The sequence below is a fragment of the Vipera ursinii genome, assembly GCF_947247035.1.
Source record: "Vipera ursinii genome assembly, chromosome: 3".
Classification (NCBI taxonomy): Eukaryota; Metazoa; Chordata; class Lepidosauria; order Squamata; family Viperidae; genus Vipera; species Vipera ursinii.
In genome coordinates this window covers 111,340,359-111,412,447 of record NC_139516.1, presented here as the reverse complement: position 1 = coordinate 111,412,447, position 72,089 = coordinate 111,340,359, and the positions used below count along the sequence as shown (strand labels likewise).

The window sequence follows — 72,089 nt, the reverse complement described above, 5'->3', positions numbered from 1 at the left end:
AGATTCATTCACACAAGGGGAAGGGGGAAAAATCCATTACCTAGTGGCGTAGAAAGACAGAATGGGTGGATTCACCACACATAAGAGCCTCCACATTCCTCAAAAAGTTCCAAAAAGAATACCCAGACAAATCTCATTGAACACAGATTAATTTGGCATTTGTGCTTGTTTTTCTCTCCTCTCTCACTTTTCTTTCCTCCACAGGTCTGATGTCTCTGAAAAGCGGCAGAATGTCAGATCTGCCATCTTCAGCTTAGTGCTTTGCTGGCATCCTGTCATAAGTTGTTAGGAGTGGGAGAGAGGAAGTAGGCAATTGGCATGCAGAGGGTAGAGATGAGCAAGGCCAAGTGGGCCAACCTGTCCTTCATGAGGGGTAGGGGGTAAACATTTTCCACACAAACAGCAGTAAGCCTGCAATAGTCTACGCATAGATGCAGGATCCCATCTTTCTTTAGTGACATAGTATCTCTCTCTTGTAATTTCAATTTCAATTTCATTTTCTTTTCTCTTTCTCTTTGCAATTGTCTGGTTTATTCACAACTCAAAATTTCTTTGCTTTCCATCGTTCAATTTTATTTCCATTTCTCTTATTGCTAACATAGGTAACTGTTCCGTAAAATCTTAATTTGTTAGGAGATACTTGAATTTCCTGGGGAGTTCTTTAATTATTCTTCTTTTCTTTTTATATCACCCAAAACATTTTGTATTTTCTCTTGCCTCTTCCTCTTAATTTCAGAATTTTGTTGTATCAGGTAGTTTCTAATAAAAGCTTCATTTGCATTACAAACCATTGTCAAATTCTTTTAATTTTGTTTTGCAATCCTTAATAACTTTTTCTTTCTGTAGCAATGCTTCATTTCATCTCCATCTGAAAGATCTAGATTTTCTTGTATAAACCAGACTCAGAAAAAAAGTAAGCCTTAGTATTTGAAATGTCAACTCATTTTTTAATTTTAAAAAAGCAGTCGTCTGTTTAATAATTATCAAGATAGGTTGAGCTTTTTCAATAAATTGAACTTTTTTATATCTTTCATTTTCTGTTTAGGGGAGGGTAGAGGTTGTAGGTCATGTGCAAAGAAATACAATACAGTAAAATCCTTCTTTTAATGAAAACTGAAAGCATTCTTTCTTTCCTGGGCACTTAAGAATAAGCAAGAATAATCCCCTGCTAACTTGCATCTGACTAGGCATCTCTTTACAGCTTGAGATCCTTGAGTTTGGAAATGTTTTCTTGAGTTGCTTGCTTGTTTAATCTAATCTGCTTTGGGCTTAAGAACATCTTAAAATATTTTACTCTCCCTAATCTCTGTGGCAGTATCGTGTTATGTTTTAATTTGCAGTAATTTATTTGGAAATATACTTTCCATTTATTAGTATTTTTATTTAACTTTTTATCCCATATTTAAACTATCAGGGTTCAAAATATAACTTTATATAATATAATATGGTATGATATACATTAGAAACAATTTTTAAAAATTAACCACAGCAAAAGTTCATGAAAGTAGTTCAATAAACTGATTTAAATGACTTGGACAAAATATGAAATTCTTAATTGTCACCTAAAATAATTTTAGGGTTTTTTTGTGTTTGTTAGTTTGGATTCTACATATTTCTAGATTGCCTTTATTGGCAAAAAAAAAACCCTCCTAAAATTTCATATTCTGTCTTTCTCTCTGTCTCTCTCTGTCTCTCTGTCTCACTCACTCACACACACACACAAAAACACATAAACTAAATATTAATAAAAAATATTAATGAAACAAAGTTAACAACAACAGTATGCAGCACAATGTAGCACAAAAGGAGAAAGTTTCTCCCAGAGTAAAATTAACCCAACTGTGACTGACTAGAGAAGAATTGTTTTTTTAAAAAATAAAAAGCTTTGAATGAATAAATGGATGGATGGATGGATGGATCAATGGATCTTCAGGACCAAATAGGATTACCAGATGTCCAAAAAAGGAGAACATGATCTTATTTTTGTCTCTGTGTGCTCCATCTCAGAGGCAGGTCTTTAAATAAGTATTATCTGGCCTTTTCAGTATCTAACAAGTTTCGTCTTCCTGAGCAGCTTGTCTGCAATGTGCAGCTCTTCCCTAATAAGTGCTAACCACACGTTTTCAAGCTCAACTTTGTGATCTTAATTAGTTAATTAGTAGCATCCTCCTGCTAATTTGCACTGTAGCCTGAAATTGACAATACCTGTCAGCTGGATCAGATGCCTTATTTTCCTGTGGTTCTTGCCCAAGCCAAGAATCCAATAGAATACCAGATGATCAGTGGAGGTCAAAGAAAATATATTTATTCAGCCCAAGATGGTCAAGTAGTATTGGGTGGTGGCTGCAATGGACTGCTCCTCTCTCTCCCTTCTTACATGTTTTTAGTTTAAAGATTTAGCCAGAATGGAATGTGGTAGCTTATTACAATAGTTTCTTTTTTAATAGATATTTTCTTAGTTTTTAACTATAACAATCTCCAGTGCCTGGTGTACAGCATGTTGTCTTGGTTTATGTTTTAACAAGAAAAAAAGGACAATAATAATTAACAATAATAATTAAATTTGATAATTCCATAATTAATATATTAATTAATGATATATTTCTTTGATCTTCCCTTCTCCCATTTGTATTCTCCTTCTTCAACCTTAGCCAAATATAATTCTTAATATTTTCAATGTATAAATGATTAAATATAGGCATTTTTTATATTTATACAAATAATAATAATATCTCTATATAACATTTTTTCAGCTTATATTATTCTTTTAACCATCATCTCATTAGTTCAGCATACATCCTATTTTTATAATTTTTGTTCACTTAAATTCTCTTATATTCAATTCAATTCTTATCAGTCGTAAGAAAAGGTTAGTCATCTAACTGTCCAAATTTTCCCATTTAGGTGCATCCTCCCAATATTTTATATCATGCATTATAAAAATACTATACTTTTTATCTATCTTATAATATCTAGATATAACATTCTTTTTAATCACTTTATATTTCACTTATATATTAATAAAAATTACATCAATCTATTATTTTAACATTTCATATATTATAAAACATACTATATTACTAAAATCTCTTACCCTTGTTATAAGGCCCCTTTATGTTAAACATTCTCTGTTCTTTTAGCCATATTCAAACAAATGTTTATTCACGTAATAGTCAATCTGGTAGGGTGAGTCAAATCTCTTTTATCTGTCTCTGGTCTTCTTCTTTTGCTGAGTAATTTTCCAAGTTGATGTAAACCACTTACCCAGCAGTTCCTGTATTTTTACAAATGTTGTTGGGAATATAAAAGATGAAGTAAGTAAGATAAATACTTTCTGTCTCCCAAACTTTGATGGTTCTCCTGATAATTCCATTTTTCTTGTTGTATCAGAACCTTGAAGATTTTCCCTGTTTGTGTCAAATTGTAATTCTTTTCCTTTGTTGTTTCATCAATTTAATAATAATAATAATAATAATAATAATAATAATAATAATAATAATAATAATAATATAGTTGGAAGGGACCTTGGAGGTCATCTAGTCCAACCCCCTGCTCAGGCAAGAAACCCTATACCATTTCAGGCAAATGGCTGTCCAGTCTCTTCTTAAAAACCTCCAGTGTTGGAGCATTCACCGCCTCTGGAGGCAGGTTGTTCCACTGGTTAATTGTTCTAACTGTCAGGAAGTTTCTACTTAGTTCTAGGTTGCTTGTCTTCTTGACTAGTTTCCATCCATTGCTTCTTGTCCTGCTTTCAGGTGCTTTGGAGAATAGCTTGACTCCCTCTTCTTTGTGGTAGCCCCTGAGATATTGGAACACTGCTATCATGTCACCCTCTTCTAATTTGTAGTCTGCTGTCTGATTTATTTGTGCCTTTGTTGTTATTTCCTGGGTGTTTTGTAACTGTAAATTTAAATTGGAAATATTATTTAAATCATCAACGTTGTTTCAGATTTCCTCGTGGTTTGAGACTATTGTCATTTGTATTTGTCCTAACATTACATATATTTACTCCTGGAAAATATTTATCTTGCCTTGAAGTATTGCTTCTGGAGGCCCTTGATTTTCCAGGCTACGTCCTTCAGAAGAAAATATTGAATGTGGCATCCTATCATTTTTTGATATCCATGTTGTCTCCCCGCTTCGAATAATCTTTCATCAATGTTTTAATTCAAAAGTCAGGTTATCAGTCAGTCAAAATTACAGTTCAGTATGTTGAGCCACTTTAAACCCTTCCTACATATTCTCCTCTAGAAGATTAGCCAAAAAGCCAAGGTTTTTCTTTTCCATAAACAGTTCTTAGATTTAAGCAACAGTCCAGGTTTTTTTTTCTTTCAAACACTTTATAATCTTATAGCTTGCTCTTCCTTTGTTCCCAGCTGTCTTCAAGGTTATTTGCAATTCAAAGGAACAACTTTTTCTTTGTTTCTAGGCACTCTGCCAATTTCTGAGTCCTTATTGTTAGTGTTTTATTCTCAAATTCACCACTAGATGTAAGCAGCTATTTCTTCTTTCAGTTTTTCTTTCAATCAAAAAGTTATTTTTGTTATATATTTTTATAATTCCATCAAAAGAGTTTAGGTATAATCTTGAAAGTTTGTCCAAACTTAAGTATTTTAAATCAAATTTTAATATATTTCTTTCCCCCTTTAATATTAATTCACGGCTTCTATCTGTAAGGGAATGGGGACATAGTCCCTCCCTTCACTTCTGGAGATTTTCTTGCTTTGGGGATCTTTTCAAGGATTTAGATAGTAGATAGAAGAAACAAAATCAGTACTCTCACCAATTCCAAGCATGCTGTTCACCAATGTTTAGGTTCATGCTTTGGGCTAGATGCTGATCTCATGCTAGCCTTTCTCCTGTCAGGTTTGGAGGGCTTTTCTCAGATCAAACAAAGTGATTGCCATTGCTTTATGATCAATGGGGCACCCCTCCTTCACGGTCACCTCTCTGGGGCAACTTCAAACTGATCTAGAGTCCCCCAAGCAGGAAGAAACTAGCCGTGGGGAGCGGAGGTCCGCTCTTGCATGGCCATATGCTGCAGGCACAAAACCAGAAGTCCTTATTACAATAGTTGCTGATCTATTGGCATGAAATCTTCCCCTGTGCAATCCTTCCTTACCCTTTCCTTATCAGATCACAAGACACTCAATAGGTATAGGACCACTACAGAACAGTAGTGTCTTCTTTTAACTCAGCAGCCTTTACATGGGAATAAGAGATTTTAAAAAGAGGACTGAAGGATGGAATAAACCAGAGAGCACTGCAGGGTGTGTCTCTCAAAAACATAAAGACAAAAGCCAGACTATGTAATCAAAACTCCAGTCTTTTTAGGCATGAAAAAGATGAGACCACAATCACATAGTGTGACTACCATATTTGTTTTTGATCCCAACCTTTAGAGATGCCCTTGGGGGAATGGTAGCCCTTCAAACAGATGTATTGTCTTAAAGTAGGAAATAGTCAGTTCTGAAAATAATTGTCATGTTAGTCCATCAAAATGAATAGATATCCAAGTAGTTAATAATTAGAAAATACTATCTTTAAGAGACTGTGTTATGTCAGTAAAAGATTAAAAAACACCTCAGACTTTCAGTGTCATGGCCTCCTAAAATTTCAAACAGTATTTGACTTTTCTCGTCACCTTAATGTCACTTAGGAACCTGCTTTAACTAAAGTTCAGTTAGACCTCTTGAGAAATGCAGGACTTTTGGAATGTAAGATAATATACAAGATTGTCCATGTAGAGAATTCCTTTTAATCTGTGCAGCATTTCTGGGTAATAAAATGTTGGGAAAATGGTTCCTAATTCAGAAACTTCAGAGAACTTATTATTTAGCATATGATGGGAACAGGACAGAAGAGAAGTAAACATATATACACAGTCCACATAATTATAAATTAAACTTCTATGGGGCTACGGCAGTGGCCTCATAACTGGATGTCCAATTCAGCTATCCAGGCAATTGCATCTGGCATTGCTTCATGCAGATCTTCAAGGGACCCAGAGAAGGCATGTCATGGGCAATCTTGCATAATAAGTTTAGTAATTTTCATATCAGCACCACAATCACAAGAAAGGGAACCTTTCTATCACCACTGATATAGTAGAAGGATCACTAATGGTCAGACCACAGGAAATTACCTGAACTGAAACTATAATAATATAATAGATGATATAATGAACTGATTTTTTCCTTAGTATAGATAGTAAAAATATGAATGCTTAAATAAATTTGTTTTTCATTTAATTTTTCCCTCTGTCTTCTTTTACTATTGCTGACATGGTACCCAGTAAGTTAATTAAAACCATTTTTAATTAGAGGCATAACTTACAATCCTAAACTCACTGGTCTTACCACTTCTTAAAACTGGGTTGATGCAATACCATCTTATGCTCTGAGTCCCATTGATTTGAATAAGTATATGTCCACTTAAAAATGTGATAAATTTTTATCATAAACCACAGTTATGCACGCCAGGCATGTCAAACTGCTGGCCCACAGGCCAGACGCATCATCCCGAAACCACGCCCACCCCATTGTCAGCAATGGGGAAAAAATCATGATATGTCGTGTGATGTCACATGACGCAAGTTTGACATGCCTGCATTAAAAAGAAGCTGTAGAAATTAAATTCTTGATTAAGTTCCAATATAAGTAGAGCTAAGCAAAACCTCATAGCAATAGGAGTTAGACTTACTGTATATACTGCTCCACAGTGTTTTATAGCACTCTCTGGGTGGTTTACAATGTCAGCATATTGCCCCCAACAATCTGAATCCTCATTTTGCCAACCTAAGAAGGATGGAAGGCTGAGTCAACCTTGAGCTGGTCAGGATCAAACACCTGATAGTGGGCAGAGTTAGCCTCCAATACTGTATTCTAACTATTGGGCTACCAGGGCTCCATATTTCTCCTGCTCTGAATATCTGGAAAGTCCTGTGAAGAATGTGACTTGGCCTAATTATGAGACATCCAATCCCTGTCTGATCTATTCCAGTTTTTTTTTTAAAAAAAAACCTCTTCTGCCTGACCAAAACTGGGAAAATATGATATTTTGACTTTAGCTACATTATCTGAAAAGTTATCATCTAGTTATCATGAACCAGCTACATTACACTCCTGTTTTCAAGCAAATTGAACTCATAGCAATTCAGGCTTTAAATATAGGATAGTCTCTGGGTTAAGGATCAGTTATGCTCCTAACTTTGTCTTCAACCCAATCTTGTTTGTAAGTTGGAAGCAGCACTTACAGACAGACTGCCTATTGCTAGAGGTGGTAGATGCTAGAGGTGGGAGATGGGGACAGGTTGTACTTTCAGAAACTACTAAAACCATTGAAAGACTGCATATTAAAAAAGCATACCTCCAGCAGTTCCTGATGGTATTGCACAGCTTCAGCAATTTGTCAACTTGGCAAGGGGGGGGGGGGAAGCACCAACCATCATTTTTGGTAACTGGCAGTCCATTTGTATCTAAAGGTTGGTCTTAAGTTGGACGTTCTTAACTTGGAGACTATCTTTATAGAATCACTGCTTTATTTTCCCTACAATGTTCTAAACATTTCTACTGGTTAAAATTTTCCCAGAATTAATTACCTTAAAGTATTTAAATCTATTTTCATATCTTAAAAAATAAGTAAGAAGAAGACACAAAAGAAAGAAATAGAAAAAGAAAAGACGTGAGAAAGAAAAGAGAAAAAAAGGAGAAGACGAAAAGAAAATAATATACTACTTAAAATACGTATCCCTCTTGAACTAGTATACACTTATTTCCAAATTCTTTCTGTTCTTTTTACCCATAATTAAACCTATGTTTAATCTTTAAATGTTCCATTTAATAAATCCAATCATCTAATCTTTTAACTCTATTCAAAACATTTTCCCCATTTTTAGTTATCCATTGGAATTTTCTTAAAATCAATTACGGTATTTTAAATATCTAAAACATTTCCTTTATGTTAATCATCCCACACATTTTTATAGTTCTCATATCGAAAAACAAAAGAAAAAAAGAAAGAAAAAGATACTGTCTTACTTAGAGAGTTAAACCCTCTTAAACTAAAATCTTTCAATTTCTTCAGCCATATTCAAACGTGTTTAATTTTTAAATATTCACTCTGATACACCCCATCATCTAATTCCTCAATTCTCACTTTAGCCTTCTTCTTTTGCCAAGCATCTTTCCCAATCAATGTATTCCATTGCATCAAAGAGTCTTTCCATAATCTTGTAAATGTTGTTGTGGATATAGTAGACAAATCAAACAACATGTCTTTGTAAAAAGATTTTGACCCTTCATATTCATTGAAGATTTCTCTCATCATCCCTTGTCTCCCCATTTCTTGTGATACTCCCAACAGCTCAGCAATCTATTTTGTCAAAACTTTTTCCTTATCCTCAAATTTACTTTGTGATCTTAGAGTTATCTTTTCAATGTTCAGTGTTTCTTGTAAGTCCTTCTCCACTTGGGTCTCCACTAGCTTATATTCAGTTGTCTGCTTTATATGATCTCTCTCTCTTTTTGTTTTCTGATCATTTTATTGTTGTGACATTAAATTGAGAATGCATTCATTTAAATTTTCAAATTCATTTTTAATTTCCTCATGGTTTGAAGTTAATATCATTAATAAAATAAAATAAAATAAAAATAAATTTGTTGTAACATTGAACACTGTAAGGAATATAAATTTAAATAAGAATTGTAAACAGGATTTGTGATGTGACAACCAAGATGACCAGATAGAAAAGAAACATGATATTGATGAGATTATTATTGGTAGAATTTTTAGAAAAATCTTTATATTTAATTGTTACCTATCAAATTAACAAGAATTGTATTAATTTAGGTTGCAAAGAGAATATTATTGGAAGAAGAGAAAATCAAGCAAAGTTATGTGGATTTTGGAATATAGAAATTAACCGTTAGTGATTACTTTGTAAATATAAACCCAGACAACACTGTTTACCAAATATCAAGATGTTTATATATATATATATAACCCCTATTCTTAAAGTGGTTCTATTCTGCAGAGCAAAGGCAGAAATACACTATGTTATAATAAGTGAACCTATTATAGTTATAATTACAAAGTGAATAGGTTTAGTAACATCATACCTCCTTTGTAAGAGTATTAAAAACTAGCATGCTGCACTCCTTTTTAAAATCTTACAACACATAGAACATATTATACTGTGTATTTCTACCAATCCTGAATATTGATTTTAAAGAAAAAGGTGGGTCTTTCAAGTAGCAGTGCATAACTTCTTAGAGAATGATACCACAGTGCCATAGGGAAAATTACTGCCTGCACAATTCTGATCTTTGTAGGTATAAATGTATTCTTGAGTCTGAATATCTTTTCGAAGGTCTTCATGGCTATTCTACTAAATGCTAATCTGCACTGTATTTCTTCACTGCTGGTTTCTTTTCTCTTGATGGTTGATCTTAAAAGGCAGAAGTTCTCTACTGGAATTCAGTATTTCCATTGTCAATTCTTAGGCTGGTTACTGTACCTGTTCTTTTTAGCCTGGATTGTCTTTATATTTCAACTTAGTCCTGTTTTTTCCCCACTATGTGCCTTGACTTTCACTCTACATCTTGGAGCTCATTTGCATTTACAGCTATCAGAGTACCCCACTGCATGAGAGGAAACCATTGTAGAGACCTTGATACAGCTTCTACCTACAAAACAATAGCAGACAAAATATAAGCATAGCAATACATAATACCTTTGCCTTCTGACCCTTTCTAGTTGTTAGATACATTCTCCAGTTCCAGGGGCCTCACTTCTGAATCCAGACAGACCTTCTTGCCAAAATTAATACTCTCTCACAGGGACATTTCAGCTAATCAGGAAAAGTGTTGTATGGATTAATAGGTCTCTGACACCCTTAGTCTCAACATCTCTGTGACAAAGTCCCTCACTACTGTGCTTCCAGGAAGCAGGTGCGCAAGCCTCCCTTCCCCTCCCCTCAGCTGAAGCTTCATAGTTCATCCCAAGCTCCAGAAGGTCATCAGTGAAAGTAATATTATGCTACTGCAGATTTCCCTTACTTGCAGTTTTCAGCATTCTAAACTTGGCATGACTTGTGGAATTATTTAAAAGGCATCAGACTGGGGAAACTTGTTCTGGAATGAGAGCAAAGGGAGACAACCTTATACTGTAATTCTTTGCCAGTGAAGGAATAAACACATGAAGGTTTTATAGTATTTATTGGATAGCTTCAGAGAGGAATGGTCTTGGAGATAAAAACAGAAACTCGTGTTTTGAGAACAAAAGTGAATCCTTCATAGATTTGAAAATGAAGATCCCAAGGAGTAGCTTTTCAAATATTGACCTGAGACAATGTTTACTTAGGAAACAAAACTGCCATTATTTAAATCTTTTAAGTAATCTACCTGCTTATTGCAGTTTTGAGTTTAGAATTAAGCAAAACCTCTTTAGGAACTTATTTATACTGTGTTTGTACTGCCTGTCTTGGATTTATTTAGGTGGTTTAGGTGGCTTGGCAAAAAAACACTGTCCATTTTGACAAATTATTCCCACTCGTCATTCAGCATTTCATTTACTCAGCAACAGATACAACTGAAATAGGATGTATAATGCTGAAATTGAGTTGACAATATTTTATTTTAAAATTTTGGGAAAGGGAGTAGGGACAGGGCAGACAATATCCTTTCTGAATAAGTGGGATATATTTCAATGAGAGCAGGTAGGAATACAGAAGACCTGTTATGTCTATATGTCTATATAAGATGACATAACCTACGATGGGGAATATGTGTGTGTGTGTGTATGTGTGTGTGTATGTATGTATATATATATATGTATATATATATATGTATATGCATACACACACACACACACACACACACACACACACACACACACACACACACATATATATATATATATATATATATATATATATATATATATATATATGGCAAAACTCACTTAACAAATGTCATTTAACAACAGAAATGTTGGGCTCAATTGTGGTCATAAATCAAGGACTACCTGTAGTATGTTTTCAAGAAGGAAGTTGTAACAAAATTGTATGTATTCACTACAGCTCTCTTTCATTTACTCAGTTGTTATAATATATTGATACATTCCAGATCACTGCCATTTGTCTTGCCTCCTATGCTTTAACTCCAGATTGATCAAGAAAAAGCAACTTCAACAGCAGTACATTCATAACATGTTGAGAAGGAATCACTGATTTGAAAACAGCATGCCATACTTAATGGACAAATCTTGGTATAAGCTTTAAGTTGCAAACATTTTAATTACTTGCTTTGCTACACAGTTATTACTATGAACCTCAAATGTCAGTGTCTTGGAAGTATCAGTGGGAAATCATGTTCAGAAACACATCTACACATTGAGTGTTTGGTTTTATGAACCACAGATGTGCAGGCCTCTCCACAGTGGTTCTCGGGACTTCATGTACAGTTTATTTCCTTATCCTTGTTCCTTGTTCCTTCCTAATGCAGGAAATCCTGAAGGAGTACCAAGAAGGAAAGAGTGGTGAGAGAATGAAGAAGCCAACCGAGCAGGAGAAGCATGAGGTGGCAGCGTGGCTCTCGATTTAATGGTCTTCGGCTGATGGTCCCATGGTTGTCATCAGTCTTGGTTCTGATTCTGGGATTCTGGGGCCCAACTACAGCTGTTGCAACGCCACATGAACAGCATGCCTCAACTGATTTCTCCAGCCAAGTGCCATTGGACTGGCTGCTTACTGATCGAGGACCATTCCACCGAGCCCCAGACTACGTTGACTTTATAGAGCGCTATCGTCAGGGTTTCACCACTAGATACAGGATCTACCGGTAAGCCATGCAGAGAAAACAATTTTTTTCACAAACTATAATGCCTTCTAAAATCCTTTTCTCAAGCTTTTATGGAATAGTGATGTAAAACAGTATAGATCAGACATGTCAAACACAAGCCCCGGGGGCCAGATCCAGCCCGCGAACTGGTTTCATGCGGCCCGCGAAGCCATCCTGGAAACAGTGAGGGAACGGCCCCCACTGCCTTGGCCCTGGCCCAGAGACCCTCCTCCTGCCAGAGACCCTCAGATCTGTCCCACTCCTGCCCAGGCCCCCATAGGCACCCTTGATGCGAACGCACTTTAGCCATGCCCACCCAGTAGGCCACACCCACCCGGCCCCCTGATGGCAACCGCAATGCTGATGCGGCCCTCAATGAAATTGAGTTTGACACCCCTGGTATAGATTATAGTATAATATTCTGTATTCTGCATTGGCGTATGCCAGGCTTTTATATCTATAAGGACCTGTAATAAGGGACAGTGTGTGGTAGCTGCTAGCTCAAGTGGCATATTGAACAGTAGAAGGCAATCAGATAAAGCTCTTGGATACCAATTCAATAGGAAGATCTTCTGTGGAAGGTGAAAAAAAATGGAAGCCATGATCATGATATCATGCTGCCTCTGTTTTTTCAGCAGCCTTTCTCAATCTGGCACTTTCCAAAAGTGTTGGAACTGAGATTCCTGGTTAGTATGACAATTTCAGTAGAGTCTGAACAGTAATTCTTCATTGACTGAGATTGTGGGAGGACAGCATCTTCAACTAAAGATGAAAGATATCTGATGCTTTCTAACGTGAAGTATACTGTAATAGACAGACTATTAATCCTCTCCTGAATATTTCCTGCCATCATATTTGTTCTGCAAGGTTTAATCATTCATTCAAATTTAGCAACAATTCATGAGGAGAATGAATAGAATGATAATGCCATTGGCCAACTTCTCCAATCTCTGCCTTGTAAATATTGTAGGTTATAGCTTTTACTGTTCCCAGCCATGCTGACTGGGGATGTTGGTTACTGCTAAGCTTGTAAGCCACCCTGAGTCTTCGGAGAAGGGCGGGATATAAATGTAATTAAAATAAAAATAAATAAATAAAACTGTAGTCCCCAAATCCAGGATAGAATGGAATTTCTCTTCTAGAATGTCTGACACTGTGTTTTTAACCATTCTAAGATTATCCTGGATGTATCTTAATTTGATATTGATGGATGTGAGTAACAAGATGGATCTATCTAACGAAATTAAGTTAGATGGCCCAACAGCCAACAAAAGATTATTCAGTCATCAGCCTGTTAATTAATACCTGCTGTATGTTGAAAAGAAGTAGCATTTGTTCAATACACCTTTGTCATCCATAAATCTGATTTACGTTTTTGACTGACAGTTGATTTTTTTCATGTCTGCAAAGAAACATTTCCAAACATTTAAAACAGGGACTGCTTCCAAATGCACTTGAGTTCTTCCCATACCACAGCAACAAAATAGGAAAAAGAAAAGATTGTTATACATATGGCACTCATATAGCACACTGTTCTGTCTAAGGATAACTGTTCTAGTTGAAAGAATAGTCTACTGTAGAAAGAAGAAGAAGAGCGACAAAGATTATTAGGGGTTGTTGTTGTTGGTTGCGAAGTCATGTCCGATCCATCGTGACCCCATGGACAACGTTCGTCCAGGTCTTCCTGTCCTCTACTATCTTCTGGATTAGGGGACTGGAGGCTAAAACATATAAGGAACTGTTGCTGGAATTGGGTATGTCTAGTTCAGGGGTCAGCAACCTGAAACAGTGAAAGAGCCACTCGGAACCGGTTCCCTCACAAAAGGAAAAACTGGGAGCCACAAAAAATGTGTGTGCATGTGCGTACATGCATGCATGCACAGAACAGGGTTTGACTGAAGAGTGGAGCTAAGGCGAGATATGCACCTACCCTGCATATTTGAATTGATTGGTTGAACTTTTTTAGTCCCACTTTTTTTTGGACTGCACATGCATGCGGCTCCGGAGCCGCGGGTTGCAGACCTGTGGTCTAGTTTAATGAAGAGAAGGGTGAGGGGTGACATGATAGCAGTGTTTCAGTATCTGAGGGGTTGCCACAAAGAAGAGGGAGTCAAGCTATTCTCCAAAGCACCTGAAGGCAGGACAAGAAGCAATGGATGGAAACTAATCAAGGAGAGAAGCAACCTAGAACTAAGGAGAAACTTCCTGACAGTTAGAACAATTAACCAGTAGAACAAGCTGCCTCCAGAAGCAGAGAATGCTCCAACACTGGAAATTTTTAAGAAGAGACTGGACAGCATTTATCTGAAATGGTATAGGGTTTTCTGCCTGAGCAGGGGGTTGGACTAGATGACCTCCAAAGTCCCTTCCAACTATTATTATTATTATTATTATTATTATTATTATTATTATTATTATTATTATTATTATTATTATTATTATTAAACTTATTCATAAAACATGAAATTCAGTCAACTGAACACTCAAATTGACTGGTACTAATGGTTGATATGGATTGCTGCCAGCATCCTAGGTATCAAATTATTATTATTATTATTATTATTATTATTATTATTATTATTATTATTATTATTATTATTATTATTATTATTATTATTATTATTATTATTAATGGAATTTGTCTGACACTAACAATGTTTCTCAAACTTGGCAAATTTCAACTCCTAGAAGTCCCTGGCCAGCATGGGGAATTTTAGGAGTTGAAGTCCACACATCTTAAACTTGCCAAGTATGAGAGAGACTGTCTTACTTCAAGGACACAAGATATTCCAATATGAGCATTCATATTCTTCTATATAAGATCAGAGGCCATCTACTTCAAGGGGTTACTATATCATGAAACTTTGCGTGCACACACATTAAGCTTTCTTCATATCCCATACTTTGGGAACCACTGCCACAAAAGGCAAAAGGGGACAATGTTAGAATTTTTTTTAAAAAGCAAAATGCATTTTTGCAGAACTCATAATATCAATAGTGTCTGCCAATAGTAAATTGGTGTAAGTAAGGAGCTTTTGGAATCTAGCTTGATTTTTATAAGTCAATATAAAGGGACTCTTTTGAATAGAACATGCCATGACGTTTACCCACTCCAGACTGGATCTCACAGCTGTGGTGAGAGGTCAGCTGTGAGCTCACCGTCTAGACCGGCTCAGGTGAGAGCAGAGCTGGATTGGTGGATGAAGACGTGTTCCAGTTTTAACATCTTTAACATCTTACAACATCTGATAACATCTGACTTTCCATTGTGAACAATGGCTCACATGGATATTTGCTCTGTATGGTCCGATTACAATATTCTGGGTCGGACTTGTACGCCCTTAGGGGGGCTTCTCCCTCCTGGTCATGACCAGCCTGTTCGCTTACCATCTCCCTTGATGACGGGCCCAATTGTTGGGATCCCGAGAGGTGGTTGGGTTTACCTAGGGGCCTCTGGGGGAGACACATTAAGAGGCCCCTGATATGGTTATTAGCCAGTTATTTTAAAGGGTTAGGGAGGGGGAGGAATAGTGGGGAGGGGAGGGAACTATTAACCGGCACTCAGTCTGGGCCCATTATGGGCTCTGGTGGGATGGGGTTGGGGGTGGAGGCTGCTGGCTCTGTGTGTGCTGGGGTGGGGTGTCAAATCCCCACGACGATAGGGAATGGCAGCAGGTGGTTGCACGGAGGGCCACATCAATATCTGGGATCGCGCCCTCGCTATCTTCGAGCAGTGGCGTGCTCCGACCCTCCGGTTAGCACCCTTTTGCCTGGGGATGAGGGTGATCAGGTCCCTGAGCTTAGGCTGGTGTATTTCAATGCCAGATCTGTTGTTAATAACCTCCCCTCGTTCGTAATTTGATCGAGGAGGAATGCGTGGATCTGGCATGCATTACCGAAACCTGGTTGGGCTCAGAGGGAGGGGTCCCTCTGACTGAGCTATGCCCCCCAGGTTTCTGTGTGCTACACCAGCCACGGGCTCAGGGTAGGTGGGGTGGCGGTGGTGATTCGGGAGACTTTATGTCCGCAGGAGACCACCATTGTCCAGATAGGCGGGAGTGAGTCTCTCCTCCTGAGATTCAGCCCTCGGGTCCAGATGGGCTTGTTGCTCACATACCTGGCAGCCAGCTGTGTGGCAACAGCCCTGCCTGGGCTGCTCGACACCCTCTCAGGGTTGGTGGTGGAGTTTCCCAGGCTTATAGTGCTGGGTGACTTCAACCTGCCTTCCCTGGGAGGGTTGTCAGAGGTAGCTCGGGAGTTCATGGCTTCCTCTGTCCTAGTCCTATTAGACCTCTCAGCGGCTTTTGATACCATCGACCATGGTATCCTACTGTGGCGTCTCAGGGGGTTGGGAGTGGGAGGCACCATTTTACGGTGGTTCTCCTCCTATCTCCTGGGCCGCTCACAGTCAGTGTTGACGGGAGGGCAGAGATCCGCCCCGAGGCCTCTCATTTGTGGAGTTCCTCAGGGGTCGGTTCTCTCTCCCCTTCTGTTCAACATCTATATGAAGCCGCTGGGCGAGATCATTCGTGGTTTTGGGGTGGGGTATCATCAGTACACTGATGATACCCAACTTTTTTTCTCCACCCCGAACCAACCCAGTGATGCCCTCACCGTGATGTCCCGTTGCCGGGAGGCGGTCTGGGTTTGGATGGGGAGAAACAGGCTTCGTCTCAATCCTGCCAAGACTGAGTGGCTGTGCATACCGGCATCTCGGGTTGACCAAACTATTCCATCGTTAACAATGGGGGGTGAGGTGTTACCCCCTGTTGATAGGGCTCGCAACTTGGGTGTCCTCCTGGATTCACAGCTCAGTTTTGAAGACCATATAGGAGCCGTGACCAGGGGGGCTTTTGCCAAGGTTCGCCTGGTGCGCCAGTTGTGACACTATCTGGACCAAGATGCCCTACGCACAGTCACTCATGCACTCGTGACCTCCCGCTTAGACTACTGCAACACTCTCTACATGGGGCTGCCCTTGAAGACCACTCAGAAGCTTCAGCTGGTGCAAAATGCAGCCGCGCGAGTTGTGATGGGGGTTTGCCGTTATTCCCATGTAACACCTCTGCCCCGCGAGCTGCATTGGCTTCCAGTTGCCCTCCGGGTGAGATTCAAGGTGCTGGTGATGACCTATAAAGCCCTAAATGGCTTGGGTCCGGGATATTTGAGGGAACACCTGCTGCCGGCATCAAGCTCCCTTCGTCCTGTGTGCTCCCACAGGGAGGGACTTCTCAGGGTGCCGCCGGTCAAAGAATGCTGACGGATGACACCCAGGGGGAGGGCCTTCTCGGTGGGGGCGCCTGCCCTTTGGAACCAGCTGCCCGTGGAGCTTAGGACTGCCCCCAACCTTCGATCATTTCGCCGAGACCTGAAGACCTGGCTCTTCGAGCTTTCCGGTCCAGGCTGAGTTTTAATTGGGGGTTTAACTGGGGTTTTATATTTTTTCAGGGACTTAGTTTAATCTTTTTAAATTGCTCTTAATTTTTGTATTGATTTTTTTTATATACCCTGTAAACCGCCCTGAGTCCTTCGGGAAAGGGCGGTATATAAATTCAATAAAATTAAAATAAAATAAAATTAAAATTTAACAATAAATCAGTGTAGTAGATATTTCAATAGTCTTGTGAAAGCAAATGAGCAAAGCCTATTCTATGGGGCAGGATCACTGCTTGTGTTGTACTATTTTTAGTATGTTGTGGCTATTTGTATGTTTGCTCACTGGCTTTCTGACTTTGGCAAGCTGCAACAAAGCTGTCAGACATCAAATTAGATTGGGAAAACAACCATTTAAACTTGGCAATTCCTTGGCTTCCTCAAAATCATCTCTCTCCAAGAAGAGTCCTTAAAGTTACTCATTATTTCTGTGCTACACATAGCATCATTATGAATTGTTAGTCCTGCTTTGGATTTAATCCCAGAAAGGTGTTTCAAAAGGTAGGATTGGTGTGCAACTCCTTAAAGCAGATTTGTTTTTATTCAGGAAAAAAAATAACACCTGTAACACCTTTTAGATGCACGGCTCTATTAAATAAGATATGTTTTTTCCACTTTGTTAGCATTTCCACCCAGCCCTTAAAGTACATTGAGAGTAGAAAAAAATGATTCAAATGCAGATTGATATGTGACCGTTTCTGCTTGCCAAACCTTCATGGGAAGAGAGAAACTGCTTAAGTTAATTACAATATTATATACAGTTTAGAAATAAATGGCTTAACTAAAGCTGCACGTGACATCTGTCCTGAAAAGTGCTTCCAGGGACAAGCAGAGCAACCAGAAAGGTTTGCAGGCAAGGCAAGCTGGAGCCAATTACCTTTTCTGCTCTCCCTAGCAGTCTCTCTCCCCTTAAACAACTATTTGTCCTTGCTTCCCATTCCTAGTCTGGGTATACTTTGCTAAGTAATTAGATATTTCTAAGCCATGTTGGTAACCTGTGGCCTAGGCTTCATATGACACCTGATGCTTTTGTGGCCTCTGAGCCTACTCAGACTGCAGCAATACATTATGATAGTCCAGTTCTGCATAATGTCTTGCTAATTTGAGATACAAGGTAGGTGTAATACAAACACAAGTAAGACATAAGAGAATTAAAAAAAGAAAAGGACAAACAAAAACAATATAACAGAAGAGACTGGACAGCCATTTGCCTGAAATGGTATAGGGTTTCCTGCCTGAGCAGGGGGTTGGACTAGATGACCTCCAAGGTCCCTTCCAACTTCTTATATTCCTTCTCTCTCTAATCTGGAGAAAATAGCTTCCAAATTTTTGTCTTGCCATATGTTTTTGACAAGGCCTTATGCAATCTGATTGCTCCATTCACTTTGGCTCTCCTCACTTGATACCCCCATCCCCTTATGTGCTGCCTTGGGCTACCAAATGTTTGCTCCACTCTGTGATAAATTGATATGTAAGTGGAGCTAAACTGCAGATAGAGGGAATTGGCTGGCAGTTCTCTTTTCTTTTATGTTTTTCTAAAAGTCCTCCCTTTTTCTCTTGCAGTTTTGCTTACAAAAGCTGAGAATGCAGGTTACTAATAATGAAAAAAGCATGTTGTTTTGCTCTGATAATTTATTTAAGGGGAGGCAATATGTACTACTCTGAATGTGTTTGTGAGGGAGAGAGAGTCATGTCGTTCAGCTTGAAAACATAATACATACAATGGTTAAAGTTTATAGTTGTGATATACATAATGTTTATGGACAGAAAGGTTGACTACTTGCATTTAAATCCAGTGTCAGAGAATTAAAAATACAATTAATTTTCCTTGTGTATAAAACAGCTAACTACAGGAGAACAGAACGGGTCTGGTAAATATTATCTCCTAGTGGCCCTAGTGTGGCAGCTGATGAAGAACTCTAGGTCAGCTATAGAGCATGAGAGATGTGATTCAGTTCATGTTATTACCAATTAGAAAGCAAGATGAAGAACATCTATACTGCATGCTAGCCCTGGAGGATTACCAGGATTGCTTTATAGCGGGTCAGACAAATAAAAGGAGATAATCCATATCTACAAGCCTTGAGAGCTGTGTTTGAGAACTACCACATTTGAAAGAAAATACTGTTGCACGTCAATTGTTTTCATTGTCCTCAAGGTCTGGTTCTCTGTTAGCATTTGATTGGCTGTTTTGGGAACATAATCCTAATCAGATGAAACTTTTGGTTTTCCAAGTAGATAGTTTAATATTTTTATGAGAGCAACTGCCTATCAGAGTAAAAAACAGATGGAACAGTGTCCTCACTTGTTTTAAGGCAGTTCCGGATCTTTGGTTATTCGGGTTTTTTCCCCGCGTAGAACTAAAGGTGTAGGTGCGACGTTTTGACGGAATCCCATCCGTCATCATCAGGCTGGTGGCTTTAGCTTCCTTCTTCTGGGAGAAGCATGTGGCTGTTTGTTCCTCTTTTTTAAACTGCCAGATGGGGTGTGTTCTGTGGGTGGAGGTGTGCTCTGATTGGGTGGGGGACCAAGTGTGTTCTGATTGGGTGGGAGTGTGTTTTGAATGGTGGGTGTGTTCTGATTGGGTGGGGGTGTGTTTAAAATCAGTATTCTAAATTAGACATAATCAAAACATTAGCAAGTTAGAATAAAGCTGTAAGCTGAACCAATGTCAGTTTTGCCAGAATCCTATATCATGCCTTCAGAATGTGGATTTGCTACATAGGAAACTTTCCAGTTTATTTTGTTTATAGCTGCATGTCTTGTAAATATAAAGACAAAATTCCCACCTGAAAGATACAACATGGCTATAATTAGCTACTTGAGATTGGACCAGAAAGAAAGAAAGAAAGAGAGAGAGAAATTGGAGCAAAAAACTCTGTTTTACTTGCGATAATTGTATGCCACTCCTTTCTAAAGGCTCTGAGCAACTAACAATCTGAAACATCACTGGAAAAGTTTTTAAAACTTGAAGTTTTATAGGCACTTGTAAAAAAATGTTTTTGGATTAGTGCCACTTTCTTTTCAATACCTATGACTTTGGAGAGTTTCTGTGACTATAGAGATCTTGCTATTTTGTTTGCAATGAGAGAAGAATTACTAATAGGTTTTTCTAGTACTGAGCTATGTCACTTCAAAGATCAATTACATGGTTTATTCCAGTGCTTGTCTAGAGAGGAAAGCTCTATTCAGAAGCTGAGATTTCTGCATTTACTTGGACACACATTTTGGTTCCATATACAATCCCAGCTCTCTATTGCGCACTCCCTATTAGTTAATTACCACTCCCTATTCCCCTGGACTCTATTTGGAAATTATTAAATTAATTAACTAATTAATAAGTATGGGAAAGTTCAGATGGTGACTTGGTTGTGTTTGGGTTAGAGAAGGCAAATGCTTGCCCTTAGCTTAGCTTCCCTTTCACCAGACACTGGTGGTAGCTACCTGTAAAGAGCCGTGGCTTCTTGGTTTAATCACATGAAAACACCATTGCCCAAATTAGATGTGAGAATGCCAGGCAGTTTAGTGTGAATACCCCAATAAGCAACGAAGCAGGGCTGTATTTTGTCCCCCCATCATCTTTCTTTAATATCTATCTGAAATTGTAGCAGCCAAATTAAAAGGGAATTTTTACACACATACACACCCAAACTCAAGGATACATTTTACCATTGCTTTATGCAGATAATGAAGCAATCTTTTCACTTTCTCTGATCAGTCTAAGGAGGAGTCTCTGGGATATGGTGGCCCCTTATAGGGAGGAAAGCCTACAATGATTTATTCCAAAATTAAAATTATGGTATTTTCAAGGGGACTATAGTGCCACCTAGCAGTTCAAAAGCACGTAAAAATGCAAGTAGACAAATAGGGACCACTATGGTGGGAAGGTAACAGCGTTACCGGCCACATGACCACGGAGACGTCCTCGGACAAGCGCTGGCTCTTCAGCTTTGAAACGGAGATGAGCACCGGCCCCTAGAGTTGGAAACGACTAGCACGCATGTGCGGGGAAACCTTTACCTTTACCTTATAGTGCCACAAATTCCACTGACAGAGTGATAACAAAAGGCACACTCCTGCCTTTAAATTGTGATGTGTTGTATTCCAGGGTTCTGTATTAAAACTATCTCTGACAAAGGGAATAGTGCTGCCAAGACAATATTGGGCCTTTGGCAGATGCTGTCTGGTTCCCTTGTATCTGTTTAAAGCTAAACCTGTGTTACAGATGCTTTACCACTCACAATTTGTAAATATAACACCCTTGAACTCTTATATCACTCTTATATCAACCATTCCCAGGGTTGCCCAACATTCTTTGACCTCCCCCCATACCAGTTGGCAGAGACAGGGCTTAATACTCTTTCTGAAGGCCAAAAAAGTGGGGACCTGCCTCTCCTTGGTGGTGGAGGTAGAAATGTTTCAAAGGGTGGGGGCAATGGTAGAAAAGGCTCCCATCCTGGATCCTGCCAGGCCAAATTCTTTAACAGACAGGATCTACAACATGCCGTCCAGGTACTAACTGGGTAAGACAGAATGAAAAATCCCTTTTGAAGGATCAGAACTCAAGTGTTATGAATAGAGTGGCTAAATTTTTGTTGGTTGCTGTCTCAGTGAGAAGGAAAATACTGTTTTGACCCTGATGTTGCTGATATTTTATTACCAATTCTCTTTTTCTCTCTAGCTTTATCCACATTTTTTTGTTTTTAGGCTTTCAAATTTCTTTCTTTCTTTCTTTCTTTCTTTCTTTCTTTCTTTCTTTCTTTCTTTCTTTCTCTTTCTTTCTTTCTTTCTTTCTTTCTTTCTTTCTTTCTTTCTTTCTTTCTTTCTTTCTTTCTATCTTATCTTATCTTATCTTATCTTATCTTATCTTATCTTATCTTATCTTATCTTATCTTATCTTATCTTATTTTATGGCTTTTAATTTGGTTTTCTGTTTGTTGGTCACAGAGCGTATTTGTTACTAAACAGAAAACCTTTTGATTTTTCTTTTTCATCACAGCTACCGTCATTACATCTATTTGGGGGACACTTCCCCAAAATTAAAAAAACAACAACATGCATAATAGTCTCCTGGCACTGTACACACATGAATGAGAAGAAGAATTTGGCAACAGTGTTATGAATGCTGGTCTGTGACCATAATAAAAATTGATTGATTGATTGATTAAACAGTGTTATGAAGCTGTAATATGAAGCAATGTGAAAGCAGTCTTGCTAGATCAAACTAAAAATTTATCTAGTCTGTAAAACTAACAAATGTGATATAAAAGAATATGGTTGGGGTTTATGAAAGATGCTTCATGTACAGTTTTATTATTTCATGGCAAAGCATATTCAAGGTTTATTAGTGCTATACATATGTTGCAAACCTCTACAGTTCATATCTCTATAAAGTGTAAAGATGTGTTGAAGGTATTTGCTCCTGTGCAATGCAGCCCATTCAGAAACAACTTTCCAGAGACTGACCTACAAAATAAGATTATAAAATATAAACAAGCTCATTTTTATAGAATCTTCTCAGGAGTAAAAATCTATTCACAAAAATTAGATATATTATTCAGAAATATCTATAGATAAAGCATGGATCATCCCTTGGGGCATGGTGTTAATATGTTTGAAAAATTTCGCGGGCTTTTAAATGTGCAGGCAGAAAGGATAACAGCTTTAACAAGAATTTTAAAAGTAGCAGCTAAGAAGTTGGGATATACAGAACTTCGTATTACTCACTCAAGATATAGAAAGTTGGTGCTCCTGAGGAAATGAAGCCTTTTTCAACCCTAAATGCTATCTTTAAGAAACTCAGAGCCAATAAAAAAATAAAGATTACAAGGAGAGGAAAAATCAATGTACTATTCTTTGAAGGCAGTTCAAATGATTGCTCTGGGCATCTTGAAAAACTGGGTGCCATCTGCCAAGAATAGCTATTTATCAGTTTGACTTTGTCATGGCTCTACTGATGAAAAAAGATGGCAGAAAAAATATGGCCCTTAGAATGGAAAGTAAAAAAGGTTGTGCGTAATTAGGCACAATATAGGAGGTTTTTCAAAATCAATCCTCTTCCATTTAAAAATTAACAATATTTACTGGCACGAGCTTATTAAATGCATGAAGTGTTAACCTGAATTACAGGTATATGTATAGGTTGCTACTGTAAGCTTTGAGGGAAACTGTAAATTTTGAAGGCAGCTGCTAGTGCTCAGGATTATGCTGGGGATTACATCATTTAGTCCACTGGGGTGTGGCATTCCCTTTGTCTCTTTAGGTTTGGAAATTGGCTTTTAAAGCAAAGTAATTTTTAACAGTAAATTTGGCTGAACTGGTTTAGACTCAATATAGTGGTTTACCTGGGGAAAGGCATAGAAAGTGTTAGATTACAGCTGCTGTGTCATACTACAGTTTATCCCAACAGGAATACTGGCTACCTACTTCACAAAACTGTTATTAATAGTGTTATCTATTCTGAGGTTGTTGCTCTGAAGTTCCTAGGCTGTTATTAATAATGTTATCCATCCTGAGGTTATTGTTTTGAAGTTCCTGTTTCAATTGTTTTCTCCAGGCCAAATGCTGATGCCTCTTGCTGTGCAAAGTTTTGATGTCAGTGATTGTGTGCAGGGATGGTAAAAACAACAGCCAAGATGGTGGCTGAATTGCCATGACCACCATCCCAGCAGACGACCCTCCTGTACCTCTTACCTCAAGGCTGGGTGCAGCTGGTCCTCTGGTTAAGCAGCCATGGTAGTTATAATGAGGGTTTAAGGGATGAAGCTATGTCACTTTCATCTCTTCTACCTTGCCTAAAATAACTCGTGGAATTCAAGTGTGGTGGAAGACTATAACCACTCTTATAGACACCTTCTGGGCATAGAAAATAGAGTGGGAATGGGGAGACGAGAGAACCACCTTGCAACCAATTTGGACTGGGAATTGTTCCAGGTTGGACCTCTCAGTAATGGAGAAGAGTTAGTGATATGCTTACTTCCCCAGCTAATGCACACCTGAGGTGGAGAAATGCTGTCGTCTGGTACAAGCCAGGATTCCCAGTTCAGATGTCATGAGGAGCACTTCTTTTCTTAGTTCAATATGAAATGAATGTGAGTGGGGCATGTTCACTATCACCTTGCTTGTTCTTTTTAGTAAAATATTGCCATCCTGTTCTCCTGTGCTGGGCTCTGCTTTTTTCCTGAGAGGTAGTGTGAATATAGTTTCATGCAGTGGTTAGAAAAGAGGAGAAGTGTGTCCTGATACTTGATATTCTCTTGCTGCAGCTTCCCAACGCACATTTATTTATTTCTTGTCAAACCAACCTGCTTCTTCACACTCTTTTTTGTGTGTGGATTGATGTGATTTGGCATCATTTACTGATTTTTAGCTAGTGGGAACACAAACTTAAGCCAGGAAGTCAGTTTTGCCACATTTTACAACCTTTCTTGCCACAGTTGTTAAAAGAATCACTGCAGTAGTTAAGTTAGTAACAAGAATGTTAAGCGAATCTGGCTTCCCCATTGACTTTGCTTGTCAGAAGGTCACAAACAGGTGATCACATGACTCCAGGACTCTGCAACTGTCATAAATATGAACCAGTTGTCAAGTGTCCAAATTTTGATCATATGACCTTGGGGATGTCGCAGTGATTGTAAGTGTGAAAAATGATCATAAATCACTTTTTCCAGTGCTATTGTAACTTTGAACTTACAAATGGTCGTAAGTCAAGGGCTATCTGTACTTGCTTATAAGCTGCATAGTTCTAATCAGTGCTCTCTGTGTAATAGTTGATTTGGTCAATGAGCCGTGGTGGTGCAGTGGTTAGAATGCAGTACTGCAGGCTACTTCTGCTGCCTGCCGGCTGCCAGCAGTTTGAGTCTCACCGACTCAAGGTTGACTCAGCCTTCCATCTGTCCAAAGTCGGTATAATGAGGACCCAGATTGTTGGGAGCAATATGCTAACTCTGTAAACTGGTTAGAGAGTGCTGTAAAGCACTATGAAGCAATAGATAAGTCTAAGTGCTATTGTTATTAGCAAAAATTTAAAACAACAATAGCAAAATAAAATCAAACAGATAAGATAAAATATCAGGCTAACAAAGCTAAACTAACTCACAAAAATGTGTCGTATACGACTATAATGGTGCATTAATTACCTGTGCAAGTGTAAATCTAAAATATTACAAACTATGAAGTAAAATATATATCATCTAAAAAAGATAATATGTGTTAACCCTAAAGTAATAAGTAAAACAAAAATGATTATTTTTGAAACCCATTATGTGTTTTTTTTGCGGCAACCTAGCATTTGGCAACTGCATAGGTGATAAATGGTTTCAAATCTTCTAGAAGGTGTTTCACATAGAAATTGTCTAGTCTTGTGGAAATTACATATTAGGAACAGAAGATAAGCAGATGTGATATCCTAAAAGAGTTTACAGTGTAGTAATACATGTGAAATGGTTTTAATCTCCTTGTTGCCACATTGGCAGGTATGCTCAGTTAATGGGGTTTTGGAGTATCTGCCTTGTAGCAGTGCAGATGGTAAGATGTTATGACTGACTTTGAAAAATGTTTTTCTCAGCTTGGGAAAAGTTAGATTTTGAAGATACCTTGTTACTTCCCAAGTGCCCTTATTCATCCAATTTGTGCTATGTTGGGGCAGCAATTAAGTTTAGTCTTAAATTCTGCTTCCCTTATTATTATTTTTTTGACCGAATAGTTGTTTGACTTGGTCATATCTTAAAGAAATTAGGAATGGCACAGAAATTCCATATAATACCTGTTCTGCTCTATGGCCTGTTTCCAGGGAAAAGAAAAATTGTCTATTAAAACTAAGGGGTTCAGTCTGAATTGGATTTTCAGCCAGTAGTTTATCATCCTCCTCCAAGGCCTTACCTGAATTGCAGGCTTTCCTGCCTCAAGCCTTAACTAGGTGTTTGCTGATCCTTTGGGTGTAGCAAGGACTGATCTCAAAAATTTTGTTTGCGCTGTTTCCAGTGCATCCTTCTATGCATAAATGCCTACTTGTGCCCCATATAGGATATAGGCCAGTGGTTTAGCTTGTACATATAAGAGCTAGCTGCACTATGTGATACTGGTGCACATTCCAGGTCCCTTTAGAGTGGAAAACTACCCCGAGGTATTTAAATGCAGTAGATTCCTCTAATTTGTGGTCCTCTCTCTCCAGGATTGTTAGGTGACCCTCTTAGCAAAATTTAGATTCATCAGAATTAAGAAACAGGGGATTTGGGCTGTAGTACCAAAATATTGCTGCTCTTGGTCTTTTTAGCCCTATAGGATTTAATTGTGAAACTATGGCATGGTTATCAGCATAGAGGGGTATGTGGATTCTGTGCCCTGCAAGTTTAGATGCATGGAAATGTGGATTATGACGAAGGTCCATGAATGAATTGATGTATAAGTTGAAAAGAGAGGGGGCAAGAATACATTCCTTTCCCACTCCTTTTTGAACACTTACTGTGCCAGAGAGAAAAGCTTGGAAATTGTATCTCGCTCTTAAGGTAGTATTAGAATACAATTTCTGTATCAGAAAGAGGAGGCACCTATTAGTAGTTGTGGGGTTTTAAAAAAATTTTTTTCCAAAAGAACATTCCTGGAAATTAATTCAAAGGCATGTTTAAAATCTAGAAAGTGAGGGAGGATTTATTTGTGCAAGACAGTGGAACTCCAGAAAGTGGCCTTCTGTTTGCCTCCCTTCTCTGAATCCTGCCTGCTCACCTTGGAATGTGCCCTCTGTCTCTATCCAGTCTTGGAGCTTGTGATTTATAATGTTAAAAGGTAAAGGTAAAGGTTCCCCCGCACATGCGTGCTAGTCGTTTCCGACTCTAGGGGCCGGTGCTCATCTCCGTTTCCAAGCCGAAGAGCCAGCGCTTGTCCAAGGACGTCTCCGTGGTCATGTGGCCGGCATGACTAGACGCCAAAGGCGCACGGAAAGCTGTTACCTTCCCACCGTAGTGGTCCCTATTTTTCTACTTGCATTTTTACGTGCTTTCGAACTGCTAGGTTGGCAGGAGCAGGGACGAGTAACAGGCGCTCACTCTGTTACGCGGCACTTGGGATTCGACCCGCCAAACTGCCGACCTTCTGATCGACAAGCTCAGCGTCCTAACCCACTGAGCCACCGCGTCCCTTCTTTATAATGTTAACAATACTCAAAAGGCCGGTAGGCCTGTAATTGTATGGATTGTTCTTATCGCCCTTTTTAAAAAAATAAATTGGGATTATTATTGCCAGCCCCCAATATTTTGGAACATAACCAGTCTGATCTATGAATGTAAATAGGGATGCTAACAGAGGTGCTCACCAGCTGCGATTCTTTTTTAATTATTTCAAGCAAAACACAGCCAACACCTGGAGCCTTGTTCACCTTAGGATTCAGTCAGTTAGGTTATCTCTTGCACGGAGACAGGAGGCCAATTCTGAACCTGATCTAGATCAATCTCATTCTCATTTAGGTTACTAGCAGGATCCATGTATAACCCTCTGAAATACTCCTCCCAGGGTTGAATTGGTACTTGATTGAGGGGGTGTAGGCTAAGAGTTTTCCTAATCCTATGGTAGTTTGTCAGAAGAGGGAAGAATCCTTCTTCTTGATTGATTGCAGGTTTCTTTCAGGTAACTTTCATTGCCCATCTTTTCTTTTGCTTTAGGAGGGTCTTGCATTGTGCCTTTAAATTTTATAGGAAAAGTAGTTGGTCTTCAGAAGGAAAATGTTTCTTCTTTCTATACATTTAATGATATGATCTTTTCAGTTGCTCACAGTCCTGATCAAAACATTTTTAATGTTTTAAACCCCAGTTAATGGAGTGTTGCTTTGTTGCTTTGATAAAAGCAGATTTAAGGTTAAAAATTCATATATCATATCATATAAATCGCTATGAGTTTTGAGACTTGATGTCTAACAGACATACACACATTTCTAAAGTTTCTCGGGCTGCCAAGCCGTCTAGCAGATGCTTTTGCATTACTTTCATCCCATTTAATTTGTACCTCTTTGTGTTGTTGATTTCCAGAATTGGGGTATAGACTGCTTCTGTTTTTAATGATTCCCAGAGGGGCATCATAGTTAGTAATAGGGGATGGTGATCGCTCGCTAATCAGGAATTTACCTCCATGCACCATAGGACATTTAGGAGAGCATGCATTGAGATTCAGCAATCAATTATTTTCTTTCTGTCTCCCCCGTCCCCCCCCCCCCACCTCCCCACTTCTGCTGGATGATTCTCATCTCTGGAGCCATCAAGTATGCCCAGCTCCAAACATTTGGTCATTTGCCTAACAAATAATCCTGCCCAATTTGATTTTAATTTTTTTAAAATTTTCTAGTGTATAGGGGTCTCTCTAGTGTGTCCTCTAGCGTGTCCTCCTCATGAAAGATCATAAATTGATGGAGTAGTCATTTTCTCACTCCAATGAACATTATCAAAGCCCATTAATTATTCCTGGAAGAATTGTGTATGCATTCCCCATTTCTACTATTATAAGTTCTCTAACAAGACTTAGGTTGGGAAAAGACAGACAGGAGAAGACAGCTTCTGCAAGGCAGTGCCTAACAAGTGCGGCATCCCTGGCACCAGAATCAGAGCTTTACTTCTCCTCCTCCTCCTCCTCCTCCTCCTCCTCCTCCTCCTCCTCCTCCTCCTCCTCCTCCTCCTCCTCCTCCTCCTCCTTCTCTTCTTCTTCTTCTTCTTCTTCTTCTTCTTCTTCTTCTTCTTCTTCTTCTTCTTCTTCTTCTTCTTCTTCTTCTTCTTCTTCTTCTTCTTCTTCTTCTTCTTCTTCTTCTTCTCCTTCTCCTTCTCCTTCTTCTTCTCTGAGGCTCTTAGGAGAGATGATTTCCCGATTGACAAAGGGAGGACAGGAAGGGTAGTGGTTCCCTCTCCACCTGCCTACTCATTCTCCCTTTCCTCTGGGGACCACAACTTCTCCTGAGGCAGCACTGTGATGGAGATGGGGAAAGGGGAGAGAGAGCCCCTTGGCACTATTCTTGCCTCAGTCTTTCCAGTCTAATCTTTTGTGGATTCTCTGAGACCTGAACAGGTAAGAGTAGGCAACCAATCGCAATTCATGCTAATTTAAAAGCTGGAAAAACTTTGGCTAGGGCAAGATGCTTTGTGAGCTTTATAATAGAGTAGAGATCAACCCTGACTAGAGGAGATCAACCCTGACTGCTCTTTAGAAGGCCAGATCCTGAAGCTAAAACTCAAGCACTTTGGCCACCTAATGAGAAGGAAGGATTCACTGGAGAAGAGCCTAATGCTGGGAAAGATTGAGGGCAATAGAAGAAGGGGACGACAGAGAATGAGGTGGCTGGATGGAGTCACTGAAGCAGTAGGCGTGAGCTTAAATGGACTCCAGAAGATGGTAGAGGACAGGAAGGCCTGGAGGAACATTGTCCATGGGGTTGCAATGGGTTGGACACGACTTCACAGCTAACAACAACAACAACAATATTTGTTATTTTTACAGAATATACCTCTCTCTCTTTTATTCGGTGAGATTTTCACAGTGGTAGCTCAAAGACTCAACATGGCAGAGATCAACTTTGGTATGCATTTTCTTTTGATGCCAGCATTTCCATGTTTGAACCTAAGAACTGATGTTTGAAGGAAGCCCACATACAGGGCATGAAGGTAGCTGCTGGTGCTCAGAATTATGCTGGGGTTTCCCCCACATACTCTAGATATTTAGGTCTGCATGTTAAATTGTATGTACTATCCTAAAGGGTTTTTAGAAGTAAATTGTGAATTAACATTGTAGTAAATAAAAAGATAAGTAGGTGAATTGGCTTAGATTCAAAATTCAGGAACTTTTTAAAGGCAGGTTAAGGTGGGGAAAATAGTCTGCAGACTTTGATATGGAATTCTGTAGGAGGAAGGAGAATTGGGTCATGTCTGAAAAATCCTGGTAAAATGGTGAGGTCAACTTTAGGGATTCTAGTGTTGTCAGGGAAACATTAGTAGATTCAGCCTGCAACCTTAATTCATTTAAGAACTCTGGGCTGGGGTCTGGTGGGCATAGACTCATGCAGGCATCTGTTGGGGTGGTCTATCTGATAGATCTTAGGTGAAAGTGCATGTGGACATCCAAAAGCATTTGTTGTAGATGTTTCAAGCTGTTTCAAAAATCAGGCCAACTGCAGCCAGAGTGAAATAATCATATCCTATATCCCCTTTATTCTATTTCTGTATTCTGCTATTAAAATATAAATATCAAAAGTTGTATTTTGAATACATTTTACTTTCATATCAAATATTTTTTCCCAAGGTACACATTTCTAAACATATGCTATTCTAAAAACATACAGTTTGTCTGCATTTTAATTTTTAATGGGCAGCCTTGCAAATCTAATAAATAAAAATCTGATAAGTCCTGAAAATGTGATAAAATGAAATGCTCAAGCATAGCTAGGGAATAAATGTAGGACCCAAAGGACTATCCTGATATAGAAAGAAAAAAATGCTAAAAATTGCCCTCTAAACCATAACATAATTTGTTTGCATATAGCATATTGGGTAAATATGGCCAATGGTAATTTATTCAACAAATATGATTAAACAAACTATGACTTAGTAAACTATATGAACTCCATCTGAGTCAGGTGGTGTAACATTGCCAGATAACAATGTTCACTACAGGATCTGGAGATATTCAGGAAAATGAAAAATGGGATAGCACAGCTGTCTTTCCAATCACTGTATTTCTTTACCGTTATTGTAGTCTATCAACTGCTAGGTTTCTGTCTGGGAAATCGGAGATAAGGGGTTTCCATATATTATCCTTGATTCTTTTTTTCTTTTTTCTTTTTTTCTTTTTTTGCATTGCAAAAAAGATACAGATATGTCTTTGGAGAAGGCATTACTTGTGTTCACACAAATCCCTTGCCCATGGCTAACATAATCCCATTTTTCTTCTTGTCTGAGTTTGCAGGACATGTTGAACCACCAGTTAATCAGATTTTCCGGGTTCACACAACTTGATAGGCTAAAGTTTGATTTTTTTTTATTAGATTACAGATCAATGTCTCATGCAAACACAACCCTTCTCTCTCCATCTAACAAACATGAAGAATTCCTGTAGTATCCCTTTCTCCTGTATAACAACCTGACTGAATTAGAAGAAAGCAATGAATTCATGCACTCTCTGCCACAGCTAAACATGTTGACACTCAGTAATTTCACATATATCAACTTAACATCTGTCGCCTGTGAAGGAATTCTCATGGTGTGTGCCAACCAGGCCTCAGCTTCAGAGGTGGCACATATTCTTCACACTGGTGACTGGCATGAAGATGATTTCAACAGCCTGCTGTGTTCTCCAAACAATGGCTCTGTAAACAATGATCAGCCAATTTCATTCTAATTTTGAAAATTTCAGGGTAATTAAAGCCAGGCAATGGCTTGCAAACACTTTAATTAAGTCTGATTGGGGAAGATGGAAGGGGAGCGAGGGAGTAAGGGATGATTGGCAAAGCCAGAAATAATACAGAGTTCCAAAATGAATATATAAACACTAATCACCTAACTACTAATGTAGCTTTTAGGCCATATTTAGCCTGACCTGAACTACAGGTGGTCCTTGAGTTACAACCACAACTGGGACCAGAATTTCCATTGCTTTGCTATGGTTGTTATTAAGTGAGTTGCATCCAATTTTTCAATCTTTTTTCTTTGTGCTGTTAAGCAAATCACTGCTGCTATTGTTAAGTAATTGTGCAATTCTTAAGTGAATCTGGCTTCACTCATTGACTTTGCTTGTCAGAAGCCAGCTGGGAAGGTTGCAAATGTCTATTTCATGACCCCAGAGCACTGCAACTGTCACAAATCCATGCCAGTTGCCAAGTGCCCAAACTGTCAATCGCATGTGGTCGTATGTGTGAGGACCGGCCATAAATAACTTCTTTCATTGCCACTGAACAGATGCTAAACAATGGTTCTAAGTTGAGCACTACCCCTAGAGCCACCGAAGCTGCACTCAAAGGACAGTTACAGAATTGCCAGATGGTTTACATTGGTCTCCAAACTTCTGACAGTTGATGCTTGTCTAAATTTCTGCCAAACAACGTGGGTCATTTTTTCCCCCCATGAAAACAAGAGGGCTAGAAATAAGGATTCAAAATCCCCTGTGGAACTTTTCCTTTTTCTACCTGGGACACTGGGTGTGGCTGCTGAGGTGAAGGTTGAGCAGAAGGTCTGTGGCAAATGGAGCTTGTTCTTAGTTCCTTTATGATCCCTCATTCCAAATAAAGAACTGGAATTCGTGATCATATTGTGTGAAAATTTTATGCAACACTCTGCTGCTTTGATACTATGGGACTCCAAAATGTCAAAATAGTGAAGCGCACATAGAACAAAATTCATAGTTGTGCAGTAGGAAATTACAGGGTCGTTTCACTGTGCAGCTTTGTCCCCATCTTTCCTCTGGGAAATTCCTGCAGATCCAAGCTGACATTTGATTATCATTTTAAACTGAAAATGTTGGGGGTGAATTATTGGACCTACTGCTTGTAAAACAGGTATTTGACTTCTGATACAGGACAAAAACTAGAGCTGCATTGCTTTGTAAAGCAACAAATTCTTCTCTCTGGGTCGCAAAGAAGAATGCAACACAGATTACTTTTTAAATGAATTATGCTAATTAAGAGAAAAAGCTGGAGATTGCTTTAATTTGATTAATTTATGGCAGCTGCAACATGATATATGCATTCTCTTGAAGATATATTTAAACAGTAAAAACAGGAAAAGTAAGTATAACTTTCACTATTCAATGCTTTCCTTGACACAGATTTTGATCATTTGGCTGGCATATACTGCATACAATAGGTTTTTTTCCAGGAAATTTTTGCAGAAAGTTCAAAAAGTACTTTCTATTTCATTGATGAAAGCTTTTAAATCAGATTCTATGAAGTTACTTTACATTGGGTAAGATCACCTTTCCATTCAACTCAGTGGACCCTGATCTATTCAGAAATGTCTTTCTTCAGGGTATGCTTTTTCTAATCTTTCTGTCTCATTTTTTTATCTAAAAGTTTTAGAAGTATTAATTTTGATTTAGCCTGATTCTCAAAAAAATAAAATAAAATCTTGGAGTGTAATGGTTGCTATCTTTTCCCCCTTAGACAGATATTTAATAAAACTACTTTTATCATTCTAGTTTATGATAATCCATCCTGGGATCATGTCTTTTTATTCAACTATGCTTTAACCTCTAGTTATTTTGCAGGGGAAATAAGATAAAAGCATGGAATTATTAATACATTTACCAAAATGTAAGAAAAAATAAGTTATTTTTGTAAGTACATCTATAACAGCTAAAAATAAATGAGAGGGGGCTAGGTTGTGATTAAACTCAGAGATAAAATTTATATATCCTTCATCAGCTGCTGGCAAACATATTTTAGGAGCATTAACTTTGTTGATCTGTTTGGCAGCATTTATTCTGGCATAAGTTTTGGAAGCGTGTAAAATAATGTCCTCAGGCTGAATAGTTAAAGACAATTTAAATGTTAAAGCCTAACAATTCACTTTATATAATATTTAGTTAAAGACTAAATATATGCAAAACAAATCTAATAATCATTCATTAACAATCACTCTTAACCACTATAGACGATAATTTATACATTTAATTATGGCTGTAAAGTCACAAAGGTTTATACCATAATAAATTTATTATTTTTAAAGTATCATTTTCCCATATATAAATATGTTCCAGCTATAAAAATAATTTGCCTAACTCTTACATAGTGTGGAAAAAAGTCTCATTTTTTACTTCTTAAATGAGACATGTGTGTTTCAGTTCTCTTCCATTTTGCCCCTCCTTGCTAAATGGGAATGATAAGCTGTCACAGGCAGGCTGTCTATTCAGCACTTTTCTTATTAATAGTCAGAAATCATTTACTTGAAAGAAGTTCCCTCATTATCATTTACTCTTTTACAGTCTGAAGTGACACATAATTAGCAATAATTTTTAACTTCCCAGTTCCCCATAATTAGCAAGATTATGACTTCCCATATTCTTTAGTGGTTGTCCATCCAAGATCCATTACAAGGCACAAGCTTACTTAGTTTTTTTGGTGTTTTTTTAAAAAATCATTCAAGGTCACTGTTTGCTTTGAGTCTGTATAAACCCAGAATGAAAAGTGGGAGGGAATGCTAAGATTATTGGCTGCAAATTCCCACCCATTTTATAATTTTGAAAATTCCTTTGCTTATAATTGTTGTTTCCACCAGGTCTATGTGGTAATCAAGTCATATTTATGATGTCATTTTTTGTCTGTCAGTCACATTTCATGTCCTGTTGGAGTCTCAGGCTTATGAAGTCCTTATGCAGCAGACAGGTTGTACACTCAACTTTGGCATAACATCTATTTGTTAAGAAATAAAGACAAATATGGAATGGAACCTCAGACAGGCCTAATCAGAAGGGAGTCTTACTTAGTTGAAGGAGGCTTTTCCCTCTGTAATCAGTCTACCATATTTTCTGGCGTATAAGACGACTGGGCGTATAAAACGACCCCCTACATTTCCTGTTAAATTATAGGGTTTGGGCTATACTCGCCGTATAAGACTACCCCTCTTCCAACGCACACCAAATAAAAATTAAAAAACATCAGATTTGATTTTAATATGGTAATTTTAATTCAAATGCTTATGACATGCAGGTGCTTAGTAGGAAAACTGTCACTTATAAACATAAGGCTGTTTGTCATCAAACATGTAAACATAAAACAGTGCAAGTGGATTAAACTAGAAGAAGAAGAAGAAGAAGAAGAAGAAGAAGAAGAAGAAGAAGAAGAAGAAGAAGAAGAAGAAGAAGAAGAAGAAGAAGAAGAAGTTGGAGGGGACTTTGGAGGTCAACTAGTCCAACCCCCTGCTAAGGCAGGAAACCCTATACCATTTCAGACAAATGGCTGTCCAGTCTCTTCTTAAAAACTTCCAGTGTTGGAGCATTCACCACTTCTGGAGGCAGGTTGTTCCACTGGTTAATTGTTCTAACTGTCAGGAAGTTTCTCCTTAGTTCTAGGTTGCTTCTCTCCTTGAGTAGTTTCCATCCATTGCTTCTTGTCCTGCTTTCAGGTGCTTTGGAGAATAGCTTGGCTCCCTCTGCTTTGTGGCAGCCCCTGAGATATTGGAACACTGCTATCATGTCACCCCTCACCCTTCTTTTCGTTAAACTACACATACCCAATTCCAGCAACCGTTCCCTATTTTCCTAATTCACTTTTTCACTTTTCCTAATTCACTCTAAAGCTTTCCCTGAGCAGAGCCTTAAATAACACCAGCTGCCTGCAATTAGTGCAGGTTCGCATCCCACCAGGCTCAAGGTTGACTCAGCTTTCCATCCTTCCAAGGTAGGTAAAATGAGGACCCAGATTGTTGGGGGCAATAAGCTGACTTTGTAATAATGCTGCTTGGGGGGGGGGGTGGGTGAAAGCCCTAATAAACAGGCATATACACAGAATGAAGGCTATTGCTAAGCACATTGATTTGTGCTTTAAATTGTAAGCCACCCTGAGTCTTCGGAGAAGGGCAGGATATAAATGGGATTTTTTTTAAAAAAAGACCAAATGGGAGATCCGCTCCAGGTTTTCCAGCCAGCCCGCCCAGTTCCTGAGTCAAATGTGTCCTTAGAGCTAAGCCGCTGCTCTGGCTGCTGCCTTCCCCACCTGCCTTTCATGTTGGGATATACTACAGCTTCTCTTCAACTTTAGAATGAAAGACGCCCAGACCCCAGCCTGTAAAAAATCACAGACTGCAGCTTCTTCTCCAATTGGTCCCGCTTTCCCTGCGCAGACTAAATGGGAGATCCGCTCCAGGTTTTCCAGCCAGCCCTGTCCCTAAATTTTCAGCACCCGGCATATAAGATGACCCCTGACTTTTGAGAAGATTTTCATGGGTTAAAAAGTAGTCTTATACGCCGGAAACTACGGTACTTAGAAATTTAGCTTTAATTATACTGCACTGATGTGAATTCCACATATTCCACTTGTTTTTTAAACTGGTTTGCATGTAACATTTTTTTGCATTCTCAGGTAGGTAAAGATGTGAATAAAATTCTGGAAACATCAACAGCTTAAAGGGACAGTGAGGAGTAATATTAAAAAAAAGTATTTCATTCAGAAGTAGGTCACTGGTCCATTTAACCTTTTGCCAACTTACAGTAGATGTGTATCAGATTTCAATGTAGACAGATCTCATTCTACCTGAGAGGAGGAGCCAAGTTGGTGAGACAAGAGCAGCTCCTGAAATAAACTCTGGGCTTGTGACAGGCCTTATCCATCTGGCTTAATACTACTCCACAAAAATGCCATCTAGAGAAAAGAACCAGACAAGCCCCACAAATGACACTGGGACCCATAAAACTAGCAGAGAAATAAAGAAACACAGAACCCAGCATTATATAAACAACAAAAAATCTGCCTGAGAACCCATTCACCTCTGAAGATTACAACAACACAGAACCCAGTCATAAGACAACCCACCTCCCTGGCCCTTCAAAGGCCCAGCCCAAGCCTCTCCCCACTCCAAACAGGGGTCTGTGACAACTTGCTGTGGCCAACTCACCACTGGACAACTCGCTGAGGGACAAGAGTTACACTAATATAAAAGAAATGGTGGAATACAATCACTAAAGAAAGGATGCAAAAGGAGGGATAGAATGAAATGTGAATGGCAAAAATTAAAATATTTTTTAAATTTTTTAAAAAATAATTAAATAGAATTGTAAAATTGTCCTGCAGCAAGCTGGCCATGGCAAGTTGTCCGGTAGTGAGTTGACCACGGTGAATTGGCTGTGGTGAGTTGGCCGCAGAAGGTTGGCTGTGGCAATTTGTCCCATTCCCCCCCAGCAGGGAGATAACCCCTTCAGACAAGGGGTCTTGCATCTCCCTCCAACTACAACACTAAGCCTTTCCATGAAGTCTGCCTTCTGTCTGCAGAAATTTTGACCCTTATATTGCGACAGCTAAATGAAATTGCAGCCAAGGTGAGTGGCTACCAACAAGGCCTTGACTGCAAATTCCCCATAGAAACCTGGGAATTAATATCACAGCAGAAGCTGGCCACAGTCAGAATTCTGGCACTCTATTCCTCCAGGCATGCAGGAAATAGTGAATTTAGCCAACCATTCCATGTGCTACAGAAAAAGTGACTCCTCCTAGAAATCCATAGGAATGCCCACAGATAGAACAGCCTTTAGCTTATTGTGATCTCCCAATCTTAGATCCTAAACTGCCAAAGCAGAACAGTTGTCTTTCACTTGATTTTTCACTACCTACCCACTTTAAGAAACACAGAATGCATCTTTTAAAGTTTTTTCCCCCTCAGCCTTTTCTCTCTTCCAGATTCATTCAAATGAGCAAATTCCTAGGGCAGACTTATCACTTCCAAACTGTCAAGAGTCTTTAAGGAGACTTAGTTGGCAACCTCATCACTAGGAAAGTGACAAAAGGTCATGAACTTGCAGATAAGATCCATAAAAACACACATTTCCAAAAGCAATAAATCTGCCAGACTTGACAGCAGCAAAGAGGTTAAGCAAACTTCAAAGGAGGAAGCTATAAACTCAGAACTCATTAATCTGAGGGGGGAAAAACCTTGCTGACATCAAAACAATCTTGATGTGCCCTCCCAGTGCTGGTTGTGATATGGAAGTCCAGCACAATTTAATTCATCTGCCCCTTTGAGTTGCTCAACCTCTAAACTATCTCATGTTATTGCCTCTCCTATGACCAAAACACATAGAAAGCTGTCAGCACATTACACTGATTCCCTCATCAATAACAGTGAAAGTGACACTGACAGTGACTCCTCTGGAAGTTTTACACCAGCAATACTCAAGAAACCTATGCAATCCCAAGCAGCTGTTACCCAAAGGAAACAGCTTGTAAATGTAACAAAGCTCAGCCAAGCAATACAGAAACCCAATCTGGAGATTTAAACTCATCTGCCTCCAAAACTAAGATGCCTCCCCTGGCCCATTGGAACCTGACTCTTAGGAGAAACAGTTCCCTTCATTTCCACTTAACAATGGATAACCTGCAAAGAACGCTTGGGATCCCTGCTTGCCAGTGATCCACATTTCACTGCTCATGTTGCACTGATTCTCCACGTGGACATATATTTGGAAGAGAAGAATGTGAAGCCAGTGGTGCCATTCCTCATCCCCCTCATAGGGAGACACAACTACAATAGCCTCAAGTGTCAACTAATATGAACCTTCTTCGCTTGCAAAAATCACCCACCAAGTGCACATTACCTCCGCTTGACATTTAAGCAGCATTTATTCACCAGCATAATGTCATCCTTTTAACCTGGAATGTGGCTGGGTGGTTTATATCCATCAGAGATCCTTGTTTTACTGATTTCTTCTCCCACCATGACATCAGACTACTCCAATATGGCCACCTCATTAAGGCTATCAGATCTGAGAAAGGCATAAAGCAAGGCTGCACATTGGCTCCATTCCTATTCTATTTCTATATGTTGAACCATTTCCTCAACTTGACGTTTCACTCCGCCAAACTAGCTGGAAGACACATTTCTGTCTTATTCTAGGCAAGAACTCAAGTATAAGAAAACCAAGATTTGCCAAAAGTACTTTCCAAGAGGTCCAAGAATCAATGGAGGATATATGGCCATGAGATTGAGCAGGTGTATTGTTTCAAATATCTGGGAAATAGTCCTATATTCTGCCAACAGTAGAGAACCCCGTGAAAATGACATCACTGAAAATACACAGATGAGCTCATTTGCAATCCTTAAATTCTTTAAGATAGTGGCCTTCAAACCCCAAACTGTGTCTCTAATGCCACTCTGAGACTAAAACAGCCTTCATGAAAGTAGAAGCTAGAGTATAGGTGACAATACTCAACTATTGGTTCTGACTACCCTTTATTTACCTTGGCCTTGCTCCACTAGGAAGGGTGATTTTCAATTCACATGGAAAAAGACAGTGACAACTAAAATGTTATCCTTGGATTTTCTCCAGGCCTTCTATATGATTAGTAGGTGATATGTTTAGGTCACAGCACTCATTAAACAGTGTATAGCAGACACAGAGCACCAACTGGACCTGGCCAGGTCTCCAACCTTTACTGACAGTGAACCCAAGAGATAATCTGTCTATGGCATACTTAACTAATCTTGAAGTACCTAACCACTTGAGTGCTTCCTCTGGCATGATGTCACATTTTTCTCTCAGCTGATCATTGAAGGCTGATACAGCAAGATTCCCTACCTCTGTCACTGTGGACACATAGAAGCAATAGAACATGTACCTCTCCACTCCCTGTGTTACCAAGACATTTGTATTAGCCTCATCGCATCCTTACTGTATAAAATACCCAAGGAGCACAGGACATTTTTGCACCTCCCTGCTGCTCTCCTACAATACCAACCATCCTATAACATACACTGTTGCCAGGTTCTGTACAGTAACACTTAAAAATTCATCAGATGATGGATGATCTGTGCTGCAGACCAGTTTTAATGAGCACCTAGAATGCTCTGTATTATAATAGATTTAGTTTGTCATGCTCCTCTATACTCATTTACTGCTTCAACCACTCCTTTTATATTATTTTTAGGGTTTTGTTTTTATAATTTTTAGCTTTTTGTGTGTAATCTTTATTCTGTTGTATCTTTTATGCTTTTTAATTTCCTGAACACCACCCTTCTTATGCTGGTCTTTGACTGTAATAAAGGTTTGACTTCATTGGATTCATTCTTCCTGCTTGAAGAGAATAGAAATCAAGCACTCAGTTCAGCAGTGAATTCAGTCTGCTGAACATTTCCATTAGAAAAATATTCAGCAGATTAAATATGTTCCCAGTTTTATCTTCCTACCAAATCATATAGCAAGTTAAGGTCTACTTATAAACAGTTGTGTTAAATAATAATAATAATCAGAGATCCCTCCAGGATTGAGGAAACTATTTTCAGCAGATTCTACCCCACCACTCGTTACTTATTCCTGAAGGCTAAAAACTTGTTCTTTTTTTTTTGATTAACATAAATTCCTAGAGCCTCCCAGGTGTGATCTGCTTTATTTATTTCTAGCTTCCCTTATGTTCTTGTCTTACTATTTTCTTCCAGAGAATTTGCTCGCTGGAAAGTCAATAACTTGGCATTGGAAAGAAAAGAGTTCTTCAGTTTGCCTTTGCCTCTGGCTCCAGAATTCATCCGCAACATTCGTCTTCTGGGGCGCCGGCCCAGCCTTCAACAGATCACAGAGAACCTGATTAAAAAATATGGGACCCATTTCCTTCTCTCGGCAACTCTGGGTGGTAAGTACTGAGTTCATAAACTATAGATGCGAGCTGTATCAGCAAAGGTTATATTATATTAAGAGTATTTCCTGATGCTTTTTCAGTGGACAAAGCCTAACTATAACAGTTACAGTTCAAATCATTTATTAAGATGAATATCATTTATTCCTTAAATAAGCTCAGGTGAGACAAAAAGACTCAATAGTAAGTGGCATGGAGTTATTTGCAAGCATTGGTGCATAATATGTGGATCTTCCGAACATGTGTTTGGAAGCAGAGTCAGTGCCTTAGGTGCGGTTTATTCTCAGATAATCGTGCACAGGGTTGCAACTAAGCAGTTCAATCCAGTTTTAATAATTGTTATGCCATGCTAAAGCACAGATATGAAGAGACTCTGGGCACAATCAGAAAGATCAGTTGTCTAAATGGCAAGAATATATAAGGATTACATAGAAGCTGTAGTTCATAGTGATAGCCCATAGTGATAGTGCTTCTGCGCTACCTATTGCAGTGTCACATCCTGACAATATCTGTCATGATCACACACATGCTTTCCCCATCAGGGAACAGCACTTGTCTCCAGGAAAGATGTGTCATGGCTGTGTCTTCATAACATTTCCCTGCAACCTCCCTCTGTGAACCACAGTCTTCAGCCTCACAGCCATGTTGGCAAAGATTTTCATCACTGTCATCTCTCTAGAATCAGTTAGAGACAGAAGGATATGAAACATTAGTATTTTCCAAGGCAACTACAATTTCTATTACTGTCATCTCTTTAGAATTAGAGGCAGCAGGATATGCAATGTTACAATATTCATCTCAGGCAGCCTCCAATTGGTACCACAATGCTCTGTGCTCAAGAATGCCCCCTGCCATCAAGCTGACATGTCCCTTTTTCCAGCTCAAGAATAGCAATTCAACAGACCGCATGACAGTTATGGATAAACAGCCCCATGTTTTAAAGCTGTGGTTTGAATAAATGGTACTTCAGAAACTCTTTCTTCTGCTACTTTTCCTCATTCTCACCCCCAATAATTTGAGGAGTAGGACATTAGATTATTTAGGTGAGTGGGTTCTAGAATTTAAAATAATACTTGCAATGATCCATATATGGATTCCCCCATAGGTTCCTCTGTTCATTGGCACTCAGAATGACTGTTTGTCACTCTAGATGGTCACTTTAAAGTCTTCATGGCTCCAACTGGAATGTGCATGACAACTAAGTAACGTTGCCAAATATAAGTTAAGAGAAACTTGCTTTTTAATGTATAAAAAAGGGGGGGAGCAGAATGAGTTTAAAACATTAAGCCACCTTGTATACATTGTAATTGAAAATAATACCATGAAGCCAGTTGGGTGACCTTGAGCCAGTCACTCATTCTCACCCATAGTAAGCAGGCAATAGCAATAGCACTTAGACTTATATACTGCCTCATAGTGCTTTACAGCATTCTCTGGCTGGTTTACAATGTCAGCATATTGCCCCCAACATTCTGGGTCTTCATTTTGCTGACCTCAGAAGAATGGGAGGCTGAGTCAACCTTGAACCCTTTTAGGATCGAACTCCAGGTGGTGGGCAGAATATTCCTACAATACTGCATTCTTTTCACTGCATAGTCAGGGCTCTCTGGGAATGGCAAACTACTTTTGAAATCTTGCTACAAAAACTGCAGTTATTTCTCAAAACTGAATGGAAGGCACTTGAGTGAGTGAGAGAGTGAGTGAGTGAGTGAGTGAGTGAGTGAGTGTATGAATGAATGAATGAATGAATGATCCAGTACTTTATCCATATAACATTCACTTCTTTCAATAATACTTTTGGCCTTTGGGAGGATTTCCATAAATTTCTCTCCCCCTCTCCCCAATTGCTAATGTATAAAGAGCTAAAAAGAGAATTGTAACTTTGGACAAGATGTAGTTTTCTATCCAAAAATAGCTTTGAGGAGAGAGTTAAGATACATGACACTTCCTCAAAAGAAAAAGAATTAATTCTAGCTTCAGGCTGTGTATAACATGGTGGTCAAGAGAATTGCTGCAGAAAGCAGTAGGCAAAGCGGTTCACATCTTTCTCTAAGGATTTATCATACTAGGATTCATTGGTGTGGAGGATTTGTTATTGATTAAAGCCATAGTTCAAAGAAGAACTTAAAGCAGCAGTATGGATTTTGAAAAATCCATAAGTCACATCTAGTATTAGCAACACAACAAGCTTGCCAAGAGACTAAAGACAATTAGTAATATTTCACTAAGTGAGTGATTGCTTGGTTTAAATAATACCTTTCCCATTGCCAGATTAACATCATTTTTCCTCCTTTACTCACATTAACCATCCTTTTTAATGTTGTGATGTGCTAAAGATTTCAAGTACTGGGGCAACTGAGTTTTTGTGTGCCTTGTAAAGTAATTCTCTAAGTTATAACTGGATCTGACTCTACTACTGTATTTAATAAGACATTTCACATAAGCACGAGATCTTAGAATCAGAATTGAGCTGGAATGGACCTTTGGAGGTCTTCTAGTCCAACCCCCTGCTCAAACAGGAGACCCTACCATTTCAGACAAGTGGCTGTCCAGCCTCTTCTTAAAAACCTCCAATGATAAAGCACTTCTGAAGGCAGGCTGTTCATATTTAAGGCTCATATTCAAGTGATTGTCCACTAGGATTCTATGGTCCCTCTCACAGTTAATGTTTTTGAGCCAGGTCTCTCCTGTATCTTTGGGTTTTCCTGACTAAGTATAACTTTAGTTACACTTTAGTTACTTCTCAATCAAAAATGATTGCAATAGACATTCTAATAGAGATGTTTGGGCTAATGCTAAAAGCTGCACCAGGCATTCTGTCCCTCAGAAGGGCTTCCTGTGGATTTAACATTGATCCATTTTTATTTGTAACTCCAAGGATTTTGGTCAAAGAAAGAAACTGCACTGTGATCGAATGTGATAATTGCAGAAGAGTCAGGATTTTTCAGCTCCATGAATGCTGTTCAAAGGTCCATTAGATGCTAATGTCTGATAGGAAAGTTTCAAATCAAGATAACTTGTATTGCTTGGAGTAGACACCAGATTCATTATAAAATAATCCTACTTTTCTATCTCTATTGTTTGAAATATAATTTTAAAAAACAAAACTAACTTAACCAATCCTACATACATTAAAATATGTTATTTAAACAAAAACAAAAATGTTAATTTCCCAATTTAAAATGTATGTGAAAAGACAGTAAAGAGATCCCTTTCTTAAGTTTTACTTCCTCAGAGAAAAAAAAAATCCTATACTATGGGGACAATCAGAGCTGGAGCTAGAGACAACAATCATAGGTAGATCAATCTCCTCCAAGCAACAAGCAGCCCCTCCCAATATCACCTTCCTGGTTTCCATGTGTTTATTGCTCTTTGTCCATTCTTGGGTCAGATTATCTTATACAAAGTGTACTGGGTTCAACACATTGTTGTTGTTAGTTGCGAAGTCGTGTCTGACCCATTGTGACCCCATGGACAATGTTCCTCCAGGCCTTCCTGTCCTCTACCATCTTCTGGAGTCCATTTAAGCTCACACCTACTGCTTCAGTGACTCCATCCAGCCACCTCATTCTCTGTCGACAACACATTATAGATCCCAATTCAAGATGATTAAGTATGGGGTGTGAAGTATGCTTACCAGAAGTTGTGTTATGAGTCTTATTAAATGGTGGTTTATGACTGATGAAGATGATGACGATAATAGTAAATAATTAATCTTGACCAAAGCTGTGCTACAAGGTATATACAGATAGTCCTCAATGTATGACCACAAATGAGCCCAAAATTTAAGTTGCTAAGTGAGACATTTATTGAGTTTTGCCCCATTTTATAATCTATTTTGCCATAGTTTTTAAGTGAATTATTGCAGTTGTTAAGTTAGTATTTTTTTTATTTATTTTAATCCCATTTATATCCCGCCCTTCTCCGAAGACTCAGGGTGGCCTACAGTCTAAGAAGCACAAATCAATGTGCTTAGCAATAGCCTTCATTCTATGTATATGCCTGCTTATTAGGGCTTTCACACACACCCCAAGCGGCATTATTACAAAGTCATCTTAATTGCCCCCAACAATCTGGGTCCTCATTTTACCTACCTCGGAAGGATGGAAGGCTGAGTCAACCTTGAGCCTGGTGGGATGCGAACCTGCAATAATAGTAACATAGTTGTTAAGTGAATCTGATTTACCCATTGATTTTGCTTGTCAGAAGATCGTAAAAGCTGATCACATGATCCGGTGACATTGCAACCATAATAAATATGAGTCAATTGCCAACTGTCTGAATTTTGATCACATGGGCATGCTATAATGGTCGTAAGTGTGAAAACTGGTCATAAATCACTTTTTTCAATGATGTCATAACTTTAAACGGTCACTAAATGAACTCTTGTAAGTCAAACTGTTGTAAGTTGTAGGGTTTTTTTCCCATTATTCTCTTTTGTGGTTAAATTTATCTATTACGTCAGTGCTTCTGAATGCTGGTGTTGAACCAACTCAGCATAAAGCCTCATGTCTTCACAGGGGAAGAATCCTTGACCATTTTTGTGGACAAACGGAAGCTCAGTCGGAAGGCAGAAGCTGGTAACCTATCAGGGAGCGGTGGAAATAACACCAACGTCTCCTTGGAAACACTGCATCAGTTGGCAGCCTCATACTTCATTGATCGGGAGAGCACCCTAAGACGTCTCCACCATATCCAGATAGCAACTGCTGCAATCAAGGTAAATCTAGAAGCACATACTGTAAATAAGGGTTATGTAGAGTGCCCTTGAGGGACGCGGTGGCTCAGTGGGTTAGGACGCTGAGCTTGTCGATCGGAAGGTCGGCAGTTTGGCGGGTCGAATCCCGAGTGCCGCGTAGCAGAGTGAGCGCCTGTTACTCGTCCCAGCTTCTGCCCACCTAGCAGTTCGAAAGCACGTAAAAATGCAAGTAGAAAAATAGGGACCACTACGGTGGGAAGGTAACAGCGTTCCGTGCGCCTTTGGTGTCTAGTCATGCCGGCCACATGACCATGGAGATGTCCTCGGACAAGCGCTGGCTCTTCGGCTTTGAAACGGAGATGAGCACCGGCCCCTAGAGTCGGAAACGACTAGCACGCATGTGCGGGGGAACCTTTACCTTTTTTAGAGTGCCCTTGAGAACGAGCTCTGTGCAAAACCATTTCTCTGAACAATAACTGAGAGCCTGAAGTCGCAAAATTGGGAATGATGATTAAAAAAAAGCAAGCGACCCATAGAAAAAGAAGTGTAGCTTGGCACCAGAGATGAAGCTGTTAAAAATATGAATAACCTTTTACACTGGGCCACACTTAGCCTTTTGTTTTGTTTTTTTGTTTTCCTGGTACTGGGTATCCTCAGGCACGACAGAAAAGTGGGCATAGCACTGAGAAATAGAAAGAATTTAAACTCAAATGAATACTCAAGAATTCCAAAACAGAATAATGTCAAAAGACAAGTACGCAGAGACCTAAAACGCGACTTTACTGTTGCATCTTTACTGCAAAATGAGGGGAAAAGAGATGAAAGGGCTGCCCAAGGGATGCATATATGTAAGTTGCCGACTGTCTGAGCCATAGACAAAGAAAAAGACTTGGATTTGGTAGAGCAGACAAATTCCATTCATTGGATTAGCTTAGAGCAATCACTATATATAAAGTTACTTAAGCTGAATTAGACTCTGGTTCCATCCATTTCCCACTTTTTCAGCCTTGCCAGCTAATCCCTTTTTCAACCCAATGTGCTAGGAAGGAGACAGTTTTAGTTTTGGACAGGAGCCTGCAGTATTTCTCCCAGAGTATTCTGTAACATTTGGATGCTGGTTACTTTACTTTTCCTTCTGCATTTGACAGAATACAATTTATACCCCTCCCCCACTCAACTTCTCTGTGTGCCTGGACTATAATTTTCAAGTTGCTTAATCAGAACTCCCATCCCTGAGATTTCCACAATTATAAACTCTTCATGTTAGTCATCTATTTCTATTCCTCCACCCACCCAAAGAATCAGGAGGAATATCAAGCAAGAGTCAGGCCTGTTGACTTTATGGTATTTATAGGGAAATGGTTTTGCTAATTATGCTGAATTTTGGAGAAGGAAGTACAGGTGGGGGAATCTTCTCTCTCAACAAGCCAATTATTGTACATTTCTTTTCTTTTTTTTAGAAGCAGTGCTGCCTCTTGCACTGTCACAAACTTGATGTACTTCACTCTTGCTTATACAACCAATTTTCCACCCTTGCAATTTCAAAGTACTTTCATATTTAATTTCATATGCATGAAGTGCTGTTTTTCCCCTCATTTTTTACTGCCATTTTTAAGTTTTGGGGTTGATATTTGTGCAAATGTTTCCTTCCTGTTCTGGCATTGTTAACATAATGAATACTCTAGTGGAAATTTTTTTTCTGCACAAGTCTCACTGAAACAATTCTAAGTTGTGCAGGAAAGGCTTATATTCTTGTGCAACTTTCTTGTTAGGAAAGAAAAATATGAATCAGTCTTGCTAGTGATAGAAACTGTCTCCTGTGTACCATTAATGGCCTCCAAAGCATGATGCTATCTTTATTTTATAGTGGCATTTTTTTCTGGAAGTAAAATGTATAGAGTTATTTTGTGAGAAGACATTGCAATATTATTGAAATTGTGCCATTTATAGCTTAAATAGAGAGTAACCTCAAAATACATTTGAAGTTACTTTTAAAGATTTAAAATTATTCCAACCAATTATAGTGCAAGTACTATACACTGTTGTATTTTTATACTGCCTTTCTATATAAGCAGCCATGATGGTTTATATGTTGTCTGCCACCCAGAATCACTTCAGGTGAGATGGGTAGCCAAATAAATTTGACTAAATAAATGAATAAGAAATAAAAACAAAATAAACAGTATTAATAACATAAAAGCCAGTCAGAGAACTGTAATAAATATAAAAAACAGTAGAGCAATTTCAAAATAACAATAAAGCTTGTTATTTTGTTTTAATTATATTTCAGCATGATCCTATACCATGCCAGTTTCCAAAGAAATATCTTCTTTCATTCATTTTCACACCTACTTCAATTTAGAGTGATTTCTAGTTCCGTGTATATCTCAATATCATATTTTATGATCTAAACTGTTTGGAATCAGGTGTTCAGTTTTAGTTTCCAACATGGATGATTGGGCTTGAGCATTGTCTAAGATAAATTCAGAGACTCCCTCCTTTGCTGCTATTGATATTTTAATTGTGGTGACACTTTATGTATTGCCTATGACAGGGTCCCCAACCTTGGTCCATGGACCAGTACCGGGCTGCGGCATGCCAGCAACTGGTCCACACAAACAAGCAAAGCCCCATCCCTGGATGCAAGCAGCACCCAAAAACATGCATGCACCCTCTGGTCTGCAGAAAAATCACTCTCCATGGAACTGGTCCCTGGTGCCCAAAAAGTTGGGGACCTCTGGCCTATGATATATCCAGTGTTGATGTTATACTACTTCATAATGTATAGTTTCTACTATGAATAAATTATGTTATCTGGTAAATTTTATAAATGGGTACTTAATATACATAACTTATTGCAATGGGATATGTGGAATTTTACAAGTGATGTTGATAAAGACTGATGTTTTCTAAAGGAGAAAAAAAGAAAGGCCTTAGAAGAAGTTTCATGATGGCAGTGAGAATAGGCAAGAGGCAAGATCTTGCTCTTCAGAAAGGAATGGCTTCATTCAGAAAGGAATGTCTCTTCAGCTTTATTAAAATTATGAATTTCCAGTAATGAATGAGAGGATGCATACTGAAATAAGACAAGAGATTCACAAGATCCAGTTCTAACTTGATCCAGTTAGATACCAATTAGGTCTATACTAATGCAGGCCCATTTAAGCAGGATCAGATGAAAAAAGAAGCTTTTGTAGACAACATATGCTAGCAGGGGAAAATCATTGAAGATTTTGCACATAACATAGTCCAGGGGAAGAAGATGGAATTCAGAAGTAGGGCCTGAATTGATTCGTCTGAAGTAGAGAGTGTGTGTATACAAGAGGGCACCATCCTGGCAGGATGATGTAAGTGGAGGAGATGAGACAATGGCATGATGGCACCAATTCTGTGTCCACATCTAATCTTATGAAGCTGTATAAGGCAGCTTCTCTGAACACCTGTCCTCCAGTTGCACAGAACTTCTTTTCCCATAATCTTTTAATAAGCATATCCTTTGGCTGGCGCCCTCCAGCCATTGGGGAATGTTACTATGAAGCATTTGGTTGAATCACTAAAACCTAAATGCTGCAACATTTTTCTACCTCCCATTGCTAGTTTTTTCATCAATCAAAAGTGTCTCCTGGCAGTCCAAGCTTCTCCTTGGATCAGAATGGGTTACCTTCTATTTGTTTTACTTATGGCCGTGTTGGCGAACCTATGGCACACGTGCCACAGGTAGCACGCAGAACCCTCTCTGTGGGCACACGTGCCATCACCCCAGTCCTAGGCCTTCAGCTGGGTTTTATAAAACTTTTTTGCTTTAGGCCTCTGCCGCTGTGTGCAAAAAAAGGTTCAATCAATCAATCAATTTCAACTTCTCGTGGGGAAAAAAAAGATCTCTCAAAGTTGGAATTGATTGATTGAACATTTTAGTCCCACCCAGTCTGCCATTACCACAGCAGCCACGCCCACCCAATGGGCCACACCCACCCAATGGGCCACACCCACCCGGCACCCAAGGATACCTAAGTGGGTTTTGGGTTGCACTTGGTCTCTAAAAGGTTCACCATCACTGACTTAGGGGCTTACATTACATTAAAGCTGTATGCTTCCCAACTTTAGGTTACTGAAACCAGAACGGGCCCACTTGGCTGCAGTAACTACGACAACCTTGACTCTGTGAGTTCAGTTCTTGTGCAAAGCCCGGAAAACAAGGTTCAGCTACTTGGTAAGAGTGTTTCTCTTTTCACCTTCTCTGTTTATTTGCATTCGTCACTGAACACTCATTTTGCAATGTTTGTGTGTCAGTGTAATATACTGCCACAAAGAATACTAAAATGCATTTAATTCAAAGTATTGCTCTTCTGACTGAAATAACTTTGCTTTCTTTCTTAGGAAACTATGTGGCAATGGGCTTAAAAATGGGATATGCTCTTCCATACTAGCATCTTTAGCCAACACTGGTTGCAATTTAAATTATAGCTTCTATGATTATAACTCCTACTGTCCCAAGATAATTTCCAAATAGAAACCTTCCTGATGCATTATTTGTTGTTGTTAGCTGCGAAGTCGTGTCCGACCCATTGCAACCCCATGGACAATGTTCCTCCAAGCCTTCCTGTCCTCTACCATCTTCTGGAGTCCATTTAAGCTCAGGCCTACTGCTTCAGTGACTCCATCTAGCCACTCCATTCTCTGTTGTCCCCTTCTTCTATTGCCCTCAATCTTTCCCAGCATTAGGTTCTTCTCCAGTGAGTCCTTCCTTCTCATTAGGTGGCCAAAGTATTTGAGTTTGAGCTTCAGGATCTGGCCTTCTAAAGAGCGGTCAGGGTTGATCTCCTCTAGGACTGACCGGTTTGATCGCCTTGCAGTCCAAGGGACTCGCAGGAGTCTTCTCCAGCACCATAGTTCAAAGGCCTCAATTCTTTGGAGCTCAGCCTTTCTTATGGTCCAACTTTCACAGCCATACATTGCAACTGAGAAGACCATAGCCTTGACTATACGCACTTTTGTTGGCAGGGTGATATCTCTGCTTTTTAGTGTGCTGTCTAGATTTGCATGGCTTTCCTCCCCAGGAGCAAGCGTCTTTTAATTTTTTGGCTGCAGTCCCCATCTGCAGTGATCTTGGAGCCCAGGAAAATGCATTATACCATACCCATTATTTATTTATTTACTTGATTTATGCAGCCGCCCATCTCACTTTTATGTGACTCTAGGTGGCTTACAATAAAACAAGTCAAAACACAGAACATGATATATATATAAAAAAACACATAGCAGCTGGGCAGGATCTAATCTATCATCCAGAAGACAGTCTATAATACATGCCCAGGGATGCAAGCTCAAGTACAAGGCAAAGTTCTTAAGGCCTTATGAAAGGCAAACAGGGACAGAGCCAATCTAATCTAAGGGGAAATGAAGATTATAGAGTTTCACTGATCCTACTCAAAGCATGCATGAGGATGCTATTCATATAAATTAACTAGGAGACCCAATCAGACTATTTGGGTCAACCATCTATCTGGCTGAGGCATATAACTGCATCACATATTCAGGAACAAAATCAAAAATGTGTGTGTGTGTGTGTGTGTGTGTGTGTGTGTGTGTGTGTAATACATTCATAAACAAATATACATACACAAGAATAACTATGCTAGTCCATCAGAAAAAATAATTCAAAATATTAGGTCCTTAGAATTTTCTTTAGGCTGTGAGATAAAGAATAAATAGACACTCCCCATAAGATTAGATATTGTAGACCTAAGTTGTAGTTTAGACTCAAAATAGCTAAATCACAGACCAATGGCAGTGGCAGTGGCTTCCCCATCTCATCCCATTCTCTAATTTCAGAAAATCTAAAAGCTGTGCTCTGAACAAAAAGGACAGACTCTGGATTAGTACAGAACAGAATTAAAACAAACTTAATTGCTTTTATATTAACAAAGTGGAGATTAATTATAAATAATTAGACATAAAAAAGTCAGTAATGGCATTTTGGTTGGTCCTAATTAACTTATCCAGGCAGTTGCCAGTAGCCAAAGCTTACTCAAAGGCATAGCAATAAATAAATAAATAACATATTGCCCAATTACAACTTTTGGCTTTTCTATATATTATAGATATAAATTAGGAATACTAAAATTTAAGTGCTCAGATGCACAGTTTGGGGGATTGTGTATACTCTCTTGAAGAGATGTTCACAAATTAGCAGAATTGATGGAAATTCTAACATCACCCATTGAATATTAATAATTACTAATGGCTACAGTAGAGTGTGAATTGATCAGAGGCGTTATTTACAGTGTCTGTTTGAAATATCTTGATATGGCTATAAATTTGTTGATTGCAAGTATATGGTCTGCAACTGAAGAAGACATGCTTTGAAAATGTGTGCATTACTTAAGTGATATTCTCAATATTGCCAGTATAATTTAGAATACTGTGTCCAAATTGCCAGCACATATTACTGGATATGAATTTATCCAATATTATTATTGCATATGAATTTGTCTTGTTTTTGAGTGGAGGAGGATAGGTATGAAAAACAGTATACTCAGATTATGAGAAAAACTTGTTCTGATAATTCTCAGGCAATTTCCTTCACTGAAGAAAAGACTAAGTCAATAAGAAAGCCAGACTGATGAACTCGATCATAGCAAAATGAACAAGGAATTATACTGAGACGTGTCTTCCCTTCCAATGCTGTGAGATGTTTCAGTTTCTTGCAGGCAGCAAATACTATTTTCTCTTTTTCCCACAATTGGTGAAAATAACACCATCAACCTGGACCAAGCCAAAAAGCCAAAAATGTCTCCTGCCTCCATATGGTGGAAATCACTTGTAAAGGAATGATCTAACTTTAGACTTTTCCTAGCCAAACGAGAAGGGATTCTGGACAAGACTAATCTATAGTCTGTCTATGAAGAAATTGGTCTCAAAAATAAAACCCACCATCCTTCACTGGAGACCTTGCAGTAGGAAGTTGGATCCTGTAGCTCTAGTGTGGTAATCATAATGTTAGGAAGCCTTCTTCTCTGTTGCAAAATAATTCAGAAATTATCAAAAGAAAACACTACACTCAGTACATTCTGTATTCATATTCGGCAATCAGCCAGACCAATTCAGATCAATGAACGGAATTTCAGACCAATTCTGCATTAAGATTATTGCCACAGAGTCATTTACTATTTTCAACATATTTGTGTTTTAGCTGTGGGTAAGCAAAAATTTGAGTATTAAACTTTTGTCCTTTTCTTATCAATCTATCTTAAGCTGTCCAGTTTTTTTTTATCAAGATGTGATTACAGCTTTGGTTGTACTGCCTATCTATTCATGTAATGCATTCTAAGTTTGAGGATCAATATTGGAAGAATGTGGAAATATTATTTATGATAAGTTTTCAGATCCCACCACAATAATTTCATTGCTTGGGCTATTTGTTTGTTTATTATTTTATCTTCAAAAAGAGAAACAAAAAGAAGAAAAATGGGAAAAACATAAAACATATATTTTCAATGGATCAACTAAACTTGTGTATATACATGTCTCATACTATAAAGTTATTAACACTGAAGTTATTTTGCTTAATGGGAAACAAATGAAAAGTTAAACATACCAAGTGATATATGCAGTTTAGATTCATAAATAAATCCTAATTGGAATTCATAGCAGTAAAATGATGGTTTAGCTATAGAGAGAAAGCTAACCTCTTCATGCTGCTGCATAGTTATTTATTCCCAATGTGGATATCACTGTACTAAGGTTGCAACTACTCTGTATGCCTTTGGCAGGTCTTCAGGCAGTATTACCTCAGTACCTGCGAGAACGCTTTGTTGTTGCTGCTCTAAGTTACATCACCTGCAATTCAGAGGGGGAGCTGCTGTGTCGAGATAATGACTGCTGGTGCCAATGTGGGTTTAATTACCCACAATGCAATTGTCCCGAGACTGACATCCAGAGTATGGAAGATAGCCTTCTCCAGATCCAGGAAATCTGGCAGAGTCACAACCAACAGTTTCGGGAATCAGGTGAGATGGGGAAACATGAATTTTCAAACATTGAGTTTAGTATTTTTCATACTCTGATTTTACATTTTTCATACTCTTGCCATTAATAGTGCCAGCAATATATTCAACAATATATTCAGCAATAACCATAACTCATTCCAATTTCAGAAAATTGTTTGTTTCCAGCATGCTTAGTTTGAAATAAGGAAATATTGGCTGGGTGGGCCATCAACTGGTTAATTTTTTTGACACTTGATACCTGAAATATTCTGTCATTTATAAATCTGAGTTTACACAAATTAGAAGTGTTTTGTGACTGTGATTAATCAATCTATGTAAATGGCCTCATTGTTATTTGAAGAGATAGGTTGCTTCACTAGTTCTAATACTTCTTTGAAGCAGAGATCAGTGAAATTTCTATCAATGCTGTGATAATGGATATCATCGCTCTGACAACTGAGAATCAGCAGCCATTTTTACTTTTGCTTCTAAAGTGCCTTTTCTATTCTTTTAGAGTTCAGAAGCGGGGATGGGGTAAATGCTTGAGGGTTTAGCTAGCCATAACAATGTAGAAGTGTGGGAACTCAGGGACATGGTCTGATAAGGTTTTGGCAGGCTGAGGAGCCAGTGAGAAAAGCCCGGGTCTTGCATTAATTGGGGAATGTGATTTCTGACAGCATTTGTGGGGTGAGAATTGCAACTTGTTACTTTATGTCTGCGGGGAGGGAATCTCAGTTTTGGGTTCAATTATGTAAGTGCCGATACTTTGTTTTCTAATAAACTGTTCTTTAAGGAAGAATTCTTGCCTTGAAGTTCTTTGACCGGTTTCATCTGTCGGAACCATGACAATTTCTTTTGTGAGAATGACTAATTTTTGTAACTGATTTTCAGTCTCTGGAAGGGACAGCCATAATAATCTGCTGTAGAGAACACTGAGATTTCACAGCTGTAATGTAATGTAACACAATACATATTTAACTGTTTGTGACTATAGTCTTGTTTTTTATTATGTGTGTTGGTCTTATCTTTTCTAAAGCCTGTTGTTTTCATTTATTTTAGAAAGATATTACAAAGAATTAAGGGTCTGAAGTAGAGTGTAGAATGAACAACCAAAGCTTATAGGTTACAAAGGCTCCAAGAATCATTTTTGCAGTCCCCAGAACTGCCTAAGATTGTAGACAATTCTCAGAAGCTCAGCCTTGGAGGAAAAAGATCAGGACAAATAATTTGATAGAGTAAAGATGATTATTTTGCTTTTAATTCCTAAAAGCTACTTAAATATTTCAATCCTATCACTTTTGTAATGACTTCAGATTAGCATCATGACCTTGCATTCCTCAAGGGTAACATTAATGAAATAATAAAAGTATGATCCTGGCTACAATGTTATTTCACTCCCGTCCTAGTGTGACAGCTTGTTAGGAGGAAGCTGTTGGTTTTCTCTTGAACTTCAGGTAGTGGGATTTCAGTTTAAAATTTTCCCTCTCTCTTCCTCTTCTCTCTCTCCTTCCCTCTTTCTTCTATGTAAGCATCCTTCCTGTATTTTGCACATTATGTGGAGTTTTTAGAACAGATCACATCATGAGCTTGAAGTCAGAAAGAGTGAAAAGTATGCAGAAATGTTGCTTTTTGATATATTTAAATCCTCCACCTCTGACTTCAAGGAGTTTGGCCTGTGTACTGTATATAGATAAGATAAGATAACTTTTATTGTCATTTTTTTTACTGTGAGCACAACGACACACATCAAAAATTAAATTTAGTTGCCTCTCTCAAAGTGAACACATACATAACACACACCTAACATACTATATACAACATATGTGTAGACCCACACCCCTACATATACATAACAAATAAATATTAAACACAGTCCATCTTGAAAATATAATGGAAGGAGGGAGCTCTGCTCCATCTACAATTCTCTTCAAACTGACCCTTTGAGGAAGCTTAGGGTGAAAGCTATTGACTGGCCATTCACACAAAAAGTCTCAGGTATTTCAGCCCTGTTCTCTTGATCCAAGTCACTGCAACACACAATAAATAGCTTAACATATATTCTTCCTTTATTATTTATTCATGCTTAATTCTAGGGAATTCAATGCAGTCTGGAAATGCCTTTAAAAAGAAATGTGCTAATCCTGGATTAGGAGTAGATAGTATGCTGCCTTCTAGATGATTTGGATTGCAACTTCCATAGTCCTTTTGTACTAGCAATGCTGGCTAGAACTATTGAGAATTAAAATGAAATATTTTTGAAGGGCATTAGATTGCCAATTTCTCAACTAGACACTGTAGAAAGAAATATTGGTACTGTATCGCAACCTTTTTGCCATTGCTGGTAATGGGGTGGGCGCAGTTTTGCTATGATGCATCCGGCCTATGGGCCGGCAGTTTGACACCCCTGCTTCAGGGGAAGAAGGATGGTCTGACCCTCAGTTCTGCAGCCGACTAACTACTACTGAGAGTTGTTACAGTTGATGTGACCAGCAATAGAATCAGGTTGGTAAGAGCACTAAGAATTTCCCATAAAGCATCAGGTTGAGGGTGTGATTACTTTCATTCATTCAGAAATAGAAATCTGGTTCCTGTTCCACATGGTTGAGGGAAAAATGAAATTGGGTTTTGATATGTGTGGGTAAGCCTAGATTTGTTTTTTTTTAGATATTCTGTATTTGGAACATGAATGAAAATATGCCTCACTTTCAAATTTACAATACTCAAGCACTTTCATTTGCTGAATTAAAACAGAAAATAATTATGAAGAGTAGAACTAGGTGAGTTAACATTATATAGTTTTAGAAGAATATTAGTCAACAGATTGAGTTTTTAGAATTCTTTCTCAACAATGAGCAATTCAACTACTTCTCTGCATAATCCATTCACATCTAGTGCATAAATGCATGACAGGATTCCTTTCCTCTAACTCACGTTCAAAAAATATGATTATTATAAAACATTCAATGAATCATTCAGCATTCTCTAGTATATTTATTAATTTATAATTTAAGTTTGTGTCTTACTTTCCATTCCTGGAGAAGGGGTTCTCAAAGCATCTAATGGATTGGGTTTTTTTAAAAAAATAAAGTAATAGAACAGTTTAAATCTAATTAACTATACATAAATAGCAGTTGAAATGGATGAAGGTTTACAGAATATTTCATTAGTGTCTCAAACATTTAGAAAAGTAATGTATACACAACAGTTGTTAAACAGAACAACATTTGAATATCAGTTAAGCATCTTTTTTATTTTTTATTAAAAAATAATCATATTTATTTATTTATTTATTTTTTATTTATTTATTTATTTATTTATCTATCAAACTTCTTAACAGGCCATATCCCTCACAGATGGGCTCTTCATATATCTTTATACAGTTCCATTAATGTGCATGGTGCATTTTTGCAGAGTAACAGCTGAAGACTTTGCTCTGGAAGAATTTAGTGTCTAAAACTCAAAATAAGTAGAGAATAGAAAGAGAGATGGAAGAAAGGATATGTATGTGTTCTGTTCAATTGAATATTAGCTTATACTCAGTAGAGAATAAAAACATTTTTATTCTCTTTAAAGTATGAGTTTATATAATTACATCAAATGCAGGATACTTACTGTGTTTGTACAATGTATATAGACATCATAGCTCTTAAAACAAGACACAAAGTATTGGATTCAGCTTCAATAACATTTATCCAACTAAAATTGCTTTTCCTATAATTTATTTCCCAGTACTGTATGCATTTCCAAAGAATGTGAAGGTGGAGGTTTTAAAAATATATGTATTGAATTCTTCCCTCTTTAAATTGAATGCAATATGTCAGCTTCAATAAATCTGTGATAAGCCAGTGATTATTTAACAAGTGTGGAATGGAGGTTAGAGATTAAGGGCTGGAATCCTCCTCCTATCACTGATCCCAAGATTTCAAAGCTACTCACCAGAGACCAAACAAGCTGTAGTTGAGTAAGGTGGCAAGTGATGGCACTTTCACCCAGCCATTTATTTCCAGCCCTGTTAATGCTTTTTCTTGGTTTGTGTGACCTCTGTGACTTTAAGATGGAGACAGGTCCAAGTCAACCCACACATATTTCCCCTCTCTCAAACTGCAGCTGGTCATTGTAAGAATTTTAAATACAGATCCTGACAGTGGTACATACAATGAGCATGGGCTCAAAGATGGCTACCAATTTTAATTTATAGCCCCATTCAGACTTTGAACTTTCTTATTTGTAGAATGTACACTTCATTTGGAGAATAGATTTCAGAATTCTGACAATTTGTTAGCTATAAAATTGGATGGTCTCAGAGAATTTCTGCTGATTGGAACTGTGCAAGTGCTCCAGTAAATTTTAGCATCTCTGTTCCAAAAATATGAAGGAAGGAAGATGCTATAAGCTCAGTGGATTCAGGATAAATCTTCTTTTCTCAATGTTGTTCTCCATTATTTGGTTCCCTACCTCTCCTGTAAATGATATGTACCCATTAAAGAAAAACACAATAGCTAAATCCTGTTTGGCACAAATGTAAATTAATAAGTCATTCCCCAGTGTATTTAAAAGAGAATAATTCAGGGAAATTACCCAAAGTTATTGGACATCATTTAAGAAGAAGAAACCTATCACCAGAAAGATGACATAGGAGAATGTAAAACTGAATAAATATGCAGACCATGGTTTATTTGTATATATGCACATTTTAATTATTTACTATCATTTCAATAGAAATAAATACATTACATCCTAGTGTGAAATAATATAATAGGGGATCTGAATACTTGTTTATTCTATTTTCTAAGGCTCACTGTAGATGATCAACTCAAAGTCCTTACTTCTTTTTTAAACTGAGGAGGCATTGGCCTTACCTGGCATCATTAGCAACCTCAAGTAGAGAGCCAATTTGGTGTAGTGGCTAAGGTACAAGGCTAGAAAGCAAAAGCCCATGAATTCTAGTCCTGCCTTAGCCATGAAATGGTGGTGCAGTGGTTCAGTGGTTAAGACACTGGGCTAGTTGTCTGGAAAGCCAGCAGCCCAGATTCAAGATCCAAGCTCCATGTGACAAGATAAGCACTCATTCTGGGCTCAGCTCCCACCAACCTACCAATTCAAAAGCATGCAAATGTGAGCAGATAAATAGATACCACTTCAGTGGTCAGGTAACAGCACTCCATGATGTCATGCTGGCCACGTGACCATGGAATTGTCTTCAGACAGCTCTGGCTTAATGACCTTGAAATGGAAATGAGCACCATCCCCTATAGTCAGCAAGACCTAGCAGAGTAAAATCTGCAGGGATTCCTTAGCCATGAAAGCCCATTGGGCGACTTTGGAGCAATAATCTCTCTCAGCCTAACTCACCTCACAGGGTTGTTGTTGTGGGGAAAATAGGAGGAGGAAGTTGCATTGGATATGTTTGTCACCTTGAGCTATTTGTGAAAATAATAAAGGCAGAATGTAAATAAATTATAAGTAGCATGGTCGAAAGCTCAATTAACTCCATGGCCTTCTAATTATTGAAACAAACTATAGCAACTTTGTGATGTTTTCCAGTGCTTCCTCACAGCTTATATTTTGTTTTGTTTTCCCAGAGGAACTACAGTCTCTTGTGAAGAAGCTGCCAGTGGATCTCTTCTTGAACATAACTGCTATCTCTCAATATTGGGCAACAGATGTTGATATTCAGCATCGCTATCAAAAATTGGGCATGACTTTGAAGATGCTATCCAAGAAAAGCCATCGGATTGTCCGACGCCTTTTCAATCTAGCTAAACGCTGCCCCAGGCAACCTCGGTTCAAACTCCTAAAGGAGAGGTTAGTTAAATTAAGGAACAAATGAGATAGTTGCATTGTAAATTTTAATCCTCCAGATGGTTTGACATACACATCTCCAGTTGGAGAATATTCAGAGAAAAGATAATTGTAGGTGAAAATCAGGGAATGATTAATTTGTAGGTATCCTATATTAAACCCATTCATGAAATGTTTTGAAATCTAGGTGGAATTGACTTTTGGGAATATTTCTAGATATAATTTTTGCACAATTGCTGCAATCTACCATGGAATTTCAGATAAGGTTTGGGATATTAGCCACAGTGCAGAAGGAAAATCAATGGAATTATAGTCAACCATCTCTTATCTTCAGTATTTCTGAAACTGCCCACATAAAAAGTAAACATTTCCTTCTACATTGTACCAGCACATAGGCAACTGTTTATATTTACTCTAGGGAAGCAGTGATCTGTATGTTATGATAGGAGGAACCAATTAAAGTATGAAATGAAAATAAACCTGCTATCTTTCTCCTGGCTTTTTATATCATGTACATGCTAAAACATAGTAATAATAATAGTAGTAGTAAGTTGGAAGGGACCAACCCCCTGCTCAGGCAGGAAACCCTATACCATTTCAGACAAATGGCTGTCCAGTCTCTTCTTAAAAACTTCCAGTGTTGGAGCATTCACAGCTTCTGGAGGCAGGTTGTTCCACTGGTTAATTGTTCTGTCAGGAAATTTCTCCTTAGTTCTAGGTTGCTTCTCTCCTTGATTAGTTTCCATCCGTTGCTACTTGTCCTGCCTTCGGGCACTTTGGAGAATAGTTTGACTCCCTCTTCTTTCTGGCAGCTCCTGAGATATTGGAACACTGCTATCATGTCACCCCTAGTCCTTCTCTTCATTAAACTAGAGTCTAGACATAGCCAATTCCAGCAGCCGTTCCTTATATGTTTTAGCCTCCAGTCCCCTAATCATCTTTGTTGCTCTTCTCTGTACTCTTTCCAGAGTCTCAACATCTTTTTTACATCGTGATGACCAAAACTGGATGCAGTATTCCAAGTGTGACCTTACCAAGGCATTGTAAAGTGGTATTAATACTTCACGTGAACTTGATTCTATCCCTCTGTGAATGCAGGCTAGCACTGTGTTGGCTTTTTTGGCAGCTGCAGCACACTGCTGGCTCATATTTAAGTGATTGTCCACTAGGACTCTGAGATCCCTCTCACAGTTACTAGTATTGAGCAAGGTATCCCCTATACTGTACATTTGGTTTTTCTTGCCTAAATGTAGAACCTTACTTTTTTCACCATTGAATTTCATTTTGTTAGATAGCGCCCAGTGTTCAAGTTTGTCCAGATCCTCCTGTATCTTAAGCCTGTCTTCTGGAGTGTTGGCTATTCCTGCCAGCTTGGTGTCGTCTGCAAATTTGATGAGTTCCCCATCTATCCCCTCATTCAAATCGTTGATGAAGATGTTGAAGAGCACTGGGCCCAGAACAGAGCCCTGTGGCACCCCACTACACACTTCCCTCCATGTAGATGCAGTTCCATTGAGGACCAGATGCTGAGTATGGCTGGTCAACCAGCTACAAATCCATTTGGTGGTGATGCTGTCTAACCCACATTTTTCTATCTTATCAAGTAGTAGTTTGTGATCTACTTTATCAAATGCCTTACTGAGGTCCAAATAAATTATATCCACAGCATTCCTCTGATCCACTAATTTTGTCACTTGGTCAAAGAATGCAATAAGATTTGTCTGGCATGATCTGTTTTTGACAAACCCATGTTGGCTTTTAGTAATGACTTTGTTTGCCTCTAGGTGCTTGCTGATTTATTGTTTGATTATCTTTTCCAGAATCTTCCCAGGTATTGAGGTCAGGCTATAAGTCTGTAATTTCCTGGATCCATTTTTTTTCCTTTTTTGAAGATGGGAACTACATCAGCTCTTTTCCAGTCCTCTGATAGTTCCCCAGTGCTCCAGGATCGTTGAAAGATATAGTTCAGTGGTTCTGAGATCACATCTGCCAGTTCCTTGAGAACCTTGGGGTATAATCCATCTGTCCTGGTGATTTCAACTCGTCTAGGCTGGACAGATGCTCACTTACCATTTTCTTGCCTATCTTAACTTGTGTTTCTATTCTGTTTTTTATGGCACTATTTTTGATAGGTTGGTCTGTTTTTTCCCTTTGTGTAAAGACAGATGCAAAAAATGAGTTAAATAGTTCTGCTTTCTCCCTGTTGCTTGTCACCTTCTTGTCACTTTCACCCACTAATGGACCAATCATTTCCTTTACTTTTTTTGTTTTTTACATGTTGAAAGAAGCTTTTTTTTTGGTTACAAGCCTTAGTTCATTTTGAGTCTTAGCTTTCCTCACTTTATCTTTGCAGGCTCAGGCTATTTGCTGATATTCTGACTTAGTTATGTGCCCCTCTTTCCACTTTCTATACTTGTCCTTTTTATCTTTCAATTTATCAGAGAGTTCTTTATGCAGCTATAAAGAGAGCTGTTATTTTTCCTCTTTGTTGGTATTGTGCTAGACTGGGCTTTTATTATCTCACTTTTCAAAATTTCCCAAGCTTCTTGAGTTGTTTTCCCCTTGAGGATTCTCATCCATGGAATCCTTCCCAAGTTTATTGAAATTAGCTCTCTTAAAGTCCAAGACTCTAGTTTGATTGTATTCTATTGCTTGTGCTTCCATAATGTTCAGTTCCAATATTGCATGATCACTTTCTCCCAAGTTTCCTGTGGCTTCAACACTTTCTATCATTTCATCTCTGTTAGTGAGAATTAGATCCAAAATGGCTAGCCCCCTAGTTCCTACTCTGCTAGGTTTGTCAGGAATCTGTTTGATCTTCCACTTGGTGCAGATTTTGTTTCCCAGTTGATGTCAGGGTAGTTAAAGTCCCCCATTACTATTGTGATGTGCTTCCTACATACCTTGGTTAGCTGACTAGCAAAAAGTTCATCTATTTCCTCTGTTTGGTTGGGTGGCCTATAGTATACACCTATGGCAATGTCATTTTTTCTCCCTTTTATATTGACCCAAATGCATTCAAGTTTACAGTTCTCATCATTGTTGTGCTCTGTTTCTGTAGAGATGTAGTTATTTCTTATATAGAGAGCAACTCCATCTCCTCTTTTATTTGGTCTGTTTCTTTTGAATAATTTAAATCCCTCTAGCTGTGTGTTCCATTGGTGGGAGTGTTTTACTAGGAGGTAAACTGAGGTGGCTGTCTCAGATACCAGACTGTGGAGGGGGTGGCTACTAAGATCTAGAATGTAGAAAATTGTTGCTGGGGCAAATGTATTCCTTCTGCTCTAAATGCACAGAGGTGCAAGAAAGTATGATGCTGAAGAAAGAAAGGCACAAGAGATATAACAAGAAAAAGTGAGAAGAAATAACAGAAAGGATAAACATAGGGAGAGAAGAAGAAGGAAGACCCTCTTATATACTTCTCCAGTACCCCCAGGATCATAGACAGCTTCTCACAGAGTTGCTTCTTTGAATCCACTTGAGGAGAATGGACAGTCAATTGTTCAGGGACATGGTAAGAAATATTAATAGAAGGCACTTGTCCTTAAGACACTAACATCATTCTATTTTAGCCCTGCTACTACCCTGCTTATTTTTTTAGTGTTGAGAGGCACCATAGTTGGCACAGAACAACAACAATGAATGAAAGGGGGGGAAAACATCTGAGATACTGTAATGTTCAAAAAGAGGCCAAAAGCAAAGGAAGTCTTTTAACTGCAGAATTCTTAAGATACAGAGGCAGAAATGTTCATGACCCTTCTAGTTAGTCCAAGTGCAGTTGATCTAACAACTGCTTTCAAATGGGTATAACTAAGAACATTTCTGAAGATAAGTTCAGGTCAGAGAAGAGTTGGTGAGGACACAAGAAGCATCTACCGTTAAATTAAATTTCTTAAATCTACAGTAGATTAATCAAGACTGTAGGCTCGTCTGACCACTCACCATCATATTTCAGAGGTTAGAACATGTGAAAAATTTCATGCTCCTCCAAAACTATAAAAATAAGATGTTTCAGTTTGACCTAATATAAAATTCCTAGCAGTGGCAAAGTAGAGATGCCATGGCTTTTGTTGCAAATGCAACAGCCAGAAAGGACTGGAAAAGTCTGGAACACAAATTTGGTGTGCTGTGAAAAGTCAGTAAATCACCAAAGGGTTTTTCATAAATGGAAACAGTTTAAGTGGACACCAAGGTTAAAGATTGTTGTAGGTTATCAGCTTCAAAAGAAAATTTCATCAGCCTGTTCAGAAACTACCGTAAATGCTCTGAAAAGATTCATTACAATTGTGCAAATGCTTGCTTTCCCAAAGCTAGCACTGTGTGACATTTCACATCAGTTGTATGCACCAAACAGTGGACATTTTCTTAAAATTTAAAATCCATAGCTGAGTTTATGATATATTCCAAATGTATCTAAGAAGAATCACAAAATCTACACAACCCTAAACATTGGGGGGCAGGAAATGAAATAAAACCATACAGTTACAGCAAAAGTCAAAAAGAAGATTGAGGCAAATATAAAATCAGCAAGTTATTATTATATCATGATTCTGAACAGCATATCTGACATCAGTCATAGGGAATATGAGAATTGATGTTATTTTGTAACAGCAACAGAAGCTAGTGAACATATTCCTGCTATAGGGCTATTGTAGAGCATTTTCTAGAATTTATTGATACTTCTGATGCTACAGGAACTACTAATATGGCAAATGTACTTCTTAGAAAGCTGGAACATAAAGGAATTACAATAGCTGAGATATAAAGTCAGGACTATGATTAAGAATATGCAGAAGTAGGAGTATACTGCTATGATTAAGTACACAAAAGCAGCAGCAGAGCTAAACTCTTTTTTAAAAAAATCCCTTGTAAATTTCCTTCACTGAGTTTGCTTGTCAGTGATGCTGCATCAGTTTTTATCAAGGTTGCTAAATTTTTAAAAGTAATATAAAACATCTATGTGTTTTCTGCATCAACTTCTCTGTTGGAAATTTTCAAACAATAGCTTGGAACTTCCTCTGTAACACTAAAAGCACAGAGTGCCATATTATGGGAAAGTTAAGTTGAGTTGGTGAAGCTTATCAAAGAGCAGGTTGGGAAGACAGATGATGACATACAGTAGTTTAAATTAAGGAGAATGATCTTTAATAGGAATTATTTGTGGGAAAACAGTGGGAATCAGCAGAAACATCTAATTTCATATTTCTTTATGGCTTAATGATTGAAATAAATGTAAGCAAGAGTTTCCAACATGTTAACTCTGAAAAAAAGAAAAAGATGGGCCAACTGGAGTAAATTTAGTCAAACCTATAATCTTACCAATCAGATGATGACTGTGTAGAAGTTCCCATTCACTTAAGCATACAACAATCACTGGAAAAGAATCATTATGAGACATGGGATAATCTCATTAAAGTCCCTAAACACAAGTAGAAATATTGTGTGATCCAGTCAGCTGAAAAACATTTCCTGTAGTTCAAATACATTTAAGATGATAAATGATACTCTAAAATTCCTCTAGGAATCTGAAAAAAAACATACACAAACAATGCAAGGCACTTTACTAACAATATTGAAACATGACATACTCAAAAATAATGAAAGTGATTTGGGAGATAAATTGAAAGCCATTTCAATTTAAAAGTAAATAAATAAATAAATAAATAAATAAATAAATAAATAAATAAATAAATAAATAAATAAATAAAGGCTGTTTGATCAATGTCATCCCCCTCCTTTATTGCTCATTCACCATCCATGTATGCTGAGGTGACCAATACACTATGAAAAGCTTTGGTGAGATAACAACACTATCTCCCCAAAGGTGTTCTCATTAGTCCCTGAAGAAATTTTCAGAATTTCTGGTGGCAACAAAGTAAATTCTTCAGGCTTTCCAATGAAATTATGATCATCATGTTCCAAGAGGAAGACCCAAAGAAGTGGGCAGGGACCTTAGAGTTGTGAGTTCAGCCATCTCTGTGTTTGATCGGTGTCCTTCTGCTAGCCAAGAGTTTGTTTGTTGGTTGGTTGGTTGGTTGGTTTTTTGGTTGGTTGGTTGGTTGGTTGATTGATCACATTTTGGAACCACCAATGTCCCTCAAAGAGGGACTTATGGTTTGGTCTGGGCATAGGTCTCTGAGAGTTAGGTTGTTAATGCTTAAGTAATAGTTTATTGCTTCCTCAAGAAGCTGTCATTGAACCCAACCATTTTGGATAATTTTCATTCTGTTTTCAACTTTCCCTTTTCAAGGAAGATTGTTGAGATGGAAGTTGCACTGCAGCTTCACAGAATCCACAGGAGAAAGTGGACCCGTTTTAATCAGGTTTCAGGCAGCACTTGCCTTTTAGAACACCATCCCAGATTGGCTCCAAACCTCCTGGCCTTTTGGAAAGCTTTTAAGAGCTGGCTGTTTTCCTGGGCATGGGAATTGGGAGGTTTCCTTTAGTTTCCTTTTTTTCCCTCCTTAGCTTTAACCCCATAAAATCAGTCCTCCAAGAAATGAAAAATGCCAAAGGAGGAGCAGAATGCCATAATACTATGAGAAATGAGCCATAGCTGTTAAGTGTGGAACCTCAAAAAACTGAAAGCACAGAAGCTTTGAGTAACACAGCAAATGATGGAAAGGCAAATACTAACAATTTCATTTAGAGACCAAATCTGAAACATAAAAGTTCACCGCAGAACCAGTATTAAAGTTATCATCAAAATGGCATAAAAATTAAAGTACAAATTGGTGTGCCATGTTTTACACATAGACGACAATGGGTGTGAAAGACACATTAGTGGACCTACAACTTTAGGTACATACAAGGTCGATCATCTATGAGTTGTAGTGATGAAAATAGGCAAAAATCCTGTACCCCGGTTGGTACACTGTAGCGTTGGACTGTATGCACTGTAAAGACCAGATGGTATTGTTGCTTTGGGCAGTGAATCCACCTGAATGAATTACAACCACCAAAGTTTCGCCACTTTGCTTCTTTTCCAAGGGCTGTTCCTCTGCCCAGACTTTTAAAGTTGCCCAGGAGGCAATGAAACTTCTCCAAGTGAAGTTAAACAAAATCCCCATAATGACAGAGAAGAGTCAGGATGGCCTTGCATTCATCTCAGTACAGTCCTTGACTTACAACCATTCATTGGAAGTTACAACAACACTGAAAAAAGCCTGACTTATGACAGCTTTTCACATTTACGACCATTGCAGCACCCTTGTGGTCACATGATCAAAATTTGGATGCTTGGCAGCTGGCATGTTTTTATGACAGTTGCAGTGTCCCAGGGCCATGTGAACACCTTTTGCAACCTTCTGACAAGCATAGTCAATGGGGAAGCCCCTTAATGGCCATGTTACTAGCTTAACAACTGCAGTGGTTCACTTAACAACTGTGGCAAGAAAGGTTGTAAAATGAGGCAAAACTCACTTAAGAACTATCTTGCTTTGCTATGGATATTTTGGACTCAATTGTGGTCATAAGTCAAGGACTAAAACATGAATTGCACAGACTGCAGACTTTCAGAAGGCTTTCAAATGTTTGCACCCAAGAAACTACGGAAAGCATAATTTTGATTATTCAAATAGATAAAATTCCAGCACTTCATCTGAAAAAAGAAAGAAAACAGAAAGAGTTATGTTTGTTCTTTAGTCATTTAAAAATTACTTGAAATGTTTGAACAGACATTTTAGTGGTTCATTCTCCTCTCCTACTGCAGTTGCAGAACACTACCATGAAAAAAAGAAAACAGGATGAAAGATATTTGAGAACTCCCTGGGTTTTGGGCCAAGCAAGGAGCACTGGGGTGTAGTTTGAGCAATTCCCAACCTTAGAAACTAAAATATTGCAGCTAGGCTGGCTAAAACAGACCTATTGCTGTTTGCATTAGGATGCAAATATGATGAATAACAGGAGAGAATTAAAGAATTAGAGCTGAAATATGAGTAAACACTTACAGTAAGTAGATGTGCAAATAAATGTACAACTTATTTTTACTAACTTTTATTCAGTGATTTCCAAAAATGGGGTTATATGTTTGTATTTTAATTTACATAGCAGAATAGCAGGTCTGTTCAATACTGAAGCTACTTTCTCTAACAATTCTGTAGAGATCAGAATAGATTTGGAACTAAGGTTGACACATGCTGGTGGGATATAGTCTTCCAGCTAATCCTACTATAAGAATTCCCACTAATTTTATGTGACTGTTATTGTTAATGCTTTATTTAAAAAGAAAGAAAGAAAGAAGTAATGAAATCTGTCATCTCTACCAATTTATTTGCCATATAATTGTTGACTGGCTCTTCAGCTTTCATTAAATAGAGGTTGGGTGATTGGCTGAAGAGTCAGGGAGAATATTCCCTAGTAATGATTGATGCAGATAGTACTAAGACAATCAAGGTTGAGGGCACAGTTCTTCTATCTCCTGCTGCAGTAATGACACACTCAGGCACATCCTTCATCAGTCTGACTAATAATCTGGAATACACACAGACAGACACTTTTTTGTGTCTATGCCTTTGGGTCAGTTTTTGACTCTGGCAACTGCCTGGACAAATCCTTGTAGTTTTCTTGGCAAGATTTCAGAAGTGATCTGCCACTGCTTCCTTCCTATGACTGAGACAGAAGGACTGGCCAAAGGTCACCCAGCTGGCTTTGAGTCCAAGGTTGGACTAGAACTGATAATCTCCTGGTTTCTAGCCTGATGCCTTAATCACTGACTGGCTTTCCAGACTGTATTGTAGGTTTTGATATATCATTCAAAAGCGTGATTTGCTGGAATTATCTTTAAAACTGGAAAAGCCATGTTTCTTGTTGCTTGCAATTTCTCCTAATATACACATGGAATTTTGTCATCAGCTTTTATAATATGGACTTTTCAAAACACAATTATATTTAATAGATGCTTTTTTGCATGCAGCTGTTGCAAATATATATTAGGGTTTAGGATGCATCTTTCTTAAAAGTGCTTTTGTTGAGGGGAGGGATGCACCTGTGTATTTGTGCACATGAAAAATGATGAGTGCTCATATGCACCATGTATTTTTGGCTGTTCATCACCACAACAATGAATCTGCTTGGAGACTATACCATTTTGCTCCCACTAAAATTTGTGGCAGTGTTTCCCCCCCCCATCCTTATTCTCCACTTCTTAATAGATATTGAAAGAATATCATCAATATTTGGAGTAGCTTAGTGAGTCTCCATATGTCCCCCCTTGTCCCCCCATAACTCCATATGGGGAGGGGCAGAAAAGGATTTCAGGGAGACTGAGAGGTCCTGGAGAATGCTTCTTTTGTACTTGGGAAATGGAAAACTCTCTTTTATCCTCATTCCCAAAACGGCCAAAAAAATTTCTACCCTATCTCTCATGCCTCATGGTTAGGGAAAGCAATCTGTCTTTTTTCCGAGGAGTCTGCCTGCCCTGTCTTCTGTTTGTCTCTTGGTTTAACTTAGAGAATGGAAATTCTAGAATTGATTCACAGTCTGCTACGCTGTTCACATTGTCTTTTTAATTAAATCATAGCTCATAAGTGAATCGTGATGCAATGATGTGATCATATTAAGTTTTTTTTATTGAGACTTAAATTGCATGTTAATTAGTGCATTGGTGACCTTAAGAAAATGAAAACTGCAAATGGAGAATTACAGCAAACAGCCAAATATGTAAAATGAAAAATAGAGTTGTAATTGATTGCAGTGATATAAATTTAGTGAAGGCAGGCAGAAGGAGTCTATTAGGCACTCCTTTACCTCCCATTCCTTATTCCTTATACCTTCAACAAACATGGGCATTTTGGGTAGAGCTAACATATCTGGACTACAAAACTGATCTGCTACTAGATGGCAGCAAAAACATTGTAGTTTTCTAAATCCCTGCGCTCCTGCCTCTAGTGGTCCTCCAGATTTTTGCAGGTCAGATGTGGGACCCCAAGTCAAGAGCCATAGCAGGAGAATGATGCAGAAACAGAACAAAGGAAGAAAGACCTGCTGCTGCCATTGCTTGTCTGAAGGCTCTCATCACCTTAGCAACAGCAGACTGGTAGTAGTGACCTCAGAGATTGTGGTGGCTTCCCAACTGATTGCTGCTGGATGCTCTCTTCTTCTCTCCTGTTCCTCTATCTTGAAAAGGAGAGAGAGAGAGAGAGAGAGAGAGAGAGAGAGAGAGAGAGAGAGAGAGAGAGAGAGAGAGAGAGAGAGAGAGAGAGAGAGAGAGAGAGAGAGAGAGAGCGCGCCTATTATATCTGGGGTGCTGCGATTGTTGGATGGCAACAAAACAATTTTTAAAAAAGTATAACCCTTTCTTGCCATTTATTGGTCATCTACATTTTTGCACCCCAGATATATTTTGCCTCTGAGAGAAAAACTTTCAGGTGACAGAATGAGGAATGGGGGAGGTAGAAGTGCTGTACAGTCTGCTGTACAGGCTCAGCTACAGTCTGAATGGGCAGGGAAAATACATCCCCTGCCCCGAATATGGTGGTTGAACAGGAGCAGGGAAGGTATATTTCAGGCAAGTGAGGAAGTGAAAATGGACCTTTCTGTAGTTGCATAAAAGTGACCATACAACCCTCCTCTTCCCTTTCTCCCATGTAGCCTCAATTACCAGAGCACTGGGGGAGGGGGGAGGGGGCGAAAGTTTGCTGGGACTCTTAGTCTTCCCTTTTGAGGAGTGGTCTGAACCTTTTAATGCATCCCAAATTGTCTGAAGGCTCCCAGTTCCTCTGACTTTGAATTCTCACCTCAGGTCTGTTGGATTGCATTTGCCCGGCCATTGTAATGCAAAAGAAATTTTTTTCTATTTAGCTTATGGACTGAAATTTCTGGTCTTGAATTTTTCCATTCCTTTATGAAATCTATACGCCACCTATCTCACTATCAAGTGACTCTGGGCATCATAAAATAACAATGTTAAACCATTAGAATGTTCATTAAAAGCATTAAAAACATTGAGCATTTAGATAGATTTCAGATATTGCTCATTTGTTTTTATGTCAACTTGAATTAATAATTACAATTCCATGAAGGATATTACAATATAAGTTTTTTTAGGGGGGGGGGAAACCCCATTTCCTTTTGCTCTGGGGAATGAGTTGATGAAACATAAAATCTGGCTAGATCAAATGAGGTGCTTCTGAAGTGTATAATTCCAGAGCTCACATTTCTCTCCGTTTACCTTCTTCCTCTAGGCCTTTGACCTACTGGTGGAGCCACATTCAGTCCCTCCTTTACTGCAGTGAGGCCTCTGTGCTAGGAACATTTGTTGAAGAAAGCCGCAGCTGCATCTGCCCTAATGATCAGCCCTCTTGTCAGGTCACCATCCCCTGTGCTGTAGGAGAAGGGCCAGAATGTGCTGCCTGCGCAGAAGATAATATGACTCAGTGTGGATCCTGCAACCCTGGGTATAGCCTCACCTTGGGGTTATGCCGCCCAGAGGTGGCAGAGTCTCTTGAGCATTACCTAGGGCTAGAAACAGACTTGCAGGACTTGGAGCTCAAATATCTTCTGCAAAAGTGGGACAGCCGCATTGAAGTACAGTCAATCTTCATTAGCAATGATATGCGCCTGGGGACTTGGTTTGACCCTTCCTGGAGGAAGAGGATGTTGGTGACACTGAAAAGCAACAAGTACAAGCCAAATTTGGTCCACCTCATGCTGGCCCTCTCCCTTCAGATCTGCCTCACCAGGAATAGCACCTTGGAACCAGTCATGGCCATCTATGTCAACCCCTTTGGCGGTAGCCATTCCGAGAGCTGGTTTATGCCTACCAATGAGACTGGCTTCCCTGACTGGGAAAGGACTAATGTAGATGCCTCTGGCCAATGCCAAAACTGGACTCTCACTTTAGGCAGCAAGTGGAAGACCTTTTTTGAAACAGTCCACGTCTATTTGCGGAGCCGCATCAAATCTCTTAATGACAGCTCTAATGAAACCATCTTTTATGAGCCTTTGGAAACTGATCCTTCTAAGAACTTAGGGTATATGAGAATCAATAGCTTGCAGGTCTTTGGCTACAGCCTGCCATTTGAGTCTGATGCAATTCGGGACCTTGTCCTTCAGCTAGATTACCCCTATACACAAGGCTCGCAGGACTCCGCTATATTACAACTGATTGAGATCAGGGACCGAGTGAACCGTCTCTCTCCACCTGGGAAAACCCGCATCGATCTTTTCTCTTGCTTGCTTCGGCATAGGCTCAAACTGGCCAACAATGAAGTGAGTCGGATCCAGTCTACTCTGCAGGCCTTCAATGCCAAGCTGCCAAACCCAGTGGAATATGAGACTGGAAAACTCTGCAGCTAGCCTTAGGAGTGAGTAGGGCTACTCCTGTAACCCTGGAGAGGAAAAGAATCAGCAACAATCAAAGGCCTTATTTTCATGTCAGCCATTAAATTCCATGAGACAGCCAATAATCTGCCTATTCGATTCAGGTGACTGCAGGCTCTGTGAACTTTAGAAATAGTTATGGCACACCAGTCTCTGGAACAGTTTACCTAAGAAGAGGCCACAAGGCAGCACTGCTGCAAATATCCTACTCAAACACTGAACAGGTCATCTTTTCCCCTTTCCTGCTGACTACTTAGAACATGCAAGAAACTCTGAAGGAACTGTAGGTCTGGGGAAAATGAAAGTGACTGAAAGCAGCATGACAGGAATGGCATAAAGCCCTTTACTCTGTGTCTGGCAATTGTCACTAGTAAGCCCTTAAAAAGATGATGAAGAAGAGTTAGATACGATTCTTGCAGGGGTTTCAAGAAAGTCTGGTTTGAAAACCCTCTTTAGCCCTTGCTTTCCTTGATACTGTTTACTTTTGTATTATTTTTATGGGTGTTTCTAACAATGGCATGGGCCTGATTTTCTCTGTGTTCCTTTCTAACGCCACCAACCTAAGCACATGTTTCTTGGAAGGTAGCTCCATCTCTTCTCAGTTGGACAAATACCTTTCAAAGGAAAAAACTTTAGAGATCAAGTTTCAAATGACTCTCCATGTCCCTGCTTCACTTTTTCGTTTTAATCCTGGAGCCATTACATTAGGGTGC

General features: G+C 38.7%; 1 protein-coding gene across 1 annotated transcript; it reads left to right on the top strand.

Moving 5' to 3' along the window:
* Window positions 1-11,574: 11,574 nt before the first annotated feature.
* Window positions 11,575-71,352, top strand: BRINP2 (BMP/retinoic acid inducible neural specific 2; the record flags this gene model as incomplete). The annotated part of the gene is made up of 7 exons (XM_083358703.1): window positions 11,575-11,840; window positions 40,373-40,563; window positions 45,087-45,286; window positions 49,370-49,475; window positions 53,038-53,274; window positions 58,836-59,058; window positions 70,239-71,352. 7 exons carry the CDS (start codon window positions 11,575-11,577, stop codon window positions 71,350-71,352), a joined length of 2,337 nt encoding a protein of 778 aa, XP_083214829.1.
* Window positions 71,353-72,089: the final 737 nt, after the last annotated feature.